The following is a 70,581-nucleotide window of genomic DNA, read 5'->3' on the forward strand; positions in this document are numbered from 1 at the left end:
TAGCTCACTGGGTGTTAAGAGAGAGGTAGCCGGAGGTAGCTTGTGGAGGCCCCTTGATGCTTTATCTTGAAAATGATGGGGAACCAACACTTTTAAGATAGGAAGGGAAGGATTAGATTATATTCAAGGATGTGTACTATGACAGAACATGGAAGAAGGAACTGAGTGGGAGGGATCTTGGAGGCCTACTGGGAGAGTCCTGGAGTCATCCAGGTGAGAGAGACCCAGGGCCTGAGCCACACCACTGCCACACAGCTGAGAAGTAGAGGATCAATGAAGGGCCCATTTCATAGATGGAACGGACCAGATTCTACACTCACATGCCTAGTCAGTCATGGAGGAAGAAAGGGAGAGGGGGTGACTAGCCTCACGTTGCTGGCTTGGGCAGCTAGTAGCTGAAGGTATCTTTTGCAGGAGAGAAGATTGGGCTGGGGAGGTGGGGACAATGAGTTCAGATTTCAAAATGTTAAATTAGAAGCCCCTATGGGACAGCTGATTATGATGTCAATTACTCAGTTGGATAAATGAGACTAAGTTCAGGACAGAATTAGAATCCCGGGGCGCAGAGATTACCTGCTCAAGCGCTGAAGTCAGCCAGACTTGGGTTCAAACCTGATTCTCATGTTCTTGCTCTGAGACTTTGGACAAGTCCCTTACCCTCTCCAAACCTAGTAATCTCACCTGTAAAATGGAGCAAGTAATAGTGAGGATCAACTATTAAAGGAGAGGAGTTTATTCCAGTAACCACTCATTACTGACTTGGTCATTGGCTAGAACTGGAATTGTCCAGGTGACAGACGCCAGGGCCAAGTCGTTGGCCAAGTCATCACATGACATTCAAAGTTCTGGCTGTTTCATTTTTCCCTCCACCTTCTTTGACTCCCTCTCTGCAATCTCGAGTTCTCCAACTCTGATCCTACTAAGAGTGTCTAGAGAGAAGACACGCCCTTCCTCCCCTGCCACTGCCCAACATGGACTTGATGCCAACCATTGACCAGTCACCAGACTCCAGCTTTGAAGCTTCAGCCTACTTTGAATGACATGAACACATAGACCAGCAAGGGCTCAGGGAGCTAGCTCCAGGCACTGGCTGGACTGACAGGTATGGTCATCTACCATCTGGCTGAACTGGGTCTCTGATAAACCCCTTACCTTCTGTGGGCTTCATCTCCCTCTCTGTCGGAAGAGGGCCAGGTTTGGATGACAGAGGCTGACTTGAGTGAACCCTGAAGCTGGGTCCAGGGCTCACATTTCATTCCACCTGCCAACCCAGGTCTAGCCCTCTGGCCCTGGAGGGTGGAGTAAAGGGTCAGGCTAAGAGGTCACCCAGCAGGTCTTTTCTCAGGGTGAACCAGTCTGGTGGAGTGGGAGACATGTCTGGGGGACCTCCAATGTCCTCGCTCCATGCAAATGAATGCAAATGACCAGAGTGCCACCCTGTCTAAAGCAGCGTCTGCAGTGGGAGGGTCTTCTTGGCAGTTCTGAGGGGGAAGGGCTCTGGGGAGGAAAAGGCAGTCTGCAGGGAGGAAGGACCCCCCCATCCCCCATCCCTGGCCAGGACCCCCCCCAGGGTGGGGGGAGGGGCAAGCCGGCCCTACTAATGGGCTCATGATTCATCACTGGGCTCTTGTCTGCGCTAATTGGCTCTGCCGGCTGCCTGATTCATGGCAGGGAGCCGGGCTCTGGGGGACCCCTGTGTCCTTCCCCCGCCTCCCGCCCAGGATGGCTGCGTGAGGCTTTTAGATCCAGGATCTGTTCCAAGGGACCACTGCCCAGCATCCATCACTGCTGACGGTCTGGGGCTCTGAGTTGGGGGTGGGGACCTCAGTACGGAGCTGCTATCTGATGCTTTCCACCCCACCCCTGCCACGGAGGGGCATCCGAGGGCTGTGTGGGCCTTAGGTCTTAGGGAGCACACAGGGAACATCCAGGCAGGTGTAAGAGGTGAGCGGTGGTTTTCTAGAAGAGGAGGAGATAGGATGCAGTTGGAAATGGGAAGAGCATTGGGGGCAGGAGGAAAGGCTTAGGCAAAAATTTGGAAGCCTAAATAAGCTTGGTAGATTTTGAGCCAGAATAAGAAGGCTGGAGTGAGAGGCACTTAGGACATTGTAAGGAAAGGCTAAGGCTAAATGTTATGGGAAACCATGAGAGGGTTTTGAGAAGGAAGTGACGAGATCCGATTTATGTTTTTAAAAGATCTGGCTGGCGAGTGACTCAGAGCAGAGATCCATAACATAGTACTCTGAAGCTTCCTCTTAAGTTGTCCAGAACAAGACAAAAGAGATCTGAGGTTTTGAGAAATGGCTGCGATCTTCTGTAAGTCACCTAACCAGTCTGAACCTCCATATCTCAGGACCTTTAGTAGAAGACAATCACCCCTAGGCATAGACACTCTTGGGGACCTTCCTCTGGCAGGTCTTAGGCCAGGCACCTCAAACCCCTATGAGTCTGTCATTCATTGGAGCCTCCCCTCCTCGGTACAAAGATTGGTATGGATTCCACTCCCTGGACAGGGACACTCCTAGCCCCTTTCTCTAGAGTATCTCACTACATAGAGAGATTTCCAAGCTCTCCAAGGCCCCTGATGTCTGTACCCCACATCTAGGCTGAGGTAGTATATGAGGCCACACTCCCCAGGCTGGGCAGAGGGCAGCTGTCTACCCTGACTGTCAAAAACAGGGCAGGGGCTGGTCAGGGCAGAACTAGGGGCTAGAAGTGGTCTGGCTGGAGCTTCAGAAATACCTCCTGTGGGAATCCATGAATGAACAACTGTCCTGCGGCCTCTGCAGAGGGAGGCCTGGGCTTTCGGCAAGAAACGGATGGAGAATAGTCCACAGCAAGGCACCACCACAGCCTCTCAGCTGCTCATGCCAAGAGCCCAGGCGTCATTTCCCCTCCTGCCTTTGACCCTCAGCCACATCCAGTTGTCAGCAGGGCCTGCTGGCTCTCGTTCTAAACCAAACCCTCATCGGGCTCTTCCGTCTGCCTCCACCGCCGCCAGCGGCTGTCAGCCAGACACTGCAAGAGCTCAGGTCAGGCCTCCCCTCTCGGCCTCCACTCTGGCACCTATAATCCATTCTCCACACTGCAGCTCGATCTTTTAAAAACATAAATTGGATCTCGTCGCTTCCTTCTCAAAACCCTCTCGTGGTTTCCCATAACATTTAGCCTTAGCCTTACCTTACAATGTCCTAAGTGCCACTCACTCTGGCCTTCATACTCTGGCTCAAAATCTACCAAGCTTATTTCCAGTTCGGGGTTTTTACACCAGCTGTTCTTTCTGCCTTTTCTTGGCTTTCAGGTGTCAGCTTCAAGGTCACCTTCTCAGAGAAGCCCTCCTTGATCATGCCATCTGTTGCATCCCCCAGACACTCTCTATCATACCAATCTATTTCATTGTCTTCAAACCCTTAACACCACCTGATAATTTTTTATTTATTTGTTTGGAAATCAGCCCTCCCCCACCGAGTTCTGCCCCCCTGAACCTTCCCTGCACTGGCTGCCGTTTTTCAGGGGTGTCTGGGTCTCTTTCAGAATTGTGAAGGTTGAATGAAGGACTCAAAGGGCAGATCTTGCCACCAGCTTTTCCTAACAGAATATTTTTCTTCTTTTTGAGTGAAATGTTTGTTTTCTCCATGCCCTCCATACCCCACAGTTGGCCAGCTGGCCACACCCACCTTCTCCCTGTGCACCTCATCTCACCCCACTGCCTCCCCCACGCAGGAAACTAGGGCCAGAGCTGTGGTGGTGGGGCGGGGCGGGGGGCGGGGGCACTTACCAGAGGATGCCCCTCTTCCCCGCCCCCACCCTCCGCCCGCTTAAGGTGTCTCCGGCTTTGTAATGGGACAGGTGGACTGTGGGTTTATGAAGCTGGTGGGGAGGGGCATCCCAGCAGTGTCCAGGAGTCTAGCATCCTCCACACCGCCCCCGAGGAAGAGGAGCAAAAGGAGGCTATGTCAGGGGAGAGGAGCTCTCTCCCTCCTGGCGGGCCCTGCGGGGCCACTGCCCACTAGGCCAGGAAGTCCTAACCTAGTAACCATCCACACTGCTGCAATTTGAGCTCTCAAGTGACCTGAATGACCTTAATCCTCCCACAGGATTTATTTTCCTTCCTTCACCCTACTACAGAGGAAACTATGGATCAGGGGTCAGGAGAGAGGAGGCCAAGTTCATGTCCTTGGTGCTTAGAGGCTTAGGGCCAACAGGGAAAGGCTCTGATCTACAATTAGCAGTGGGGCCAGACTGGGGAAACTAATCCCTATTTTCCAGATGGAAAAACTGAGGCCTGGAGAGTTGGTTTCATCTGTCTAAAGCCAGGATACCAGGTTCCTCTTGCTGTTCATTCCTGTCCCTTCCCCCAAGGGACCCTACACAACCTTCATCCTGCCACCCACCAAGAGGATTCCCTGAGCTTTCCGAGCACTCTCTGCTGCTTCTTCTCTTCTCCTTCCACCTTGTAGGAGGGTTAGGCTTTCTGATGGGATATGGTGACCTTTGACCCCGATCGTGGCCACTGCCAGTTCTGTCCAGTGCCTCCACCTGACGGAAGCTGCTTGCCTTCTGTAGCCAACTCAGAGGGCACTTTGTTCCTTTTCTGAGGCTTAGTTTCTCCATTTGCGTATGGAGCCCAAGAGTCCCTTTTAACTCTGCAGCTTTGTGAAGTCCATCTAGCTGGGGAGGCTGGGGCAGGGGGCCAATGCACAGACAAGGGGCTGGGGCGTGCCCACGAAAGGGAGTGGGTGGAGACTGGAGTACCGTTCTCAGAGCTATCGCCTTGGCCTCTCTTCGTCTTCCTCACTGTATTTCTTCGCTGACCCTCTTCTTCCTCAGGCCAAGGCTGCTAACTAGGAGAAAGAGAATTGGGGAGAGGGCAATGGAGGAAAAGAGCAAAAGGAATGGGAGGACACCCAGCCACCTCCCCATCCTGCTCTAGCCGTCAGCCATTGATCATCTCTCCTCCCCCACTGTCAGCTGAGAAAGGAGGTGCAGCCCCATTCTGGGGGGCTACCACTTACTGAGAGACACAGGCGCTTACGGAACTCCAGTCTTTTGGGGGAGGCCCTTTTGAAAGCAGAAGTCCCCCTGGCCGAAGACAGCTCTTCCCCAAAGTCTGTGGCATCAAGACACGAAGACGGATGTTCCAACACTAGGAGAGATTTGGCAGCCACCCCAGTTCCTGGGGGCTCAGAGAGGGTGAGACAGGGGTCTGAGACCACCCTGGGAGTGAGCCACTAAGGCTGTGGGGAGGGGGTGGGATAAGCCCGCTCTTGGGGGCACTGGGGAAGGGGCAAGAACCCAACAGGTTGAATTTCCGAAAAAATGCACCCGGATCAAGCATATTTTCCCAGCCATTCCAAGTGTGGTTTTAAATGGAAAACATAGCCCATGAAGGCAGAAGCGTGTTTAGATGAAGAGAGCCCCTCCCTCCCCCACCCACCTAGAAGCTTTCTTTCTGCTGAGGCAAACATGTGATTATATTTATTTCTCAGGCCTGGGAGGCCTGATTGTCACCCCTCCACTCCCCCTAGCTGGGAGCACGCAGACCTAGGCTTTACCACCAGTGGGTTCTTCTCCAAGGAGCTTGGGGGTCGTGGAAAGTTGATGGGCTCCGAGAGGGGGGAAATCAGGGTTCGAGCCTCTGCTTCGGATGACTAGAGTAACGCCTGCTGAACCTCACTTTCCTCCATCCATGAAATGGAGGTGATCGGAACTTGTGTGGTAGCCAGGCTCCGACGTGGTCCCCATGAACCTCACCTCTTGGTTTTCACGTCTGAGTCTCCTCCCACTTGAACAGAGCCAAGGGGTGTAACCGATAGAATATTGCAGAAACGACACAGTGTGACTTTCAAGGTCAGATCATAAAGACAAATGGCCTCCTCCTTGTTTTCTCCTAGGTCACTTTCTTGGGGGGAAACCAGCTCCCATGTCGTGAGAACACTCAAGCAGCCCTACGGAGAGGCCCATGTGCCGAGGCCTCCAGCCAACAGCAGCATCAGGTGAGTATGTGCCATCCTGAAAGTGGATCCTGCAACTCTTCTGGCTTGGAGCATATCAGCAGAGGCCCTTCTCATCCATCAGCCATGGGTCCCTCTATCCCATTTTCTCTCTTCTCATAGGACATCACATAATAAACACACATGCTACATAGCAGTGACTATGCTAAGCATTAACCAAATTAATTTTCACTTCTCTGAGGTGGGTCAGTGCTAGAAAGCTGTGAAGCTGAGATTTGAACCCAGCTCCTTCTCACACTAACGCTCCATTTAAAACCTATTGTTAACCACTTCCCCGCACTGCCTCCCATGAAAAGTCACCATTGCCCCCTGTGTCTGGGGTCCCTCACGACTGCCTTCAGACTCTTTCTCACAGTCATCCCTGCTCCTACTACTTTGACGCAATTTGATCTAATACCCAGTTCTGGCACCTCCCTCGTGCCAGGTGAGCTCTCTGTCTCTCAAACCCTGCTTTCACCAAGTTTCACACCAGCTTTTCCCTCCTCCATATCCCAACCAAACTCTAGGGCTCCCTCTGCCAGGAAGCCTGCCCGAGCTGCTCCCTCATTCTCCCCTCTGTTTCTCTGTTCCTCTGTCCGAGCTGGGGCCCCAGGGGTATCTATCTATCTGGACATCCCCGTTACATTCATTCTCCCCCAAACACCTCAAGTCTTCGTTAGTGCTGCTTCACTATCTTGAAGGCTCTTCCCTTTTGTCTCTGCCTGTCTGGCTCCTATTCACCCTTCTCAGCCCAGCTCAAATGTCACTACCTCCATGAAGCCCTCCCCTGGCGAAACTACTACCTTCCATCCACTCCACGGGTGCCTTTACTATCCTTGTCACGATGCTTATGTCTGCTTATACATCTACCTCCCCCAGTGGACCATCTCATTCACCTCTTTATATATGCATGTAGCAGGCACTCAATAAATGCACAGTAACTTTGCATTCTCTGCTGTACATTCCAGTCCTACTTAATAGCAGTTTACTGCTTTTTCTTGCATCCACAAATACTTTATCTCCCAAATAAGTCTTCAGGATTCATTCTACCCCCTCCTTAAAAAAAAAAAAAAAAAAAATCTCGATTAATTACCTGCCCTTTGCAAAAAGAACTAAAACGAGGCATGACTGTGGTCTGGCTCTCAGCCTCTCTCCTAGGGCCTGGGACAGACACAAAGGCATGGGGAAGGATGCAGGCGGGTAGGAGGCTCCAGCACCCCACCCCCACCCATGAGGAATTGGCTTTGGCTCCACTGTTATGGGGATGGGGGTGGGGGGTCAGTGTTTGGTTTTCTGGCATTTCATGTATGCCTTGGAAGTTGGCTTGGGCTGTCAGGGGATCTAGGGAGGGGAGCCAGGCTGATGGCAGGGGGGTGTCTCCATGAGTGGTCCCTGCCATCCCATTGGCTTCCTCCCTGCGTTGAGGGCAAGATCAAACATCGGATGCGCCCGGCTGGTGCCTGGGCTAATGGAGCTGGGCAAGCGCCTTCCAGATGTGTGCAGCTGTTTTCTCCCACTCCTCATCCAGAAACCCATGTCAGCTGCTCTGTGGGTCCCAGGTCCCCAGGTCCCAGGTTTGGGGGCTGAGGAGGCCGGCCTCCCCTTCTCGCATCCATGACCACAGTTCTTCACTGATGGAGACTCACCTTCCTTCCGTCTTCTTCTATATAAGGATTCTTTTAATGTACTACCAACTCGGAAGTCCAGCTTGATGTATAGCCTGCATCCTTCCTGCTGTAAGGGACTATCTCCTGGGACTGGAGGAAGGTAGAGGAGGAGAAACTCTCTCAAGCAGAAAGGCAGGAAAGAGAGATGCTTGGGATGATACGACAGGGGGAAATGCGGGGAGTTAATGAAATATGCGAAGCTCAAGTTAATTTGAAAATGGAGTGCTCCACTTCCAGGCACTCAGCCGTCAGAGAGGATATCAGCCTCTTAGCCGCCCAAGTCTCTCTTCCAAAATGCTATAAGCTTCTAATATGGATATAATACAATTGAATTCATTACAAACTTAATTGTTTACAGAAATTTACCCAGCTGCAGACATGGACTGGGAGGAATGACCTAGTGAGAGGATGAGAGTTGGAGAAATAGATGAGGAGAAGGGGAAGGAATGGAGGGCAAAAGAGAGATGGGGAGAAAGGAAGGAGAGAAAAGGGGAAGAGAAGAAAAAGGAGGGCAGAGCGAAGAGAAGGAGGGAGGGAAGGTGTCTGGAGAAGGAGTGAGTCAGTCACATGAGAGAACGGTGTGTGAGGAATGGGTCCATTAGCCCCCTGAAGCGCCGAGGCCTGAGAAGGGGAGACTACGATGACACTTCACAGGTCCAGGTAGTGTCCAGGTGGAACACTATGGGTGGGGCTTGGGGAAGGGCAGAATTTCCAGAGACGCCTGTGGTGCGAATGTGTGGAATGCTTCTGCGGGAAGGCTTGTCAGATTGATCAGAGGGCTGGCTTCTCTGTCAGACCCCTAGCTGGATCTAGAACCCTCCAGGTCCCTCCGCTCTACATCACATTGTCCTTCTCCTTACCTGTCCACTTCGTTACTCCAACACACGTAAACATACAGAGACATATACTCGTTCATTCATTCAATAAACGTGAGCAAGTAGCGGGTGTCAGGCACTGCCCTAGGCACTGGGAAGTCACCAACATGGCACCCATCATCAGAGAGCTCACAATCTAAGAGGCAGAGGCAGTGACGGTTGTAGACATAGTCTACGACAATAGGACAATAGGAGAAACCACAGAGCCTGGTGTGTTGTGGGCAGCTAATGACTATTTGTTGGTGAATAATGTGGACACACTGCTGGGTTGCAGAGTGGAGAAGGGGGCTCACTGTCTGCGGGAGCTGGCCAGGTAGCACAGAGGACAAAGCTTAGGCAACTCTGAGCTCCTCGAAGGCAGGGGCCGTGTCCTACTCATCACTAGACTCCATCACCCAGCTCCTGGCACAGAGCAGGAGCACAGTCAATGTTTGATAAAAAAATGATGCATTCATCAGGAGCATTTCAGTTGTCAGTCCAGAAAGTCATATCAACAGGCTCAAGCAAAAAAGAAAAAAGAAAAAAAAAAAGGAGAGAGAGAGAATTTATAGTTCAACAAAACTGAAATTTCTTGGAGTAGAGTAGGGTCAAGGTCAAGTAAAGCTAGGTTCAAGTGCTAACTGTTGCCACTGAGCACCCCTTGGCTCTGCTTTCTTCTTGTGTTAGCTTTCTTCTCAGTTAGGCTCTCCCCGAGGGATGGTAAGAAGGCTTACAGTATTCTAGCTCAGCAACCCCATTCTCCCTGTAGTCCCAAAGAAAGCCGAGCGCTGACTCTCTTTGGGTGGATTTAGTGATATGCCCATTCTAAACCAATCACTTGGATAGGGATAGTGTATACACCAATTCACCAGGCTTTGGTCACATGACCATTCCTGGAGTGGTCAGAGGGGTGAATGACAGGAGAATGAAAACAAGCTTCTTTCTACAAAAGAGTTGGGAAGAGAAGGTTTCACATAAGCTAAAAAGGGTAAAGTGGTGCTGGGCAACAGATATCCATGACAAATGAATACACGATGACTACATAAATTAATTGGGTCTTGAAGGGTGAATAGGAGTTCACCAGGTAGAGAGAAGAGAGAGGGTCACCTTATATGCATGTGTACAAACAGAGTCTGATTTCACATTCTGTTTTATTTTTGTCGCTGGCTGCCCATCCATGTCTGTTCCCATCTGTGTGTCTGGATCATCCTGGAAGCCCCAGAGGGCAGGGACAATGTCTGCCACACTCCATCTGGGCATGGCCCAGCCCTGCCATTTAGACACTTAATCAAGGCTGTTTGGACCCAGCAGCTACCCTCCCCTGCAAGCAGGGTGCTCTCTTCCGCCTCCAACAGATCTGGGCTAGGCCAGGCCACTGTCCAGTCCTAGAAGAAGGAGTGTGAGCAGTGAGGAGCCAGAGACATGAGAAAGGGATGATGGGGAACCCCCTGCCCACAATCTCTCCTGTTTATCTGGGGATTCCGCACTGCCTTTTAAAAGGCATCAGAAAGTCCTTAAAAAGTCATTTGCGAATTGTAAACATAAGACTCCTACATTAAAGGAGGGTTTTTATAAAGGAAAAAATACATACAATTGCTCCCTTCTGGTCCTTGAGCACATGGTATATTGAATTTAGATAGAGTTGCGATTCGACGTTGTTCTACTTACTGCTCTCCCCATGCTTCCTAATTAGTTTTTAACAGCTACATAAAGTTCATAGAAGGGCATGCCTTCTTTGGCTTCCCTGAATCTCTGTGGGTGGCTGTTTAGGCTGCTGTTGGTTCATCTGCTCCTTCCTTCCTTCATTCTTTTATCCCTGCATTCATTTACCCAGAGGCCTGTACTAGGCAAACGGACACCCAGATAGATAACAGACACAATCACTCGCCTCCTCAAGGGGCTCGGCACTCATATGCAGAGAGAAGGCAATCACCGACCATGCCATAGTGTACTGGTGACAGAAGAGAAGCAGGGTGCCTGAGGTCCACGTGGGTCACCCAGGCTGGAACAAACTGGAGGGCTTCCTAGAAGAGGTGATTCCTGTGCTGGGTTGCGAATGATGATTAGGACGGAGTGAGACAGTTTCAGAGGGGGATGGTGAAGCTGGAGAAATGGGTGGGGCCAAGGAGCATCACTGGCTTCAGGTCTTTTCTTCGGCTGAGTTCTCTCCCCTCCCCTGCTTCCGTGTCTTCTTTTGTTTGCTTGACCGTTTATGTAGCTCATTCATTTCTGCCTGCCTCCCTCGGTGCAGGCACAAGGCTGGCTGCTGTGGAACTTGACAGGGAGCTTCTGTGGGGTCCCAGCGGAGCAGTCAGCAGCCCCGTCTCTCAGACTCTGGGGGTGTATACTGCAAGTACAGGGGAAGAAACAGGAGGAAGGAAAGGGTGAGAGGGGAGTTATTTTTATTTAGGAGGAAGGCAGCATTCTGCCCCTTGAGATCCAGAGTTGGGCTAAGGTTGAGAGTCATGTCGTAGGCTTCTCCGCCATAAAGTTTGGGTGACCTATACCCCTATTGCTGGTCCATTGGAGGAGGGTCCTCCAAGGAGGACTGGGATGAGAAAGGGACCTCAAAAAGCAGAGGAAGGAGAGAAAAGCCACGGGGAAATTACACGTTTCCGAAGCTGCCTGGGCTGCAGTAATGAGAACCAGAGAAGGGGCTAATGGAGATCAGATTGCCTGGGGGCTGGCTCCCAGCAGCCCCTTCCCCAGCCTGCTGAAAAGAGAGGCCCAGAGACAGGATGTAAGTGGGAAAGGGCCACTCTTCCCACCTGGTCCATCCCTTAATCTCAGCTGGAGGAGGAGGACCAGGTGTACTGAAATGGAAGGCAGCCAGAGGCGGTGAGAGAATGAGAGGCCGGCTAGAGTCAGCCCCCTAGGATATGGGTTCCACAGGTGGCCACTCCCCATGCATGGGACCCTCTGCCCACGAAGGACCAGGGTGGCCCATTCAGAGGAAGAAGAGAACCTGGGCTGCCCCCAACTGGGGGAACCCTAGCCTGATGGAAGAGACACAGTTCAGAAAGCCCCCAGCCTGGGCCAGGGCCACAGCCCTGCTCTCGGGGAATGGCTGGTGAAAAGCGTCGCCTTCCTGGGGAAGAACACATGTGTCTACCTGGAGGCACTCACAACAAGGGGTTAGATAAGGAAGATAAAACTAGCACTTCTACTAGGACTAGTACTTCTACTACTAGTACTGTTAGTAATAACAGCCATGTCGAACTGAGCGCTCATTTTGTGCCAGACCCCTAGCTAAGATTTTTTTATGCGCTTAATCTCATTTAATCTTGCCGTCAACCAGGAGTAGAGGGGCTTACCCATGGTGCAGATGGGCAAACCAGAGCTCCGAGGGGCATCACCTTCCCAAGGTCATGGCACTTGAGGGAGCCCACCCAACACTGGTCTCCCAGGCCTCAGCTCCAGCTGGCTCTGTGATCCGGACCCCAAGGGGCCAAGGCCCACTGAGCCAGAGCCATCTCTCTCTCCTCTCTTTCTCCTCTATCGGTCTCTGTGTCTTTCAGTCTCTGCCTTTCTCTCCTTCCTGTCTCTACATCTCTAACTCAGCCTCTTTCTCCTTCTCTCTGTGCCTCTGCTTCTGTCTCTTTTCTTCCTTTCTGTCTCTCCTTCCTCTCTTCAGTCTCCATCCCCTCCTCTGACTCAGTCTCCATCCCCTCCTCCCCGCTCCCCGGCCCACGTCCAGCAGGGCACTTGGTCAAGGAAGACAGTGAGCAGATCCCACGGGAGTCCTGCTTGCTCCTGGCCTGGGTTCCTTTTCCCAAAGGCAGGGAACCAGGAGCCAGGGCCTGCCTGCTGGGGGTTGCTGGGGCACTTAGGTGGGGCACACAGGCCACATGACTTCTCGAAGGATGCCAACAGCTCTGGGAGAGGAGACGCTGGAGGATCTAGACGTGAGGCAGCTGGACACAGACAGGTTGGCCCTGGAGCAGCTCGCTGGGTCTGTGGCAAGGGTCATGGTACAAGGTGGGGTTGCCAAGGCCTTTCCCACCCCTTCTCCTCCCTGTCATTCTCTCCCTTCCTGCCCTTTTCCTTTCTCTTCCGTTCCTCTTTTCTGCCCCCGCCCCCATTTTTATCCTCGCCCCTTCTCTCTTTCTTTCTTCTCTCTCCATCCCTGCTTTTATCTAGGGCTCGCATTTTCTCTCTTTCTCTCTCTCTTCCCTGCTTCCCATCCTCCTCCTCTATCGATCGGTCTCCCCAGCTCGAGCCAACACAGAGGCCTTGGATGGTGCTCACGGTCTTGCTTTAAATTTATTGCCCAGTAAAGGAGGCGGCAGATGGAAGTCTCCACCACCCCACCCCCACCCTCTATGTCTCCTCATTCCAACAAAAGCCAATCGAGACCCGAATGTCTTCCATCAAATGCACCAATATAGGGTTATTTATAGGCTACCTCCTTCCAAGAAAGCTGAATGTTCTCTCTCTCTCTCTCTCTCTCTCTCTCTATCCTCTTTGAGCTTTCCCAGCTCAGGAGTGAGGGGGACTGTCAGATTCGATATTTGAAAAGCCGCACAATGAGAATCCCATCCTTCAGATTCTAGGGTAGGGGGGCATAGAAGTGTCTTGATTGGAAATGAATTAATTAGAAGTGAGGCTCTTCAAGTCTCTGAGTTGGGTTATTTATAGTGTTCGGTTAATTTTGATAATTAACACTGGGGAGGAAAAGCGAGTTCCGGGCAAAGCAGTGCCCGCCAACAGAGACACGCTTCCCGCCCTGTTGGCTACCCCTCCCCATGCTGCTCCATTTGGACTCTGTCAAAATAGGCTACTTACGCCCTGCCTTGGAGCCCCTGGTTTTTCTAAAAGTAGAACGAAGGGAGGAAGGCCGAAGGTCAGGGCTGCTTAGGTGAATAGCTGTTTCAGAGAGGCTTGGGGGGCTCAGGCTGTCAGGATCCAGGTGTCAGGTCTCCCATCCATCTCTCATCAGGTCAGCAGCCCTCTCCTCTCCTGGCTAAATTTCCTTCCTGGAGAAGTAGGTGCCAGTATGCTCGTCTGGGGGGTATTCTGCAGTGTAGCCCACGAACTGGGAGAGTGAGAGAGGCGGCACCCAAGGTCTGGGTATACATGCCCATTCCACCAAGGCAACCAGGGCTGGAGAGGCCGGCGGAGCAGCGTGATGGGAACCAGAGACAGCCGGACTCCTCCAGTCACCGGGTTTGGAAGGAGGGAGGGTGGGTCGGGAACCATTCTTGGAAAAGCAGGAAGTTTTGACTTGGAGCCTGCTGCCTGCCCCTGAGGGCAGGATGGGAATTTCAGCTAGGAAGAGTGATCCATCACCAAGGAAAAGCGGCCTTTGAAGGGCTCCCAACATGCATGGCTAGCTACATGTCAATCCATTCGCTCCCCCATCCCATATGATGTCCCAAACTGATCACTCAGCATTTCCATGCACACCGCTCCCTTCCATGCCTCTGCACCCCCTGTGCTCAGACTGTCCTCTCTTCGGTGAGGCCCAGCGCACATGCGACCGCCCCTGGGAGTCTTGCTGAGATGGTGGTCCCCCCTCTTCCTGCTCTCCTAAAGTTGTTTGGTGGCATTCACGGTGGTGGCAGGAGAGCTGATGGCAAAGATGGGCTGGAAAGACATGGTGGCAGGGTGGACTCTGAAGCATCCCAAATGCCTCACTACAGTGTCTGACCTCTTCCGGAAGCTGATGGGACCAGCTTCCTGGCCTGGGAGCAGGGTAGTGGGTTGGGCTCTGGGCTGCCTCCCAACACCAGGGTGGTTCACCAGGAAGGGATCTCGTTTCTTCCCAGGCTAAAGACCAATTCCCTGCTCCTGAGTGGAGGGCAGGTGGGACCACCCAGCACAGGTACAGGAAGGGGTGGGAGGCCAATCTCTCTGGGCCCAGGTGGCCATTTCTGCAGTCTGCTCTCCCACGTGGGCGCAGAGGTGTTCCAGAACACAGAGAGGAACTTCAACCACAACTGTCCTCTCTGACACTCTGGAGGGAAGCTCTGCTCCAGAGCTTGCCAAGGCCTGGGGCCAGACCGGAAATGGGATGGTGACCAAGGGCCATGGGCTCCTGTTGTTCCTGCAGCCTGTGCCAGCTCCCCCGCCCTTCCCTTCTTCCCTCCTCCCGCTGCGGATGTTCTCAGGTATCTCAACCAAATCCCTTCCCCTGCCACTCCTCCTCTCATGCTCCTGATCCTTGATAGGAGGGGGAGACAGGAGGTAAAGTCTTTTTCTTGCTGGCTTCTCCCTGCTCCCCATCTCCCCATCTTAGTAACAAAATGCATTGTGTCCCCATCGTACCCTTTTCCTATGACCTTCCCACAGCTACCCTGCATGGCTGCCTTCCCAGCCATTTCCCGGCTCTGTGGTCCTTCTGCGGGAAGCGTGCTGAGGCCCCTCGCTGCCCCCACACGAACCCCATGCACCCCATTGTTTGTAGGGGTGCTGAGCCACTCCTGTGTTTGCTTCTAGTTGTTTTGGAAGTTACGCGTCCATTTCTCACTTTCTATCCCGAGTTCTCTGTCAGACCCCAGCCCTTCTTGAGGACAGTGTTCTGTTTCTGTCTGAGACTGAGGACTCCCCAGTAGAGAGGGTCTATGGAAATGGAACTCTTTCTGCTCCCCAGCCCTCTTCCGCCCCAGATCCAGGGTGCAGACCTGCTTGGCCACCCCTCTGCTTGTGTTCTGCCTCTGTCTCCAGTGGCCAGAGGCCTCAGGGCTCCAGCTGCCCTCTGTGGACAGGACCTGTGGGCACATGGCAGCTCCAGGCCAGGCCCCTGACCCCAGGCCGCCGAGGGCCAACCCTCAGACATCTCTGAGTGTTTTGCCCCTACTTTTCAGCCCAGGGGCCTTTGGGGAGCCACTCTTCCATCTCCAGCTTCCTCTGAATAAAGAGCACATTTTTAATTAAAGTGGAAAAAGCTGAAAATCTGTTCGCATTTAATCATCTTGACGACCTTTTTGCTTAAGAGTTTCCATCTGAGGGGGGATTGCGGGGGGTGTGGGGGAAGGCAAAGGCATTTCTCCAGACTGGGCCTGGGTCAGGCAGGAGGAGGGAAAGCCTCTTACAGGGATGAATAATGGAACAGGAGCGGAGGTGGCTGGGGCTCTGAGTGTCGACTCAGCGCTTTCCTCCACCCGCTGGCTCCTCCAGGAAGCGGCCCCGCCCACCTGCACCTGCCTCCTCTCCCTGGGGCACCCTGTGGGCTGGGCAGCGCTGGGGCTGGACAAGAACCTGGCTTCAGACTTCCCAGGAAGCAGGAGCAGGGCCAGTCTGGGAAGGACAGTTTCCCTCACCTCACAGGTGAGAAACAGGCCTGGAGAGGCACAGTGAGTGGTCCCAGATTACACAGGCAATTGGGGCGATGAGCATGTCATGCGCTTCTCCAGGCCTCAGTTTCCCTAACCGATGACCTCTAGGCGATGGCTTTCACTTCTGAAATCTGAGTCCTGGACTAGAGTGTACAACAGGGAACACTCTTGTGCTTCTGCCCCGGTATGAAACACTCTTGTTTGATTGGGGGACCCCTTCGACTAAGAGATTCCCCAAGGCCGTGGCCTGTCTCCCCACTCTTCACCTCCTTGAGAGTGTGAGAGAGGACAGTGACATTGAAGTTCCTTTCCATGTCCCAGGCCAATCTCTGTGCTCCCTTGGGAGAGGAGACTGCAACCTAGAGACCATGTTCCTCTCTTCGGAGTAGGGAGACTTACTTCCGAGGCGAGGATGCTGCCTCCCCGCTTAGACTGGAGACTCCACCCGTGCAGGGCTATCTCTTCTCTCTCCTCAGAGAGGGGCATTCAGTTGGCAAGTAGAGTGGATGTGACCGAGAGAGCGAGTGCAGGAAGAACTGGCCATCCAAGCCTCTGTTTTCAAATGATCAGCCCCAGCTCAGAGTCCCCAGCCCAGCAGACTCAGCCTTGGGATGGGTGGGACTGAGAAAGGATCATTCTCCTCCAGCTCCTCCCCGTTTCTGAGCCCTCTTGGGGGTATTCCCTTGACTGGGAGACTTAACAGACTGTACATCCATGCCCTTTACCCTCCCCTGCTGGAAACCAACCCAGACAATTGCACTTGACCCCACTTCCCAGACAGCCAGAGTGAAGATAAGCTTGGGCCTCAGATGTCTCCTCCCCCAGCAATTCCCGTGGGAATTGTGCTAAGCGGGAGGACTGTCACAGCTCTGGCTCTTATCTGCAGCAGGAAGGCCTGGAGCCTGGGTCTCCAGTGCTGAAATGTCATCTCACCCTCATCCGGTCTCCAGCCTGCAGGCCAAAAGCCACCAGCACCAGCAGCTTCAGATAGAATAAGAGTAATTGACATCTCTCCAGCTCCCTTGACTTGCGAAACACACTCACTCAATACCTCTCTGAATCCTCGAAATAGCTCTGTGAGACTGGCATTTTATGCTCGTTTTATGAAGGAAGACCGAGGCTCAGAGCAGGGGAAAGGACTGGCCCAAAGGCACACAGCGAATAAATGGCAGCCTGGCACCCAGGTCTTCTGATGCCTCATCTTCTTATCTTCCCACCTGCTGACTTCCCACTGCTCCAGACTTGGTGTAGCCCTAGTCAGTTTATCTTTAAAATGTCTTGATTGTCCTTGGATACGGGATAAAAGAGAGAAGGCTGAATCTTTCAGAACTGCAGGGCAGCTCTGCGATCCTGCAGGGTTTGGAGGGATCAAAGTTGAGAGTCAGGAAAAATTTCCTAGAGGAAAGCTAGTTGGGGGAATGTGTGCCACACAGACGAGGGTAGAGGCTGTACCAAAAGGCTTTGAGTCAGCAAGAAAGACGGCGGCCCTGGGTGAGGGAGAGCGCTGAATCTCACTCCTTGGGCTCTTACCACAGTCCTGGGACTCTCTCTCTATTCAAGCGCATGAGTAGAGAGCATTGCCCTCTCTGGGCACCCCTTCTCCAAGATACAAAGTCTGGGGAAATTAAGTCCCTATAGCCTATGTGAACAAATTGATCGGATCCTGCGATCCCTTGACAAGAGGTCTGGGTACAGAATGGGGCACAGGTGGGAGGAAGGGTGGCCTTTGAGGAAGAGAAAAAAATGCAAATGGAAGATGGAAGGTTTTGACCAATTCTGCCGTTACGTCAAAAGAAGAGAGGAGACAACTCTTTTGGGGGCGTCACTCACGGAAGGGCTCAGAGGCGGGAAGGCTGACGACTGTGGGTTAGATAGGCCCCTTGCAGGACAGGGTGGAGGCAAGAAGGGGGCACTGGCCTCAGGCTGGAGCAGACGGTGGGGGAGGGCACCGTGGAACTGGTCCACGTTGATGCTCCAGTTAATCTAACTGGACTCCAAAATTGGCTAATTCCTCCCAACCCTCTCACTACTAAAGTGGCTCCAGAATCAAACCGTGCTGACCCCAAACCAGTCCCCAGGCCCCACCCTGCCCCCTCATTGGTCAAACCCCTCCACCCCTTGCAGCCTAGAACGAGTCAGCTCCAAGGTAATCACTACATCACGCTTCAAAGCCAGCTCCTAATGTGGGGCAGTGGGTCTCACTTACCTTGCCTGGCCGCCTGCCCAGGGCAGATGGGATGCAGCTGGGGGAGGCCAGGCACCTCCTCTTCCCCTCCTCCCCCTCAGAAATTGTTGTCTCCTTGCCCACCTCCCTTCACTCCTTCTCTGTTTGGAAATTGGAACGGGGGTAGGGGAGGTGATTCTTCCAAAGCAGGAAAAGCGAGTGCTCACCAAGAGAGCTTGGAAATCATGCCTTCATTCAAAAGGCAGATATCATCCCCCGGCTAGCCTCTGCCAGTCCCCTCTAGGTCCACAAGCCCGGATTCTGTGACGTGTGACAGGAGGGGCATCTGAATGGTAGCATGAAAAGGCAGTGTGCAGCCCCTCGGACATGCAGGTTCTATCTCTCCAACTCATCGAGGTGAGGCTGGAGGGGCTGGGATGGAGGGGAGGAGTGACCAGGATTGGCTATGAAGGGCCTTGTGCAGTACGGTGACCACTTATGGTACCACCGCTTCCCTCCGGGAGTCCTTGGGCAAGTAGTTTAACAGCCTCAGTCCCTTCATCTGTAAAATGGTGATCCCAGCACCTCCTTAAAGGAAGTGGGGATTAAAAGAGATAATTATGTGGATCTCCAGCCCACAAGACATCTCAACAAATGTGAGTTCTCATTGTTTGTTTTCCCATTTCTACTCGGAAGTGGGTTGGAAATGAAGGCTGGTTCCTCAGGGACTGCTGGGGGCAGGCACAGAGAGCTGTGAGCAATGTTCTTCAGAGGGCCCAAGGTGAGGGGTCCCAATGGAACAGAAAGACAGGGAGTGTGTGTGAGGAGCTAGCCTCCCTGGTGACAGAGGGGTGGGGAGATGGACAAGAGAGGGGCAAACCCATTTCGACTCCTGAAGATGAAGTTTGACTCATCACTCCCACTCCCAGCTTCATGTAGAGAAATGATTTTCTCCACCTTTTCACCTTAGGGCCACTATTAAGTCCAGGAAGCCCTGGCGTGTGTGGTGGGGGATGGTCCTCTATATGTGCAGCTCTGTCATGGGAGATGGTTCTGAGGGACCCCCCCATGAAAACAGCTGACCCCTTGGCACTGCCTGTCTGATCCTACTTGCTGGTCATCTCCTAAGAGCCCTCTCCCATGCTCCAGCCCACAGTAGCAGCTGCGAGTGCTGAGGATTAGGGAAGAGGTGGATGGATCGGGGAGAAATTTTAAAAGGATGCTCGTGTTTGAAGCCAGGAGTCATGACCATTAGGGACTTGGGGTCAGCCAGGCAGTGGCTCCAAAGGGCTTTTGATATGGTTCCAAAGAAAAGGGGCTCCACGTATCCAGCTTGAGTTAGGAGCAGGAATTCCTCCTGCTGTGGTGGTACAGATGAAGGAAGGCGGGGGGGGGGTGGGGGGTGGCCAAAGCTCTGGCAGTTATGGTGACAGTGGGGATGTTGGTGACAATGGTATAGCAGTCATGGTAGCGATGGGAAAGATTATGGGAGTGGGAGTGGTGGCCTGGTAGCCGTGGTGGTTCTGGTAGTGATGACGGTGTCATGGTTTGGTATCGATGGCTGTGATGGTGACAGTGGTGGTGATTGTGGTCACGATGGTAGTCCCAGCAAAGGAACATCCTGATCGCAGCTGTGCTATCTATGGTATGGCCAAGCCAAGGTGTCACATGATAAAATAATCCTTCCCATCAAATACCTAAAGCACTAGAACATCGGCTCCGTGAGGGCAGCTGCTGTTGTTCCCGCTGTATCCCTAGTGCTTAGAACAGTGTATGGCATGTAGTAGGTGCTCAGTAAATCTGTGTTGAATGAGTAAAAGGCGATGGAATCTCTCCTTGTTACCTCATTTGTTCTTCACCCTGCCCATTCAAGAGAGGATCTTTTTTTAATAGATGAGGAAACTGAGGCTGAGAGAGATGACATAACCTGCCTAAGACCACACAGGAGGAAGCCATGCGGGGGTGGGGTAGGCTGGGTAGGCATTTATAGCCACGTCTGCCTGACTCTCAGTTCAGTGCTCTTTCCTCTGCACACTTCGCAGAGCCATTCTCCCAGCCAGCACTCAGCATTACACTGTGGTCCTGTGCGCAGGCTTAATCATAGAAATATTGCTAATAATAGTAACAATCTCTGTTTGTAATTGTTCGAGTAAGGCTTAAATGATCACGACCGTGGAAATTATTAATAAACCAGGCCCAGCCATGGTAGTATGGGTCATATTAAATAGTGTTGAGATGGATAACCTTGGCAATAATTGTAACTGGGATCATAAATTAATAACAGGAGTATTTAAATTAATGCCACACTGTCGATACCCTTGGTAGTAAGCAGCTCGATGCTGTTAGTACTAATGTTGCCCCTTCCTGTCTTCCATGAATTCAGCTGAGAAGAAAAGCAGGGCCATAAAAGCAGCAGGAGGAGGAGGCAGCTAAGAGCTGGTCCCTGTCCAGGAGAAGAGACTCCTCAGAGATTTCTGAAGAGGAGCTAGCTGCCCGGCCTCTAATGCCCAGCCATTGAAGTGGTGGCTCATTCACATTTATGCTCAAGGCTGCGATGATGTCTACTTGTCCTTTCTGGGGCTGTCCCCTGAACTTTGTTAGTTGCACAGAAAGAAATTCGCAGGGCAAAAAAATTTCCCCCATGAATGAATGAATTAGCTTCAGCTGATCTAGAAAATCACCTACCAACTACTAGCATGCGCTCTTCACAAGTGCACTAATCTCTCCTTCCTGTAATGTGGGAGGGTAGTACTATTTTTTTTTTAAAAGTCAAAATTGAGGACCACACATAGCCAAGAGCAAGGTTCTGGGATGGGCTTTGTAGACACGCCCCCACAGCTCCAGGGACTTCATGCCTGGGAACATGGAAAGGGGTGAGCACTGAGGTGAGGCATGGTGGTGCTTCCCACCTAAAGGCTGCTGGTGCCCTCCCTGGGTTGCTGGGCCTATTTTGGACCTGCTAAGTTTTCTGGGGCATGGTGAGTGTGAGATGCCAATGTAGCATACGGATGGGTACATGGATGTAAGTCCATCGAACTATTTTTCCATTTATTACCTTCTACGGACCTTTATAGAACACCTACTGTGTACCAGGCATGCAGGTAAGAAAGCATAGTCCCAGCCTGCAGGGAGCTCACAAGCTAATGGAAACAGTATATTGTCGAGGATACATCTGTGTGTTTGTGTATGAGTGTAAGTGTGTGTATGTTCATGAATGTATGTGTGCACTTGTGCAAGAGACTATACATGTAAGGGCTTGTGTGGAGGTAATTGAACATGTACAAGTGCATGTGTGAATGTGGATGTGTGTTTGAGCGTTAGGACCACATGTATGAAGAGTATGCATGTGTTCTTAAGTGTGCAGGTGAACACGCTTGTGTAGAACCTGCAGGTCTACATGATGATGGTGTGGGCATATGCGATGCTTAAGTACATATATATGCTAGCTTGAGAGTGTGTCTCCCTGTGTTTTGTGTGCATACTTGTGATCCCTTCAAACACATTTTTCGAGAATTTAAGCGATGTCGGGATGGACTCCACCTCGAATGTCCCAGATGCACACAGTCAGTGGTCAAGCCACCTGCTATTCCTCCCTTCCCCTCTCCCTAGGTCTTTGCCCTGGAAAGGGGCAGATGTAGGGGTAGGGTATGGACCAGGAGATGAAGGGCGGGGCAAGCAGTGGTCATTCAAGCTAGTAAAGGCTGGGCAGGGAGCAGGGCACCAGGGAAGAAGCTAAAGCGGGAGGCAGAGGAAGATGATTAAGAGTGAACGCTGCGGGTGGGCTCAGCCAGAGGCGAACCCGCGCCGCCCTGGTCCGGAGCCTACAGCATCCGGGACAGACTAGCCCTAGCGCGGACCAAGCACTGGGTATCCAGGCGAGGTGAGGGAGAGGCACTGAGGGCCTGAGCGCGGAGAAGCGGCAGCGAGGGCGCGCGGGCGCGGCTCCCCGCATGCCCTCCCTTCCCCTCCTCTCCCCTCCCGGAGGCGGCGGGGCGGGCGGGCGCGGTTCCGGGGGTGGGCGGGGAGGAGGCGGGGCCGCTGCACTGGCTTCTTCCAGCCCCTCCCGCCCCCAGCCAGAGGGAGCGGAGCCTAGGCTAGCTCCGGGGGGCGGGCGCTGGAGCGTAGCGCATCCCTGTTTGTCCGCGGAGCGGACTAACTGGAAGCCCGGCGCTGCCGCGGGTGTCGGGCGATGGGGGCAGGTGCCACCGGCTGCGCCATGGACCCGCTGCGCCTGCTGCTGCTGCTGATGCTCCTGGGGGTGAGTGCTAGCCAGAGGGGAGCCAGCTCCTTTAAACGGGACCGGAACCTCAATGGGTCCAGGTCTCGCTGAGGGAAAACAGAACAGAGCATTGGGGTCCCAGATGCTGGGGATGGATGGCGGGAGAGGAGCTCCGATACCAGGATCCATGGAGGGGCGTCTAGGGTTCTCAGGGTGCAGAGGCGATGCTGAGATCCAGGATAGAGATGCGGGCAAGAGGGGCGCACGGATGCGGATACTCGGGTACCGCGCAGGTGTGAGTGGAGGAGCTGGGAGGGGTCTCTGAGGAGAGGGTCCTGGGACTCCCGGATGCCTGGGTTCTTCGGAAGAGGGCGCTTGAATGCCGAGATCTCCAGGCGACTTTCCCCCTGAGCATCTTGATTTCTGAAGGGTGGTGGGACGGAACCTACAGAAAAGGAAGAATAGATGTGAGGGGAGCGCTAGGGCTGGGGTGGGGAACCGAGACGAGAGGATGGAACAATGAGGGAGAGAGGCTGGTGTGACAGAGGGAACCGGGCATCGGACAATGAGGACTGGCCAGACAATGGTGGGGGGGAGGGGCGTGGGAGGGAGAGCGTCGGTCTCTTGAAGACAGAGAAGTGAGTTAGGAAGGACAGAAAAGGAACGACAGCGACGGGGGTAGAGAGATGGAAGTAAAATGAGAAAGGACGGAGGAAGGAGAGCGGACCCGAAGGTGGTCGTGGCTCCGCTGGCCGGCCAAGGGACAGTGAGACGAGAAGAGAACGCAGACGCCGGGACGTTTCCCGCGCCTGTCGCGCGCTTTCGCGCAGTCTCGCCCACTCGGGGAATTGCGGCTGGGGATCCCAGGCTGGGAAGGGAGTGCCCACTTCGCCGGGGCAAACCCGCTTCCCCGGTTCCCCTACGACTGGCGGGCTGTCCCGACACGCTTATTCTCGTGGTGTGAAGCAGCGCAGCGAATCGGAAGGGATGGAACGGGAGTCGTCGGACCAGGTCTGGCCGCCTCCACGTTTCGGGGAGCAGAGCGCCGGGACGCGCCGCCAGGCGGGGAATGTCCTGGCCGCGCGCAGTCCGGGGTCGCTCAGGTGGAGGCGGCCCGCAGGGGGCGCTGCGTTTTGAGAGTTGTGTCCTCTGCGGCTGCGGGCGCCACTGGGGCTGTGCGCCGGACCCCCATTAAGTTAAGCGACCCGAGCGCCGCGCCCGCGGTTCGCTCCGCTCCAGCGGCCAAGCGAGTCGAAATTCCGCCCGCACCCCGCCCAGCTTTCAGATGAAGACGCTGAGCACCGAACGAGACGGAGGCGCTTGGACGCCGCGGATTCTGTCTTGACAAAGGACCGCGAGTCCTCGTAAGCATCTATGTCCACTCGGTAGTTCAGACAAGATACTCAGGACATGTGACCTGGTGTGTAGCCACGAACGGAGTGCCCTGGAAGGTTTGGCAATGGAGGAGGTGTCCTCACTCTCCCTGCCATCTTCATCTCTTATCTGACATCACGCCCCCAGATTCCCGTTTTACAGATAAGGGGACTGAGGCTCTGAGAGTTTAAACAACTTGGCTAAGGTACCACAAGCAAGTTGGCCCCGAGTCCTAGCTAGACTGCTCCTCCCCTGATTCTCAGCTACCGACTCCGTGTACCTCGTAAGGGGGCAGCCTGGCGTCTCAGCTCGGAATAAGAGCAGCATTTCTCGGCGAGGCGGGCTTGACATCATCCCCAGATCCAAGTCGGCTTTGGAATATGGGGGAATAGGTGGACAGAGACCCTCTTCTGAAGCTGGTCCCCTCCCCGAAGCTCAGCCCGGGTTCCCTGGAGCCGTCGGTACCTGTCGCTTCGTCCGGGGATTTGAGAGTGACCGCAGGCACGTCTGCTGACTGACGCAGCGGGTTAGAGATGCTTCTCCGCCGGGGAGGGGTGGGGAGGTGGGACTGAGGCGGTCAGTAGTGAGAATCCCAGAGGAGCTCGGGGGTGGGCTTCGGACTGGGGCTGGAGAGAGTGTTCCCCAGGTGGAGCAGAGAGTAGGAATGAGGGGACCTGGGCGTGGAGGGGCCGGGGAAGGTGGATCCCCCGCAGAATCTGCCGCCTGCAGCCCCTGCGGCTCTCGCGTCCGCCTGGCCGCTGCTCTCTACCGGCTGGCTCTGCGCACCGCGGCGCTCGGAGTTCTTCCTGGGCCGCGGCGAGAGAGAGTGCTGAAACCAGAGCGCGTCCCGGCGGGTCGGCTGGCGGGCCGCACCGGTAATGGAGGCATTTTGTCATTCAGACGTCTGTAACCGGAGCCGCCAGGCTGGCTAATGCGCTTAATAGGGATGCAAGCGAGGGCAGCAAATGGGAGTACGCGAGCGGCGGGGCGGGCGAGGCGGCTCGCAGAGGGAAGGGGTCTCTACCCGGTTGTACCAGCCCGGTCCCATTCATGCGCCTAGATTCTACCCTGGGGGTGCGGGGTGGAGAGGCGGGAATAATAAAATTAATGAGTGCCTACTATGTGCCATGCACTACTCTGGGTAGTTTCTCTCGCGTTATTTAATCCTTATAAGGTCCCGGCAGAGAAAATCTAGTGATTCACATTTTACAGTTAAGGGAACTGAGCCCCCCGCCTCAGGCTTTCAGGCACGGAACCAGGCTCCCCTAGTTAGTAAGCGGTGGCGCCCTTGGAACGCAGGCTGCTCGGCTTGGAACTTATTATTGCATCCGTATGCCGGCCAGCCCTCCACCCCCTTCTAAATCAAGGAGGGACATGTGGCTCTGAGCCACCACTAGCTCTAGATTTTGACCCATGTCCTATGCCTTTGTCACCACAAATTTGGAACTGAGCCCCTACCCCCCACTCGGAGTCCTTACACCCCCTCTCAAAGTCTTCATGCAACATCATCTTCAGTAATTAGTTCTTGTCTCCTACCCCAAACTCAACCTCTATCTAAAGGGGTGGAGGGAATGTACCAGTACTTCCCCTGGGTTGTCATCGACCTCAAAAGGCCCTCCACATATTGAAAACTCTTCAACCTCATAGTAGTCGCCAATAGCTCCATTCACCTAAGGAACCCTTTGCTGAAGCTGTCGTGCATGGTTAGGATTCATCATAATGAAGCATTCATATAGTTTCAAATACTCAACTATCATGGCGTATTTTCTATTTTGTCCAATTTAAAAAAATTAAAATTCTTAAGTCAATTCGCTTAAGGGTACTTCCACCTTAGTTTCTTGAAAGCTTTGAAATGGCAAAAATAAAGATTGCAAACATTCTCAAAACTGGGATGAAATCATTCTATCAAACTGGAAATAAATAAGTGTAATGAATGTAAATTTCAGGCAAACGCATCTATTATTTAGTAAATTGATCATTTTGGAGCAATTAGCCTGGATCCTGGTCATCACTCCTGACTTCCCAAGATTGCCCTGGCTTAAACCAATAGAGGGTGTGCCAGTGGTCATGCATTAGGCCACTTAGAACTCTGTGGGCCTCAGTTTCCCCAGCAGTCAGAGGGGGGATAAAGGCAGTCCCTCAAGTCTTTCCCCCTCAGCATCGTGGCTTCTGGAGTAGCTCTTTGGGATGACATTTCCTCTCCCTCATGGGACTGCGATGCCCCGCAGAGATCAGGGACCATGTCTCATTGGAAACTCTTATTTCAATGCTTAGTAAATAGTTGTTATGTTAACTTTAGGGAGAGCAATTACCCATCCTCCTTTGGTCCCCATGCCCTCCTCAGACTACCTGGTGGCTAGATCTCTTAGAGGGTTTCCTCTTTTTAGGGATGGCTAAACTCCTCCTTCCCACTACCTCCCACCCAGGCTCAGGAGTTCACTCTCCCTAAGAGAAAATACTTCTTTGATACCTAACATTTATTTAACTCCTACTCTACACCAGACAGATTTGCATAAATTATTTTATTTAATTTTCATGGCAATCCTGAGCAGTAGATACTACCAACCCAATGTTTTAGGGAGGAAACCCGAGGCTCAGAGAGATTGAGAATTTACCCAAAATAACATACTATTAAGAAGCACATCTGTGATGTTTTGAAATAGGAAACATAAAGCAAGCAAAGGAAACACATGGTCACTAATTATGTGGCCTCGACTCCAAACCCAAGACTTGGGAAAAGAGAGAGGACCATGGGCTGCAGCAGGGAGATCAGACTTCAAAGAAGAAGGGTTCGAGCAAGCGCGGCTGCCACTCGACTACCATAGACAGACATCTTCAGCTATCTGAGCCCAGGTCGCTACTGACCTCAACTAACACAGCCAAAAGCCATAAAGGAAGCAAGAAAGACCTTGGAAAAGGGAAAAGAGGGCTCCCAGTATCTTATTTAATGCTTGCAGTAACCCTATGAGGCAGGTACAGTCATGATGACCTAATAATGAAGACACTGAGGCAGAGGGAAATTCAAAACTCAAATTTTGAAATTCAAAATTCAAAGCCCAGAATAATCGTTGGTATAAATATTGAGTCCCTGAGTCATGTGGAAACCATGAAGATCTATTCCAGAATCAGAAAAAGGTGCAGCCACCATAGCTGAAATGAAAAGTATTAGGTGATTAGAGCTGCAAATCCTTGACTTTCGGGGAACTCAGATATCCAGAAGTCTTTCCCCCAGAGTTCTAGTTAATTGAAGTCATATTGTCTTTTCATGTTCTTAAATTCCATAAATACATATGTTGGGTACCTACTATGTGCCAAGCTCAGGAGCAACCACAGTTACCCACTCAGGGACCTGACAGCCAAGTGGGAGACTCTGTAAGGTGTCAGACAGACAAGAATCCATTGTGTAACAGGGCACCTCCGCTTAGTCTGGGAGGGGTCTGGGACACAGGCCCACTTCCTTGAGGAAGCGATATTTAAGCAGAGCCCTAAAGGATGAAAAAAAAAAATCTGAACAGACCCTTCTGGAATCTTGCTCGCCTCCTGGGGGTAAGCCTGTATCTGGGACTCCCCCCGCCCCACCCGCTGCCCCAAGACTTCTGGTTTGCAGATGTTCCTAGCACTGTGTTCCTGCCACCTGGGAGGAGATGGTGGCAACACCCAAGGTCCCTCTCCTATGCTGCTTGCCCCCTCTCTGCCGGTCTCTTGAAGACCATTGGCCGCCTCCTAGACTGATGCAATCTGTCCATCCTCCTGCCTCCACCTAACCCTGATGAGATTTCAGGATATTTTAAACAACTGGAGGGAAGGGAGTATTCTTAGCTATGATCTGGTCAATGCAGAAGCAGAGGAATATCCAAAATGACCATTAAAACTTCCCTCTGCTCCCACGACCTGAGAGCCCATACTTCCTCTCGGCATCAAATGGGAGCTGCATGATCTGGGGCCAGGGAAACAGGATTGGGAGTTTTATTAGACATGAAGTTTGTTTTTTTTTTTAAGGAGCAGAAATATAAAGCAAGCTGCCAGCAGCCCCTCCCTCTAGGGAATCTGGTGCTAAATCGTTCCATCCATGAGCAAAGATGCCTCGGCGGCAGGAATTTGACTCCCCTTTCCCCTGGTTCCAGCGCAGTTCCCACTGGCTGCATGGGGGCTGGGAGAGGGGAGGGCTGGGGACTGGAAATCAAACCCTAGTGCAGCAGGGCTGCTGGGTAGTGAGAACAGCCACTTTCTCATCATTGATAACAGGCGACCCTTTCTCGCATCTTGTCTCCAGACTCTTGCCAATTGGCTTGTCATTGCTGTGGCCCTGAGCTGTGGCCATCTCTATCTGTGCAGAGAGATGGAGACTCAGAGAAGGGGAACAGGGCAGGTCAGCTCCCAGTGCACAGTCAGGATTTGAACCCAAGATCCCACCCCTCTGTTTTCTGCTCAGACACCTCCGTTTGATATTTAATATGTGGAATGGTAGAATTAAGAACCTGGAGTAGGACCCTGCTAGCCTTTGTTAGAAAAAGGCTCCCCTCCAGGTAGATGTCACCCGGCAGGTGTGAGGCTTAGCAAGTGGCATTTGGGCTAGATTTCGGATTCTAGTTGCTCCCTTGGCAGGCAGCCCTGTGTGAGCCGCAACCTGTCCAACCATTCGTGACTTCCCTGCCCAAAGGGCCTCTGCTGGGCCTCAGGTGGTGCATCCTCGAGATTCTAGGAGTTGCTGTAACCCCAAAATGAACTTCGCAGAGGGTAAACATGGCAGGCTCTGACCTCACACCCCCACAGCCTGCAGGGGTGACTGTCCCCCACTGCCTTTCTTCCTGTTAGCTTTGATGTGCCTAATGCCTCTCTGGTGAGCTCATCTGGGTCCAGGTGGTTCCAATAGAAGGCTTTAGGAGAGGATGCTTGATAGCTCAGAAGACACCCTCCTCCCTTCTCTTGCCGGTCTGACCTTCTGATCCCCCCACAGGTGTCCCTCGGAGGTGCCAAAGAGGCATGCCTCACAGGCCTGTACACCGACAGTGGGGAGTGCTGCAAAGCTTGCAACTTGGGTGAGGGTGTGGCCCAGCCTTGCGGAGCCAACCAGACTGTGTGTGAGCCCTGCCTGGACAGTGAGTATAGGGTGGCAGGAGGGGGCAGGGGAGAGGAATGACAGGGAGGAGTCGGGGGCAGGGCTGGGGCTGGGGAGGAGCATGCCCAGGAGAGGCCTTACAAGTATTCTCTGCATCCTGGCAGGGTCTCCTGCCCACCACTGTATGGGCACCAGAGTAGGTAGGAGGGTACCAAAAGCAGGATAGAAGGCAGAGAAGAGAAGCTGAATGGATGAGGGAGGTATGCAGAGAGAGGAGGGGAACCTGATGGGGGATACCCAGGGGGAGCCCCTTCCCACCCCCATCCCCCAGCAGAGAGGCCTGGTAGAAGAGCATGGCCAGGTGGAAAGAGTAGCTGATGCTAAGACCAGCTAAAAATATCATCTGCACTGCAAAATCAATGGCTGCCACTTACCCTGTGTGTTTGGGGGAAGGGGTGGAGGATCAAATCCTGGCTGCCCTGGAGACTGACCTTGGGGGATCCTGCGAGGGCGTGGCTACCCTTCCCCCAAAGCCAACTGTTCTCCAGCTCTGAGCAAGGAAGCTGGCCTTTCTCAAGGCAGCAGGGATGGGGGTTGGAGCACTCTAAGGATGTCCTTACCTTGGGGTGATTTCAAGTGGAGGAGGGGAGAGGGGAGCTCTGGTCATGACTACCGGAGATTTCCTTGGGGAGGGGAGAGAATCCAGTCTTCCAGGGCTGCTAGATGAAGGAGGAAGCAGGATGGTGGGTCTGGGGTCTGAATTCTGTGCACTTTGAGTCAGGAGTCTCAGCTCTGCTGGATGCCGCCAGCCTCAGTTGCTGCCCTCAAGCCATGGGCTCAGTACCCTTTTCCTGACTTTGTCCAGAAATCTTTCCTCGCTGCCAACAGTCAGATCCTGCCTTCTACCTGTCACTTAATGCTCATCTGAAGGCGCTGTGGGAACCATACTCAGATTATTCTATAGTCACACTGGGAACAAGGGTATAGGAACTGGGAATTCTGAACCCCGCTGCCAGCCCAGTCTTACCTCTGGATGCCTCCCTACCACCACCATCAGCACAACGGGCACCTATTTATCAACCAGGCAACTCCGACTCCTTGGTGTCCCCAAATATGCCATTTACCTATCTCTGTGCTTGTGGATTCTGTAACTCCATCCCCCAGCAGAGGGATGCCCAGGACTGCATGGGGCAGACTGGGCATCCTATAATGAAATGCCCTTGCCTTCTGGCCACCTGCCCTGGCCCTGGCCTAATAGGGTTTCCATCCCAGGGAAGGATTGGCCAACCATTGGCTACCTTGGAACCTCCCAAGTTTGCCTCTCTCATTTCCTAGACTCCAGTCCAGGGCCTCTCCTCCTTGGATCCTAAGTCTCCCAGGATGGGACTCCACTCACCTTCTGTCAAAGCAAGGGGTGGCGTAGAGGACCTGGGAGATGGAGGTTCTGGCATCTCTGGGAGGGGGAGGAAAGGCAAGCTCAGAGGGGCTGGCAGGAGTCCTCCCTCCCGTTTCCTCCATTTGCTCCCCCTTCTTTTCCCTCCTCCCCGCTCCCCACCAGCTGTGTTAACAGGCCGCCTTTACAGGCAGCCTTTACAAGCCCACTTTATGGGAGGGAGACCCCAGCGGACTTTCCCTCTGTCCTCAAAACGTTTCCACAAGGAAGACCATTAAGCTCCCGCCTTCATTCTCTGCCAAAAAAGTCTACATTTCCCCCACCCCCTAAAACCCTCGCCCAGAAGTTTTCTGCTAATTTTTTGCATTTTCCCATGGGCAGGGCCCTCCCTTCTCCTCCTATGTGACTAGAACCACCCCCCGCTACATGCCAACAAGATAAGAGCCTCCTGTTTGTGTAACTGGACATCCTGCCTTGGCTGGTCATGTTCGGAAGTCCTTTCTGCTGTCTGACGAGATCCCAGCTACCGGAGTTCACCATACTTATCATTGCCCACCCCATGGGCCAGGCCTTGGTAGGATCCCCGCTGTTTGTCAGGTGCCCTACAGTGAAATTTCATTTATTCCTCACCACAACCCTGTGAGCAGAGATGTTATTCCCTGTTTTACAGAAAAAAGAAAAAAACTCAGAGAGGTTAAGCAAAACACCCAGAGTCACACAGCTAATAAGTGATGGAAGCAGTTTTAAATCAAGATCTGCCTAATCCCTAAGAAGAATAACACAGGGGGCCCTCTGCCAGAATTGACTGTGTCTTCTCTTCTCCCTTTCAGTTCTGTCTGGATTTTTCTTTGCTTATCCATCCCCACCCCCCACGATAATGACCTTGTGCTCTATTTCGTTTCTTGGTGCCTATCGAGAAGGTTGAAATCGGACCCCTTCGATGGGACCCTAGTTTCTCTACTTCTGCTTCCACATTCTGAGCAATCTCTCGTTCCCCCATTCTCGGGTCACTAAAACCATGCTCTTTCTGCTTTTGGAACAAGGAAAGATACATCCTCTTGGGATTCAGACTGGCTCAAGTTCTCTGCCCTGGGCTGGAAGGGGTGAAGATCTGCTCTGTGCCTCTCCCCTCTCCGTACAAGAAGGAGAGGACCCTGGCACCTCTGGTGTCCCTCCCCTTATTCTGGAGCTCACATCTATTCATTAAGAGCATGAGTCAAGAGTAAGCTTGGAAGTCTCCTCTTCATGCCATTTGAAAGGGCAGAGGACGATATATGCAAGTCTTTCTTGCTTTCTAGCTTCAATCTCTCCTGCTGTACCTGAACTTGCTTGCCAGGAGTCTCATCCCACCCTCAAGAGCCAAGCCCTTCGGCAGCACACAGGAGTGCCATGGGTGGGAACTTCTACTGTCTAACTGGAGTCACTCCCATTCAGACCACACCTGAGCCCCGACCTGTGCGCAGAGGCACGGAAGGGCAGCTGAGGCAGGAGGCTCTCTGGTGAAGGCCCCGGGCCTGGGCCGGGTTCACAACCCTGCTCTGGCCCACAGGGAGGGCTGGGTGAGAACCACGCTCAGATTATTCTTTAATCTTGCTGAGAACAAGGGCACAGGGCTGGGAACTCTAAGAAAATATGCCAGTAAATTTACCTGCACCATCTGGGTTACCCTGCAAAGCCTCAGGACCAGCATGGCTGGGGGCCTGGAGCATGGAGCTGCTGGTCCCCTTCCTTCTTCCTACTGGGCTGCCAGTTTTCACAGGCCTGGGATCAGGGACCCAAGGGGAGAGGGTGGGTGTCAATGAAGGAGCCAGGCTACATGAGGGGGGCAGCCCCCTGCGTGGGGGAACGGAGGGATGGAGGGCCTGCAGCACCCTCATGCCAAGTGTCCAAAGGGTAGATGACTAAATTCTGGGCCCACAGCTCCCCCGCCCGTTCATCTGCCCTCAGGTGTGACGTTCTCCGATGTTGTGAGCGCCACCGAACCATGTAAGCCGTGCACGGAATGCGTGGGCCTGCAGAGCATGTCGGCACCGTGTGTGGAGGCCGACGACGCCGTGTGCCGCTGCGCCTACGGCTACTACCAGAACGAGACGACCGGCAGCTGCGAGGCGTGCCGCGTGTGCGAGCCGGGCTCGGGCCTCATGCTGTCCTGCCAGGACAAGCAGAACACCGTGTGCGAGGAGTGTCCCGACGGCACGTACTCCGACGAGGCCAACCACGTGGACCCGTGCCTGCCCTGCACCGTGTGCGAGGACACGGAGCGCCAGCTGCGCGAGTGCACGCGCTGGGCCGATGCCGAGTGCGAGGGTGAGCGAGGGGCCAACCGGCTGCAGGCGGGGGAGGGCGCCCCCTAAGGGTCGGGCAGAGCCAAGCTCGGCCTTTAGCCAGAGGACACTCTCCTTGAAATCGGACAGAGGAGATGGCCCTCCATCCTTCTCATCAAAGGCCCTCTTTCACTCTTTCCTCGTTCGGACTAAGTGTTTGGAAAGCTATGGTTGTCCCCCCAGGCTGCAGCTACTACATTCTAATTCATTTTCCAGGGCTTTATTAATCATGTGACTACCAGCTGGGGATTGGATAGGTCGCTGATAAGCAGCTAGAAAGTGGCCACTGTGTCCAGAGCACAGAGCAGGCCGTGTTTGATCCTTGAGGCGGGCTTTCTGAACTGGAAAGGGTGCTTGAGAACCCTCAGGAGTGGCTTTGAGGCCTGGCCTAGGTCCATGGTGGTTTATGGCTCTGGCACCTGGGATGAGATCTGCCTTGTCACCTGCTATCTGAATGATGTTAGTTAGGAAGGTCGCTCCTGTCTTGGATCCCAGTTTCCTCACGGGTCACACGGTTAACAGTGTCCTTGTGGGTTAGAGGTGGCTGGCCCATTTCAACTCGTCCCGTCTGGAGGAGGCATCAACAGTCATTGTTACAGTGTAGTCAAGGATAAAGTGGGACCCAGGCAACACTGAGGAGGGGCTTTGAGGGGAGAAAGAAGGAGAGCGGCCTGGGGCCTGGGAGCCTGAGGATGAGAGGCAGGGCGCACATGGAGGGCTCAGCTCCCTGAGGTGGGTGGGAGCTGGGTGCTTAGCCAGGCAGGGCCCCAAGGAGATGGGGTAGGACAGTTTTGGTCTCTGGTTGGTGATGTCTGTCTTGGGGAGATAGGTGGGCTTTTCCTTGCAGGGAGAGGCTGCCAATGCCTTTACTTTATCTCCATCACCCTGTGGCTGGACACCCATTTGGCTATGTCCCTAACCCTCAGGGTGCCCTTACTCCAAACAGGCAACACAGCAGCTCCTTTAAGGAGCCCCAGGTTTGGTGGGAGAGAAACAGGCTTCACCCCTGTCTGACGAGAGAGACAAGGTCCTAGCACTTAGTTCCTAGGAGAGCCTCCATTCTAATGGAGGCATCACAGCCTTCAGTCAGCCCCACCCCTCAGATGAGAGAGGTAGGTACCCTCCATGGGGGGCCTCCAGCGTGACACTGGCTTCCACACACCCATGCCTTCCTTCCACTTCCTGTGATCTCTGGCTCAGGGAGCTCAGGGTGGAGAGGGCTATTAAGCTGGGCTGAGGCCAGGTGTGTGTGTGAAGCTTCCTGCATTGAGGGGGGCGCTGGGAGGAGGATTGGGGTACAGAACATGGTGGTTCTAGTGGTGATTGCCCTGGGCCAGGAGACAGGCAAGTGGCGTCAGGCACAGGGCACAGCAGGGAGGGAGTTTCAGCAGCTGGCAGCTGGCAGGCAGTCCGCACAGTCCGTGGGCAAGTCCAGACCAGCAGTGGGGGGATTTAGTCGGGGCGAGGTTCGCGCAAAGAAAGGTAGCGGCTGGGGTGGGGTGGGCTCTGCCTTTGGGGCATTCATCCCAGATGCCACCCCACTTTCCCAGCCACCCTGACGGAGGGTGCCCCTGAGGGCTGTGTTTATCCCTGTCCCTCTCGCCTTCTCCACTCTAGCCTCTGAAGGGTTAAATGTCAACTCTGGGGCAGAGGGAACATTCCAGGAAATGGAATTTGATTCACGGTTTGGTTGCCCCCTCCACTGCAGTGCACAGTACTTTCTTGCATACATACATTTCAGGTGTCAACATGGTGACTCACCACCCTCAGGGCAGAAGCCCCTCCCCACCCCATTCTCCCAGTGAAATTTGGGTTTGGGAGGAGGAACCTGGTCCCTCTTTCCACCCGCAAGTCTGGCAGCTCCCAATCCGGAAATGGCTGTCAGGACCTGCCAAGGGCTTAGCGGGTTGGAATGCGAGTGGACATGGCCACATCTGGATCTCATCCCCACCACCCTCCACCTCCACCTCCACCCCACCCCACCCCCCCTATTTAAGGGGATTGGAGAGATGTGGGGAAAGTGCCCTGGACAGTGCTGTCTTCAGCCTGGTCTGTCCCTTACTGTCCTCTCCCAGTCTTTCCCCACTACCCTCAAATCTCTATGATGGCCTGATTCACCAACACCCTCCACTTTTAGCCTATGGGTTGGGGTCAGCCTCAAGGCTCAGGCTGCCCTTCCAGCTGGCCCAGTCTCCCAGCAGGGCAAGAGAAGACCCTCCTCACTTTAATGCCTTATCTTGGGCTGCCAAAAGACAAGGCTAGGTCTCCTCCACTTCATGCCCTACACCTTCCATCCCCTCTCAGGACTGCAGGGTGGGGGGAGGGCAGGATGGGGCAGCAGATGGTAGCCCCCTCTCTCATACCGGCCAAATGGATTCCAGATTCGCATCTGAGAGACTTACCCCTCCAAAGATGCTGAAAATGGGGGTCTTTGTAGCATCTTTGTCTTGAGCCAAGGAGGCCCAGGAGGCCAGTGGGCAGCTTTGACTTCAACTTGGGTGGGCAAGCTGGGGAGCAAAATGCCTTTCCCATCACCCCATAGGCATGTCCTGTCTGCTTTGCTTTCCCTCCCTGCCCCAGGCGTGGGAAGTGAGGAGAGATAGGGTAGGCAACTTTGCCCAGACAGGTACCCCCCAGGCCATCCGGAGTCTACAACCTTGGGTACTGCCCCCAGCTGGGTGACAGAATGGAAAATCCAACCCACTGGTGCCAGGAGGAGCTGGGTCCCCTGCTAAGGAAGCTAGCTGTGTCCAGCTGGCATGAGAGGGCCTAAGTGGGTGGCAAGGCACAGTCTCCTTCCCCCTGAGGTGCTGAGCAGTACCCGCTTTGTAGGTCTTCTTTCTACCAGCAGCCTGCTTCCTTCCCAGGGAGAGTTTGGGCTACCTGACACTGTCTTCTCTGGGTGGCAAGATCAGATGGTGTGAGGGCCATGCAGGGCAAGAAATAGGCTAGCCATAGTCCAAGGACTGGCTGGAGGGAAGCAAAGCACCCTGCCCAAGCCTAGAGTTGGGACATCAGAGACCGGAAAAGAGGCTGAGCGCCAGCTCCGGGGAGGTGGGGTGGAACAAGGTACCTCTCTGCATGGATCCGAATACCCTCATCCTTCCTTAAGACAGGGGTGACTGGGGCCACTGGGGCAACTTAAGGCCAGAGAGGTTTTAACATTTCCCAGAGTAATTCTAGCTGGAGGCTTCCTGGGGCCCTCTCTCTCTTCTTTGTGTTTTTACCTCCATGCCAGGCTTCTTGGCCCCCAGGGGAGGCAGAATAGATTTCTAGGACCACAGGTACCCCTGAGATGTGAGGGAGCTTATTGACCATCTCTCTTAACATCCCTAGTCTATGGACAGGGAAATGGAGGCCCTGAGAGTTGAAGGGACTGATCCAGAGTCACACAGAAATACAGCCAAAAGGGACCTAGGTCTGATTCCTAGGCTCTTGCTCTTCTCCACCATGATTACATATACACAATCTTAGCCCTCACCCCTTTGCTTAACAGCTGGGCACATGAGCACCTGGAGCGGGCTGGGGAAGAAGCACTGGGCGAGTCAGAACATAAGGGGAAGGGCTGAGGGGAATGGGCACTCACTCCAGTCACCCTTTCTCCCAGAGATCCCTGGCCGCTGGATTACACGGTCTACACCCCCAGAGGGCTCGGACAGCACCGCCCCCAGCACCCAGGAGCCTGAGGTACCTCCAGAGCAAGACCTTGTGGCCAGTACAGTGGCAGATGTGGTGACCACAGTGATGGGCAGCTCCCAGCCCGTGGTGACTCGAGGCACCACTGACAACCTCATCCCTGTCTACTGCTCCATCCTGGCCGCTGTGGTTGTGGGCCTTGTGGCCTATATAGCCTTTAAGAGGTGAGAAGGGGGGGTGAGGAACAGGGAGCCACACCTCTGCCCTCAAGGCAGGTTTCACAGTGACCCTGACCTGAAAATGCATGCATTCTTAACTCAAGCCCAACCAAGCTCATCCTCACTCACCATCGGCTACACTACTCCAGAGAATGGCAGGTCAGCAAGAGGTAGGGAGGGGGATTGTCCCTGTCTTGTCATGGTACCAGCACTGCCCTACTCCCATGCTGCTCCCCTCCCTGACTTCCTGGCCCCCCGACCGTACACAGAAAGCTTGCAACCAGCTGCCTGTGTCCTCATTTCCTGAACCCCATTTACCCACACAGTTACCTGTGCATGCATGTCTCTTCCTTCCCACACTTGAGATGCTATGGCACCCACATCCAGAATTCCAGGGTATGCAAGAACTCCTGGAAAACATTTAAGTGCATTTTTTTCTTCTGGAAAAAAAAAAATCATTAAAGTAATACATGCTTGTTTGGGAAAACGCAAACAAGAGTAATGTCTTGTAAAGAAAAAAGCAAAAGTTCCCTTTTACCTCCCCAGATCCTACCCCTCTCCTCATTGGAATCTGCTTGAATCCTTTCCAGCCATTTTCTGTGCATTTATAAACACATATACATAAAATTTTTTAAATTTTACATAAACACACAGGTTCTTTTAAAAGCATCAATGGGATATAGTATACATATTCTACAACTTATTTTTTTTACTTCATCTCCCTCTGGAGGGCTTTCCTCTGGACATATAGATTAACTGATCATTTGTAACCACTCATTCAATAATATGAATGGATCATAATTTATTGAACCAATCTCCTGTTGATGGACATTTGGTTTGTTTTCAGTTTTTTCTTATTCTGTATAATAGCAGAGGAAGTCCTTGTATATCCTGCACACATGTGCGAGTATTTTACAAGCGTAGATTGGGAAAAGTGGAATTCCCGGGAAGTTATTTATTTATGCACCATTCCATGAACGTTATCAAACACTAGCAGTGTGCACCAAGCCCTGAGTGCCCCTCCGCCCTCACGGTGCTTTCAGTGTAGACCGGGGCAGCTATATAGAGAAAGAAGAACCTTAGGTTCTGTGGCTGGGGTTAGAGTTGGGCACCTACCATCCCCCTGACTCCCACACACCAGAGCAAAGATACTTAACTACATAGCCAGTGCGGTCCCTCACCCACTGAGGCTGGGCCTGTCCTCTGGCTCCAGGTGGAACAGCTGCAAGCAGAACAAACAAGGAGCCAACAGCCGGCCCGTGAACCAGACGCCACCACCTGAGGGAGAAAAACTCCACAGCGACAGCGGCATCTCTGTGGACAGCCAGAGCCTGCATGACCAGCAGCCCCACACGCAGACAGCTGCAGGCCAGGGTGAGCTGGGAGGCTGGGCAGGGGGCTGAGGCAAGGCCAGAGGAGTGATTAAGGTTAGACTGTAGGAAGGACTGCCAGAGGGGCTAGCTCACAGTGCCTCCGGGTGGAAGGAGGGGAGAGTTGGTGAGGGAAGGTAGGGGTTCTTTCCAGTGGACTGACTTGGGAAATGGAGGCCTTGACAAATTGGAGCATCCAGACTCATCAAGCTAATTGTCCCCCCTGGGGCTTATTACTCCCCCAAGTGGCTGCAATTAGCCTCCTGCCCTGGACTTCTGGGGAACAAGTAGTTAATTATGTCCCCTAATTAGTGACCCATATAGCTCAGCTCCAGGACACTGGCTGGTTGAGCCCAGGACTGAGAAGTCTTGTCTCCTTCTCTGCCTTGATTGATTGCTGTGGGGCAGGGAGAGGGGTTAGGTGGCGGGGTAATGCTGGAGCGATGGGTGGGGAGGGAGTGTGAGTCAGCATTCCCCAGCCCCTCCGCAGCCCAGCCCCCCATTCAGCACCTCATCTTGGCCATCCCTCTGCCTCTAGGCCCTCGACCCTTCCCTAGATTGGGAAGAGAAATGCCTTGGTCCTTCTCTGGTCTTACCCTAGGCCCCCAGGCCCCCTGTGGAGGAAAGGGGACCCTGCGGGTAGTGTCTGACTTTCCCTGTGTTCTTGGCAGCCCTCAAGGGGGACGGAGGCCTCTACAGCAGCCTGCCACCAGCCAAGCAGGAGGAGGTGGAAAAACTGCTCAATGGCTCTGCGGGGGACACCTGGCGGCACCTGGCAGGCGAGCTGGGCTACCAGCCTGAGCACATAGACTCCTTCACCCACGAGGCCTGCCCAGTCCGTGCCCTGCTCACCAGCTGGGCTGCCCAGGACAGCGCAACACTCGATGCCCTCCTGGCTGCCCTGCGCCGCATCCAGCGAGCCGACATCGTCGAAAGCCTGTGCAGCGAGTCCACTGCCACGTCCCCTGTGTGAGCCAGACCTGGGAACCCCTGCCCTGCCCCGACATTCCAACGACTGATGCTCCAGCCATCCCTTATGGGCCAGCGTCAGAGCTGAGCTCCTCTGGGCAGGGCGTTGGAGCCCAGGCCCCTAAACCACAGCCCTGTCACTGTTCCCATGTGGCCCCACTGCTGATCACACTCCCTCTCCAGCACCAGAAGTGCCCCTGCTGCCTCTCTCACCCTGTCCCTCCCCTTCATCATCTCAGGCCTTCTGCTCCCTTCTCCCCATACTTTTAGGTGGGCCAGGACCTCCCACCTTAATGGATGTCATACCTGGGGGGCTGACACCAGGAATGGTATTGGAGTTGATGACAAGGCCCCAGACGCTCAGAGGGAGAGGCTGAGGAACCAGAGCCATGGACTCTACACTGTGAACTTGGAGAATAAGGGAGCATCTTCGCTGCCTAAACCCTCCCTCAGCCCCCCTCATGCCTCCCCTCTGGCCTAAGATGAAGATCGGAGGTTTGTCAGAGCTGTGAGGGGTTTTGAAATTTAGTCCACCCCTCTCGTTTTACATATGGGACTGTGAGGCCCAGAAAGAGACAGTGGGGCAGCCAAATGTGGGCCGGCCCCCTCCCCTCTGAATGAGGGGCGCAGGCCTCAGGTTTGCTTGAGGGCTAGGAGAGGGGGGCCAAGCAATCCTCTAGGATGTGTCTTGCAGCCACATCCTGTCTGCCTTCTACCATCTCCAGGCCCGTCCCCCTCAGACATGTCGGTGTAGCATTCGTGGTGTGGCCCAGGCTGGAGATGCCCTCCATCCCAGCACAGACCCATCCCAACACAGGCAGAATCTTCTCATAGAGTCAGCCCTGGGGGTCAGGGACTTAGGACCCCCCCCCACCACATACACACACACACATACACCTGCAACTAAGACACACACACACGATGAGAACTCTTTTCTCCACGCGTTCTTTCTTTTGGGCTGGGACCGGATTCTGCCTGGAGCAGCTGCCAGAGAAGCATCACAGGGAATTGAACTCTGCTCGCTGTCTTCCCTCGCCCCCGGGTTTGGCGGGCCAAGGACGGCTGAGGCTTGAGCTGGCGCCTGTGTTCCAAGGGCCTGCACTTGGAGGAATGCTCTCCCCATCCTCCCCTCCCCTGCAGGCATGGGTTTGGCTGGGCCCTGAATGTTGCCATGAAGAAAAAAAGTGGGCCAGTGTGGAATGCAACAAGAATGAACTGAGTCAGACTGTAGCCCCTAGAGGGTCTCTCCCAAGTTCAGGGGACCCTACAAAGGACTGTTTTTCCCCTAGCTTGGTGCCAGGAAGGGGTCTGGAGGTCCCTTCTGGCCTGTTCTGTTTTGCTTGATGTTGGAATGAGTGTGGCTCCCCATCTATTTAGCATGAACGAGCCCTGAGCAAGGTGTGCACTGACAGCCACCCCCTCCCCTGCCCAGGTTCTCCCAACCTTGCATAAGGTACTGGGAACATTGTATGTAGATGGCATTGCTTTGACCTCGATCTGTGATGGGAGGAGGAAACTCACCTGTTGGATCCTCACCTGTGCACTTGATAGTGGACAGAGTCTGAGTGTATTTATTTCCCTCCTCAGCAGTTGGGGAGGGGGTTGAGGGGTGGCAAGTATGTTTTAGCATGTGTTTGGTTCTGGGGCCCCTCCTTCCTCCCTTTGGGCTGAGATAGCACCCTTTTGGTCCCCTAGCCGGGAGCTGTAAGCTCCAGATTCCCTGACACCTTCCCCTTGCATCCTGTGTAATCATTTCTTGGGCCCTCCTGAAACTTACACATAAAACATAAGTGATGAACATTAAATAGCAAAGAAAGAAAATTAGTGCAAAGAGATTTTCTGGAAAAACACGTGGTTTGAGTCAGCAGGGACTGTATGTGTGGCAGGGACCCAGGTATAATTTCCAACTCAGTTCCTGTCCTGTTACCCTCCCCTCCCCCCTACACACACCAAATGGGTAAGTTTTAACAGAAATCCATCCAATTCACACATGTAGCCATGGAGTTAATTTAAGTGGAGCAGGGAAGGAGTGGAGGCCCTTTGCCCCCAGATCTTGGAGAGGGAAAGTGAAAATATCCATGCAGGAAGCTAGCCAGCTGTGAACTTGACCAGATGTCAGAAGTAAAACTGACCACAGGGGAGCCGGAGACTTCCTAGGAGGGCCAGGTCACAACCCCACAGCTCCCAGCCACCCACATGGCCTGGGAGACACTCCCCCCCACCCCCATGCACACACACACATGCACATGCACAGGATCTGGCGCCAGATGGCCTGGCAGGAGCCTGGCTGGCCCAGCCTGGAGTTAGGCAGGCCCCTCTCCGTCGCTCTCCCAGACAGGTCCTAACCCTGGCTCCTGCCAGCCTGGGCTTGAGCCCTGCCTGGCTCATGCCAGGGAGCTCCCAGGGCTGCATGGTTCCTGGTCCTAGGCCTGTTCTCTCCAAGGCTGGCCAGGCAACTGGTCAGAGCTGCTCAGACCCTCCTGGTTCCTTGGCTAGGTCCTCTGGTTCCTTGGCCAGGGGCTGGCTTGTGGTTGTTGAGGAAGGCAGAGGAAGCTTGTTCTTCCCGGAAAAACAAAAAAACAAAAAAACAAAAAAAACCCCAGCAAACAAGCCTTCCTCATATCAGGATCCTGGGAGGGGCCGGCAAGAGCGAGGCATGAGGTGGAGGGATGGCCGTCTTCTATCTCCCACTCCCAGGCTGTGAGAGTTTGAGGATGGTGGCGGGGGCTGGGGTTTGGATAGTAGGAGAAATGATCCAGTGTGATGGGGGGACACAATCCCAGACTTGAGGATACCTCTAATCTGATGAGGAAAGCACAATTGCTGTCCTAAGGGAACCCCCATTCTGGTGGAGGAAACAGCTCTGATTTGGTGGAGGAGAGCCAGCTGCTGTCTGTGGGAATAAGGGAGACAGAAATCCCTGCCTTTGGCGATCTTACATTCTTGAGGGGGAGACAGCAGGCAGGCCCCCGTATAGTGTGCAGTGCCATGCTAGGGGTGATTGGGGGGTCGCGGCCCACACCCAGCTCTGCCAGGAGTTAGGGAAGGTTTGTTAGAAAAGACATTGAAGCTGAGCCTTTAGGGATGAGTGGGATCAACAAACCACAAGAGGAGAATGTTCCTGGCAGAGGAACCAGCTCAGCACAGGCCCTGAAGAGGGAACAGAGCATATAGGGCCTGGGGAGGCTCCTGTGCCTGGAGCCCAGAGAGTGAGCAGGAGGTCACTGAGGCCGAATGGAGGAGGGCTTGTGAAGAGACATGCTAAGGCATCTGTACTACATTTTTGGAACACTGCGGAGCCACTGAGGGGTTTTAAGCAGGGGGAGGGATGCCGTAGAGAGATTTGCAGTTTAGACGGCACTAGCTCTGGCTGCAGTGTGCAGGGTGAAGGTGTGCCAGGATAGGCTGGGAGGTGGTCAGTGGTGGTCTGAAGTAAAGAAGGGGCCACAAGGATGGTGAGAAGCGGGCATTCTAAAAAGCTCCTCAGAGCATGCAGGATTGGGTAGCGGGGTACAGAGGTGACTGACGCTGGCCTAGAGCTTATGGGAGTAGGGGGCAGAGAGGCTTAAAGACATTGTACTAGGGATTCGCACCCCTCTAACACCAAATTGTGGAGCGACCCTCTTCTCCCTCCTTCAGCCTAACCTCCACCCCTCCTGCTCACTTCCCCCACGAGGGATAATGAAAACGCTTCATGGGCTTCTCATCTTTCATGTGGCCTCAGGGGGCTCCATGAAAACCCTGCCAGCTCCTCTAGACTCATGGCCTTGCCCCAGCCATCCTCTTCCTCACTCTCTGTGCTCCTCCAAACCAGCCATCTTACAATTCTTCAAGCTCCGATGTTCCCTCTGGCCACAAGTCTTTGGCACACGCTGTCCCTTCTGTCTGGAACACTCTTTCCCTTTCTTTCCTAAGTTACCTTCAAGTTCAGTGCTCCCTTGGGGAAGCCCTCAGTGCACTCCGGATCCAAATCAGGTTTCTCGACTCCAAATTCAGAGAACATCATGTTCCACTCCTTCACTTTAGACCACTTATCTCTCTTTGCAATTAGGCACCCGTCTGAGTGATTATTTGATTACTGTTAACTCCAGGAAACCAGAGACAGGGTCTGGTTTTGCTCACTTTCTAATCCTCAGCACCTTGCCTGGCATATAACTAGCACCAAATAAAACTTTGTTGATTAAATGAAGTGCTCTAGAGCAGCACCGTCCAATAGAAATAGAATGCGAGTGATATACGTGGTTTTCAATGTTTTACTAGCCACACTGCGAAAGCAAAAAGGACTAGATGAGATGAACTTAGTAATATATTTCATTTAGCCCAATATGTCCAAAGCATTATTTCAACATGTAATCAATATTTTAAAATTATTAATGAACTGTTTTATTTTCTTTCCTACTAAGTTTTCAAAATTCAGGGTGTATTTTATTCTTATAGCACATGTCAGCTTGGACCAGCCCCATTTCAAGTGTTCAGTAGCCACATGTGGCTATGGCTATCACATCAGACAGCTCCAAAGATTCATACCTCCGTCAAGGGGACCCATTCTGAGCTAACACTGGGCTCAGAGGACAAACAGATGCTCCCTTGCTTCTTCCTGTGTCATTAGTCCCCTTGGCCCTGAGGCCTGTAGTTCTCCCTTCTCCCCTCATCTCTACTCCCAAGGCCTCTCTCCTCTTCGCTCAGGCCAGGGAACCTCTGTCCCTTATATTCTCTAGGCTAGAGGGTGAGACCTTTTATCTTCGCTGGCCCATCAGAGCCCCTTCTCTTTCCCTAGTACCTCTCTCCCTCTTTCATCCAGTGTGATGAAGCTGAGATGAGACTTGGAACAATGAGAAAGTCCTCTTCATTTAGTGGAGAGGGAAGTGGCGGGAGCCACTGAGCCTGTAGCCCAGTGCTCCAGGGGAATAAGAAGCTGGGCCAGAGGTGGGGTCAGGTGAAAACATTTCCTGTGATGCTCTGGGCTGGGGGTGGTTCTGCTGACCATATGCCTGGGAGAGGCAGCTCCTTTGATAATGCATAGCAGATTCCTCCCCAGCTTTGTGGCAGCTGGTGGGCAGAAGGCCAGGGGACAAGACTGAGCCCCCAGGCATCTGGGTATAGAAGAGCTGAGGCAAGGAAGGTTCCCTCAGCCTCCTGCCCCCTCTCCTCTGACTCTCACAATATCTTTGCCCTTATACTGACACCTCCTAGCTACACCAGGCTCCTCTTCAGTAATCTGCCTGCCCTGGGCCTGCTCCAAACTGCAGATCATTCTCCAGCTCCAGCAAAGACCCTCCCCCCGTTCTCAGCACACATCCTTGGGAGTCTCTGATGCAACACCCTCATACAGATGGGAACTCAGTATTCTTCCCAAGGCAGATTCTGAGAGACCCTTTCATCTTCACACACAGGGTGATTCCTTCAGGCTCAATTAAAAGTTAGGGCTTTCCCCATTTCCGCACCTCGATTCTATGTATTCTAGTCCGTTAGTCATGTCAGAGGAGAGGCCAGGAACATTTCCCTAAGGCTCCATCATGGAAGAACATTCGGGAACATTCCAAGTCTCACCTCCCCATCCTTCCCAGGGCGCTCAGTCCTGCCCTCTTCCCACAGCATCCGGGCACTTCCCAATCCCTGTACTCCTGTCCAGGCAATCCTTGCTCCAGCTGTGTCCAGCTACATTCCTAAAGGGCTCCTGGGAAAGGTGGGATTGGGTCTCCTCCCTGCATTGACTACTCCCTTTGGAAAAGCCTGGGAGTGCTCCCATCCCTTTTCCATATTCTAGTGACTCACATAATCTGGGGGTCCTTCTGCATCATCCAGTGGCAGCCTGAAGGCCCCTGAGGAGCTGTCAACACTCTCTGGTCTGGGCCTAGGGCTCAGCATCCACATTGCAAGGGCCCAGTGCATCCCAAGGCCTAAGGCTTCAATCAGCAATCCAGATGGTTCTCATCTACTCTACAGACCTTGAGATGCCAGCAGGCCACACCACGGAGCCAAGGGAGGTCACACCATGACCTTTTGGAAGATGCCGAGATCCAGAAATCAGCCACCTGGGAGCTCCCCTCTTCTCACCCTGTGTACCAGTTTGGATTCTTTGTAATGCAAGGGGGAGAAAACCCAACCCAGGGTGGTTTAAAGGAATTTACTGTTGGTCAGAAGTGAAAGGCCCGAGGAGTAGGGCTGGCTCTAGGCTCTGCCTGATTCAGAGGCTCAGGCAGCATCCTTGGACCCAGTTTCTCCCTCTCCATCTCTTGCCTCCGTTTCCTCTCAGAGACAATTCAATTCCCTTGTGGTGGAAAGACAACTGCACAGCTTCGGGTTCAAGTTCGTGGGAAAGTGGACACCTCAGTCCTAAAATCCAAGAGAAAGTCTTCAGGCGTCCTTGGTTCTGATTGGCCCATCTCTGGGGATGGCGATCACTGATTGGCTAAGGTGGAGGTCCTTTTCCGGGGCTCCATTTCTGGGGCAGGGATATGCCCTGCCTGAAGCATGGGGACTGAGAATGGGGTAAATCGAGATATAGTCTTGAAAAGGGACCCCCTCCCAAAACAACGATGTAGCCTTATCCTAGATCAACATGGGCTCTTGCCTCTTCACCAGGCAATCCCAGCGAGCCTCCAACCCCAGACCCAGGTGTGTCTTTCTAGGAAGAATCGTCATGAAACAATCAGGAAGTAAGGAAGGAGGGACTGAGGATCCGAGGAGGGAGGAATTCCTCTAACTGCAGCCACTCAGGGAGCAGGACGGGGAGGGTCCCGGAGCGGGAGGCCTTGATCTGAACTTTGAAGGTTGGACAGAATTTGGATTAAAGGAGATGGAAAACTGGCGAAGATGATAATTCCAGCAGAGGAAACAGTTGGAGCAAAGGCATAAGAATGGAGAGTGGGGAACAGTTCACTTTGACCAGCATAAATAATAATAGGAACAAGGTGAAAATTGGGCCTGGTCTAGCAGGGACCGGAACGCCAGGCTGAGGAATTTGGACTGAACCGGGAGCTTCTGAGGTTGTCTGAGTGGCAGAGGGTTCTGAAAGGAGGAAGAAACTAGAGGCAGGAAGACCAGCTGGGAGGCTGGGGCTTTAGGCACAAGAACTAGCAGTGAGGAGGAAGAGAGAAGCAATTCAGGAAATACTAAGAAGGGGTAATGAACTTGCCTTGGCACCAGATCAGATGGAGAACAGCAAGGCAGAGAGGGGTCTACACGACGCCTGGTCTCCAGCTTGGACGGGTGAAGGAGGACAGCCCTGGAGGAGGAGCAGGCTTTCGTGGAGGATCGAGAAGAGTTTCAGAAGTCTGTGAGACAGTCAGGGAGAAAGGCAGGAGGCATGGATATACAAGTCAGGAGCTCAGGGAAATTCCAGGAACATTTAAAAATCATCTGTCAGTCCCTGGGGGAGGTCTCCATGAGACAGAGGGGGAGAGAGCCCTTAGGCTAAGCCTGCTTAGGTGACCAAGAATGAGGAGACAGAGATGATCGAGAAGGGCCAGTCAGTGAGTTGGGAGGCCTGGCTCTTACAGTATCAAGGAAGCCTAAGAAAGGAGCAAGTTTCCAGGAGGAGACAGCAGGTGACCCCCAATGCAGGTGCCGCATGGAGGCCTTGGAGAGAGAAGGCCAGGACTGGACCATGGGAGATGCCAGAGACAGATGGCAGTGGTTGGAGGTGAGGGTGGCAGGTGAGACAGTGGAGATGCTCCTCTATAGAAAAAGCTTCTCCTAGAAGCTTTGCTGAGAGGGGAAGGAGATAGGGCCTTGCCTGGGATGAGAAGGGACTTTGTCGGGGGGAAGAGGAGGGAACACATGATTTCCATGGTGGGGGAGCTTTACCATTTCAAGCTGGGCTACCTTGAGCCATCCCTTGGACTCCACAGCCGAGTTTAACCCAGCCCTCTGGGTGAAATTCCATAGCCTCGAGGGTCCAAGCCAGCTGAAAGGGATTCAGCTTTGATCCTCAGGGTCCTACCCTCTTATTGCCCAAACTTCTTGCCCTCCACCCATTCTTCAGTTCCCCTCACACCCATCTCACTGCCACTGGTGTAGGATTAATTAGCAAGTACTAGTGCCTTGTTCTCAAGGAGCTCAAAGTCCAGTTAAAATGAAGAGGGAAATTGTCTAAAAATCTAAATGGGATTGGATTCTCCCAGGAGAACCACAACCTAGATACCCTGTCAAAATGCCACCTCTTTGAGACTTTAATAAGCATTCATTATGCTCTGCAAGTGAGATCAATCCCTTCCAGAAGAATGGCTGAAGGCCAGGGCAGGACTGAAGAAGCTGCTAGAATCACAATAGGTTTATGCAGAAGCCACCTTGGCAGCTCTGGGCACCAAGCCCCACCTCTTCCTGGGGTAACACATGGGCTGGGCACATGCCCAGAGAATGCCACATGCCTGTCAGGCTGGAGCCTGCCTCATGCCTCTCCAGGGAGGCTGCCAGAAGCCCCAGAGCAGGGCAAACCCAGAACAATGACTCAAGTGAGGGGGTAGGGGCTAGGGCAGGAAGGCTACAGTCCAGGCCAGATTGTGGCACTGCCCCGCCCCCCACACACCAGGTGCCTGGCTAGTCAAGGGACAGGAGAGGGAGCATGGGTGCAGGGACAGGGGCTTGGCACTGCCATCTGTGAGCATGGCAATGCCTCTCTTGGCAAAAAGGAAGTCCCCTTGGCAGACCGGCATAGAGGCTGTCTCAGGCTGACCTAAAAACAGATTTGATGCCCAGTACCAGGCAGCCCTCCATCAAGGAAGAGCCTCCATTGAGAATAATGGGGCAGCCACAGTCCAGGCCTTGGGGGACGTGCCCTTAAGTCCTGCAGCAAGGATGGGGGTAGGCATAGGGGTTGTCAGTGGGAGCCATAGCCTGATCCCTGATCTCTAGGCACTGAGTCTGGCCTCAAGGTTAGGGAGACCACAGGGGATCCTACAGGCTCTGGGGCTAACCAGAACCACTGAAGTGAGTGAGCCAAGCAACACAGTGCCTGTTAATTGGGGCCTCTGAAAATACTGCTTAATGATAACAGACGATATTTTAAACTTTACAAAGCATTTCACAGCTGTAATTTCATGTGATTGTCTCATTAGTCCTGCCAGAGAGGTATCATTGGACCCACTTTATAGATGAGACAACTAATGCCCAAAGATTTGTCCAAAGCCACCTGACAGTAAGTGGCAGATCCAATCTGGGAGCATATCTGCCCACCTAGCACCCTCATCTCCTATTCTTCTCCCATGTCAGGCTAAGTCTGCTACCAATGGACTGAGGGTGGAGGTAGTTGTGCTGAAGGTGGGGTGGGGATGAAGGGTGAGGGGCAAGGGGCTGGTCTGGGGAGCAAGGAACCTGGGGCGGGCAGTGGAATTCAGATAGGGGGATGGAGGTTGACCCCGTTTGGGTATTTCCAAAGGCATTCCCCTTCCAGAATCCCCTGCCCACTTCTGCGAAGAGTGGCAGGGACAGGTGGAACCCACAAGGGGAAGAAGAAAGGGGATCCCAATTTAGAGCCTGGTGTTTTAACCTTGGTGCCGCCACCAGCACTCCCTCCCTCTGCTCCCAGCCCCCCACCCAGGCTGCAGGAGGCTGGCGCCACTGAGAGCCTGGCACAGAGCCACATAGGACAGGCCTAGTGGAGGGGGCAGAAGACCAGCATGGCCACGCCGCAGTTCTGAGTCCCATCCTGGGGTACCCTGGCCTGGACTTCTCTGCCCATCCCCAACTTCCCACTGCTCTGCCTGTCCATGGAGACTCCTCAGGGCCTGAGACCTCAGTCTGGGATTCAGACAAGTGTATGCTCTTTCAAGACACCCTCCCTACCCTGGGCTCTGCTGGATCCTCCCCAAGGTCCCTGAAGTGAAGGCTCCAAGGCCCACCTGCCAGAACACTCTTCCCACTTTTGCTGCTGGGGCACAGGTAGAAAGATCGTGAGCTTAAGAGTCACACAGTCCTGGGTTCAAACCCTGGCCTTGCCACTTCCTAGCTCTGGGATCTTGGCAAGGTAGTCACATACCATCATTGAGCCTTTGTTTCTCAGCTGTTAAATGGGAAGAAATAGTGGCTTCCTTGAAAATTTGCTGTAAAACTTAAAGCTAATATATGTGAGGCTAGATCTAGCACAACCCTGGGTCACAATAGATATCTGAGTCATCATCATCCCCACCCTGACATTACAGTCCCCCATAAGAAGCCTATCCTGCCCTTCCAGCCCATTTCCCACTCTGCTGCCAGAATGGGTAACTTTTGTTCCCTGGGCACAGTCCACATTTCCCATTGGGGCCTTTACTGCTGCACCTGCTGCCTGTGGGGCCCTTCCCCAGCCTTACCTGTAGCTGCATACTTTTCTCAGTTCCTCCTGGAAGCCCTCCAGGGTCTCCTTAGCACTTTGTATAGAAAGGACCTCATTCCATTCCATTCTAGGTCCTTGCTTTATATCTTTTATTAAATTATAAGCTGATTCACCTCCGCAACAGTCTCCATCTCCACTGTGCCCACATCTCCCAGCGCCTTGTGCACAGTAGGTGCTCAAAAGCCCATGGAATGCGGACCTCATTCCTCTCTCATGGATAAATCAAGTCTGTCTCCCTGCAACCTGCTTGGACCCACTTGCACCTGGAGTCCTTACACCATCCACTGAGGAGAGAGCATGGAAATCAAGGAGAACCTGGAACCCAACTGAACTCAGATGGAAAGATAAAGACTGGGAGAGCGAAGAGAGAAGCACATTAATGGAGGCCAGCCCTGTGACTTAATCCAGCTTGACACGTTTTGGCAAAGCCATTCACATTTTCTCTCTGACACCAGCCAGGCCAGCAGCTCTCGCCTCACCCCATTCTTGGCTGACAATGTAGAGAAGGAAAAGCCACCCACAGACACCACTTGTGAGACAGACATAGCCTGGGCCTCTAGGCAGGAGCTGGGGGAAGGCTGTGGGGTGGGGGAAGTAAAGACAGGGAACAATAGCTGAGCTTGGCTGCAGCTAACACCAGCCGGAAGACTAATATATCAGACACCTGTCCACTTTCTGGGCTAGTTCTCCCCATACACACTACCCCAGCTCCATCCCCCTTTTAAATTTTTAGTAGAGGCCCTTCTTCGTTTCACCTGAACTGTAAGCTCCTTGAGAACAAAGGACTGGCTTTTACTAATTAATCCCCACACTCTGCCTGATGAATAACTATTTGTACAATCACCCTGTTGTAGCGATGAGGAAACTGAGGCTCAGAGAGGTATATGACTCTCTCAGGGTCACACCATGGATGCACAGCCGATGGAGGAACCCATTTGAGAAAATGGGCCTCCAAATACCCTGGATGGTTCTCACAATACCCTAGGGATAAGGGATCTCAAAGGTAAGATACTCTCTGCAAACAAATTCTCAAAGCTCAGCAAATTCTGGAGGATTCAGGAGCAAAAAGCAGGCTCCCTGCTTCCAAACACTCACACTCCCGGGTCTTCCAAAGTGACCTTCCCGCTTAGAAGGCCCCGAACTTTCTGACCGGAGAAACGCCTCTCCCAGTTTTGCAATAAACTCCTACCTCTCCACCTTCCTTTGCTGCCCAGGTTCCACCAGGGAGGACCCCAGGCCCCGGGGTACAGTGAGGCAGCCATTGATGCACGTGGACAGCAACTCAGGGGTCTGGCTCCCAGGTTTCAGTCTTTCTCCAACTCTGAGCCAATCCTGTGTAATTAGCCAGACTCTGTACTCTCCCTTCTGTCTGCCTTAGGTCTATCCTCAGTGTCTTCTGCTATTTAGAGCAGATAAAATTGCTAGGAGCAACTGTTAAGAAACTCCCAGACTGATGGGAAAAGCCTGACTCTTGTCTCTGGTCATCTCCCAATCTGATGGTGGAAACAGGTCACACTTGGAGAACAGCAGAGAGACAAAGAGCAGTGCACATCGGTTCAGGCGACTGGAGGGCGGCAAAGACAGAGGGAAGGTGACATGCCTGGGCAGGGCAGGCAGGGAAGAAGAGTTGTGATGGGGGAGAGCTTTTGGCTGGAGGAAAGGCCTGGGGGAGAAGGGGAGGCTTGCGTGGGTGGAGGGTGGAGGCTGCCTGCCAGGATTTGCAGAGGGAGCCGAGGTGGCTGAACTGGCGGGATGGGGGAGCAGGACCCCTGGAGGCCCCAGATCCTGGACTGGTCTTCAGCAGAGAAACCTAAGCCTATGCACCCCCCACCCAATCCTCGGATGCTAAAAAGCCCAGGACATTTACGACTTTAAGAGGGTAGAGAGCCTGAGAAACAATCGCAGACCATATGGATTTGTTTCCTGGGTTTTTGAAAAAATCCCTCTAATTAGGCCGGGAAAAGCCATTGGCCTCTGTTTCTCAAGGCCCCTGGATTCAATTACCGCCCGCACCCACCACCTCCCAGACTAGCGACTGGCGCTGGGGCCCTTCGCACCTCCTCCACGCAGGGCTCAGGGTGGTGCCCTGGGAAGGGATGGCCCAGGGTAGAGAGCAGGAGGGGCGTGACGCGGGCCAGGAGCCAGTGAGGAGGTGGGGTGGGGGGCGCACAATGTTTTTACTCATGTCTGACTGATTTGATAGTAAATCTCTTCCGGGTTGTGGTGAGTCCTCAGAGCCCAGCGGCCTTGTCTCCTCAGCCCTGGGAAGACTGAGGTCTTGGGACAGGACTTCCTTAGATCCCCTTCCTCTCTGCCAGGAAAAACCTGACATCAGAGGAAAACGGAATCGTTGAGCAAGGTGCGAGGTGGAATTATGCGTGTTTCCCCCACCAAAAATATTTTATTGGTGTGATACTTTTTCTACAATAAATCAAAACAACGCATGAAAAAGTCCCCACTCCTCCACCTGTGCTCTGGATCCTCTCCGCGGACCGTGTCTCCTCAGTCCATAAACACTCTCCACTTCCCTTGTCCCATAAACACCTTCTCTGAGCCCCGCCACCCTTTCAAACCTCTGTCCTCTCACCTTCCTTGCCAAACTCCAGATTTTGGGAAAAAGAGGTTCACCTCTCCTCCCTCCCGCCCTCAACCAACAGCACTCTGCTCTCCTGCAACCCCCCACCCCTGTCTTGCCCAAGCTGGCCTTCCTCCTGATGGGATGCAACGCTGCACTCACAGGTTTCACCCACCCAGCCTCCCTGCGCCTGCGCTCGGTAGGACGCATCTTCCCGGAAGCGGAAACGCTGTCCTCCCAGAGCTGTCAGAACGCTGAATGACCTCTCCACCTCAGCCCGCTGCCCCAAGTGCAGAGCTTCTGGGTCCTCTCCGGGCCCTTTATTCTCTCTAGGTGGCGCTATCTTCCTGGGTCACATGACCCACTGCCACAGTGGCCCCCGTCCTCACTCTAAATGGCTCCCAAGTCTGTTACTTCCGCACCACCGGGCTCCTAGACCCAACTTTCTGGTTGCCGGTTAGATCCTGCCTTTTGCATATGCTACCAACATCTCAAACTCAACGTGTTCGAAATGCAACGAGAAGTCATTCCTTATCTTTACCACTCCTCCAAAAACAAAACAACAATAACAAAAGTTCCTCCCTTAGTGCTGTTTTTTTTTTTTAAATTAGTAAACTTGATTTCATAGAGCAGTTTTAGATTCCCAGCAAAATTGAGTGGAAAATACCCAGAGTTCCCATAGATGCTCTGTCTCTGTTACCCCATCACACATCCTGCCCCACTATCTACATCCCGCACCCCAATGGTACATGAACTTACACTGATGAACTTACATTGACACATCATTATCACCTAAAGTCCATGTTTACATTAGAGTTCACTTTTAGTGTTGTACAGTCTAGGGTTTGGACAAATGTATGACAACATGTATCTACCGTTATAGTATCATACAGAATAGTTTCACTGCCCTAAAAATCCTCTGTGCTTATCCTATTTACCCCTCCTGCTCCTCACCCTCTGGCAATCACTGATCCTTTTACTGTCTCCATAATTTTGCCTTTTCCAGGATCTCATATAGTTGAAATCATAACAGCATGTTATTATATAATAGTCTTTTCACATTGGCTTCTTTCACCTAGTAGTATGTATTTAAGATTCCTCCATGTCTTTCCATGGCTTGATAGCACATTTCTTTTTAGTGCTGAATAATATTCCATTGTCTGGATGTACTATGGTTTATTTATCTATTCACCTACTGAAGGACATTATGGTTGCTTCCAAGTTTTTGGCAATTATAACTAAAGCTTCTATAAATATCCATGTACAGGTTTTTGTGTAGATGTAAGTTTTCGATTCAATGGGTCACAACTGCTAAGTCATATGTTAAGAGCATGTTTAGTTTAGTAAGAAACTGCCAAACTGTCTTCCAGAGTGGCTGTACCATTTTGCATTCCCACCAGCAATAAATGAAAGTTCCTTTTGCTCCACAGTCTCTCCAACATTTGGTGTATCGGTGTTTTAGATCTTGGCCATTCTAATAGTACACTGCCATCTCATTGTTATTTTAACTTGTAATTCCCTAAGGACATATAATGTTGAACATTTTTTTCATGAGCTCACTTGCCATATGTATATCTGCTTTGATGAGGTGTCCATTAAGGACTTTTGCCCATTTCTTAATTGAGTTGTTCCTTTTCTTATTGTTGAGTTTTAAGAGGTTTTTGTGTATTTTGAATAACAGTCTTTTATCAGATATGTCTTTTGCAAGTATTTTCTCCCAGTAAGCGGCTTGCCTTTTCATTCTCTTGATGCTATCTTTCACAGAGCATAAGTTTTAAATTTTAATGACGTCCAGTTTATCAATGATTTTTTTCTCTGATTGTGCCTTTGGTATTATATCTAAAAAGTCATCGCCATATCCAAGGTCAATTGGATTTTCTCCTATGTTATCTTCTAGGAGTTTTATAGTTTTGCTTTTCACATTTAAGTCTATGATCCAATTTGAATTAATTTTTGTGAAGGATGTAAAGTCTGTCTGGATTCACTTTTTTGTTTTTTTTTTTTCATGGATATCCAGTTGTTCCAGCACCATTTATTGAAAAGACTATATTTTTTCCATTGTATTGTCAAAGATCAGTTGCTTGTATTTACATGGCTCAATTTCTGAGCTCTCTATTCTTTTCCTTGGTCTGTATGACTTTTTTTTACTCATATCACACTGTTTTGATTACTGCAGTTTTATAGTAAGTCTTAAAGAATAGTGTCAGTGTTCCGACTTTGTTTTTCTCCTTCAATATTGAGTTGGTTATACTGTTATTTTTTTTTCACTTCTTCACATAAATTTTACAATCAGTTTTTTGGTGTCTATAAAATAACTTGTTGGCATTTTGATTGAGATCGCATTGAATCTATAGATCAAATTGGGAAGAATTGAGATCTTAATGAAATTCAGCCTTCCTATCCATGAACATAAAATACTTCTCCATTTTAGTTCTTTTTGATATCTTTTATGAGCGTTTTATGGTTTTCCTCATATAGATCTTGTACATATTTTGTTGGATTTATATCTAAGTATTTCATCTGAGGGGATGCTATGTAAGTGGTAAAGTGTTTTTCATTTGAAATTATATTTCTTCGTTGATATATAGGAAAGTGACTGCCTTTTGTATATTAACTGGAATCTTGCAACCTTACTACAATCACTTATTAGTTCCAGGAGGTTTTTTGTTGATTCTTTCACATTTTCTATTTAGACGACCATGTAATATGTGAAGAAAGGCAGTTTGATTTCTTCCTTCTCGATACCTTTTATTTTCTTCTCTTGTCTTACTGCATTAGCTAGGACTTCCAGTACAATGTTGAAAAGCAAAGGTGTCCTTACCTGTTTCTGATCTTAGTGGAACAGCTTTGAGTATCTGAATTTTAACTATGATGTTAGCTATAGGTTTTATCAAGTTATAGGTTTTTTATCAAGTTGAGGAAGTTCCCTCCTATTCCTAATTTACTGATAGTTTTTTAAAATCATAAACGGGTGTTGAATTTTCTCAGATGCTTTTTCTGAACCTACTGATGTAATCATGTGATTTTTCTTCTTTAGCCTGTTGATGTGTAGATGACATTAACTGAGTTTCAAATATTGAACCAGCTCTGCATACTGGGATAAATCCCTCTTGGTGGCAGTGCATAATTCTTTTTACACATTGTTGGATTCAATTTGCTAATATTTTGTTGAGAATTTTTATGCTCATGAGAGATATTGGTCTGTGGTTTTCTTTTCTTGCAATGTCTTTGTCTGGTTTTGGTATTAGGGTAATGCTGGTCTCATAAAATGATTTAGGAAGTATTCCTTCAGCCTCTATCTTCTGGAAGCGATTATAGAGAATTGGTATAATTTTGTCTTTAAATATTTGGTAAAATTCCCCAGTGACCCATCTGGGCCTGATACTTTCTGTTTTGAAAAGTAATTGATTATTAATTGAATTTCTTTAATAACTATAGGCCTTTTCAGATTGTCTATTAGTGCTCTGTTCTTAATTGATGACACTTTTGCCTCCATTTCACCTCAATTTCTAACTGTAAATCACATGGCAACTACCTTGGTTCAGGACTCCCTCCGTCCAGAGTAATTGAGGGTTTGGAAGCTGGGTTCTTGGAGACTAAAAAGATCTTTTCAATATTACCACTCACTAGCTGTGTGACTTTCGACAAGACACTGAATCTCTCTGACTTCAATTTCCCCATCCATAAAATGATGCGGGTTGGTTGCCAGTCACATTGTATCACAGCACACCACTGGGCTCTGCAGTGAACAACATCTACATGGCCAAATGCTGTTTGTTGGTTGTTGTTGTTTTGACAAGGATCAACTTTTAGGAAAATCACAGAAGACTTGTCTATGGTCATAGCCTAGAAGGTAAATGTTAATGACTTGATGTCAAAAGTATAGTTCATAGTAGCTGAAGAGTGGAAGGAAGAGAAGAGAAGTAGGGACTAATGTCCTCATCTCCAAAGCAGAGAATAAAGAGATACCATCTACAGTGGGCTAAACAAGCAATAGACATAATCCCGATGTGGGATGTTTGATGTTGCAGGGATGAGGAGTGGAGTGTCTGAGAACATCTGGGAGGAGGAGAATAACTGGGAGCCTGAAAACCAAATCTTTGTCGATCCTAAAAGGTAATCCATTGATGATTTCGGAAGTTGACAGGTCAAGGAAGAGAAGTAAATAAAACATTTTAAAATGACAGTATAAAAATTAGAGATAAGAAGGCAATCACTAGAATATCTAAAAATAAAAATGATTAAAAGATTTTTCTGGGGAGCAGGACCCCAGATGGAACAAGGAGAAGTCGTTTTACACTTTAATCCCTTCTGTGCTATTTAATTTTTTAACCATATGTGTGTAGTTAAAATAAAAATATTTCAATAAGTTGTTTTAATTAGGAATTTCAACAGAGGATTTTTTGAGTTTTAAAGTTTTTAAACATTTTTTTTAAGTATAATTTACATATAATAAACTGCACATATTTAAAGTGTACGATCTGATCATTTTGACTTGTGAAACACTCACATCCACCTCTCTGGGAGCCCCAGGCTCTGCCTCAGTCTCCTCGTGGCACAACCTGAAAACCCTTACCAGATAGAAAGAAGGGGCAGAAGGGAGGCAGAACTGGGTTGTCCTGGGCCCAGAAGGGCTGCTTCCCTCCAGGAGGGTACATGAAGCCCCTGTATCATGTGAGAGGCTCTGGAGATCTCACAGGAATCCAGAGCTCCCACCAGCGCCCCTTGTGGTGCTGAGGGCTGGCGAGCAGGAGGCGGCTCGTGGTAGATACATTATTGTGCCCTCGAAGATTCTGGAGTGGGGAATGGTGTGGCCCTGTATTGTCATCCTGGCACTTTGCTGAATGTGCAGATGTCCAGCCCCATCTTGAGATTCAGATTCAGTGGGGCTGGGCTGGCGCTAGGCCTCTGAGCCCCAGGTGATTCTGTTTTGGCAGGTGGTCTGGGATTCCATTCTGAGAGATGCTGCTCTATGTGATGGGCGTCTTTCCCCCAAATTGTTGCTGGGAGGGTGGAGAACTGGATAATCTCGGTGCTCCAAAAATCTCCCAGGCAAGTCCCGAAGGGGAGCCGAGGACTGAAGAGAGCACTGGCGGGATGTGCAGCGAAGGAGCCCAGGTAAGCAGGCAGAGGTGAGCTGGAGCGGGGGACTGTTGGGGACTGTCGGCATCCCTTTAAAGTCCCTTGTGCCCTGGGCTCCCTCCCATCCCAGATCTTATCTTTGCATGCTGTCCCTGGATGGTGCTGTCCCTGGAGCACTCCAGGACCCGCAGGCAGGAGGAGGGGACAGATCAAAGGGCAGGGCAGGCGCCCTGACAAGGGAATCTGAGATGCCTTCTTTGTCTGCATCCTGGGGAGACACAGCCCGAGACAGGATGGATGGGTGCCCTGGGCCAGCGGCTGGGCAGGGGGTGGGAGTGTCAGTGGAGAAACCAAATCCTGGTGTATTCACTGTGGACAAAAGGAAAGGCTTGGAGAGGGGATCTGGCTCCTCTCACCAGCTGCTCTGGCTGGAGACTTCCGGCAAGGTCTTGGGACATCTGGGTCAGGTTCTTTTCAGGGACAGGAAAGACCCAAAGTGGGTGGCAGTTTGTACCCCTACTGATTGGGGACCCAGGTCCACTCACTAAACCCTACTTTTAGCTGATTCCAAGTTACCCACAACCAGGAGGGGGGCCTAGGAGCAGAGCTGGGTGGGGGAGTGTGGAATAGGAAGTAGCCCCCACTCCACACACCAGATTCTCCAAACCCAGACACCCTCCCGACATCCCTGTTCCTCCTGAGAAAGCAGACTGGCCACTTGGGTGTAACACTATCCCCAGGCTCTGAGCTCCCCCACATCTGGAGCCCCAGCTGCCAGCCCGCCATGGAGGCTGTGAACTCTTCCCCTGCAGCCTGCGTGGTCCCAACAATAGGAGAAGAGCCTAGGGGAGCGGCAGCTGTCTGTTTGGGGCTGTCTGGGCCACAGGCGGGCGCCTGGGCTCTGTAGAAGGGTGGTGAGGGGGGAGGATCCGTGTTTCACCTGCCTCTATGGTAATTTGGGTCCTTACAGTTGCTGTTAGAATTGGGGGCATTGTTTGGGATACAGTTAGCCTTATCCTAACTTTGGTCTGAATTCTAGGACACCCAGAGACTAGGATCCCCAAACCGTGTTCCCCTTCAATTCACCCACTGTGACCAGTTGGATTCCACATAGGTTCACAGGCCAAGCCCGCCCCCCTCCCCCACCCCCCCCATGTAGCCAGGCCAGGTCTGGAGGTGGAGACACATGGGGGCCAGGTGGTGGCCATGTGAAGGTCTGAATTCAGCTCCCTATTCTCCTGGGTTCTCTCACAGCCCATGCCCCTCCCCCAGCATTGCTCTCCAAGCTGGTTGTTCTCAAGCCCACCCAGATTAGCTGCCCAGTAACAAATGACCACACATTTAGCAGTTTAAAACAACACAATTTTTTTTTATCTCACAGTTTCCATAGGTTAGAGTCTGGGTCCAGCTTAATTGGACCTGCTGCTCAGGGCGTCGCAAGGCTGCAGTCACCGTGTCAGCCTAGCTACACTCCTTCCTTCCTTCCTCTTCCAAGCTCACATAGTAGTTAGCAGTATTCGATTCCTGCAGCTATGGGACTGAGGTTCTGGTTTTCTTGCTAGCTGCCAGCCAGGGGCTGCTCTCAGCTCCTAGAGGCCGCCCACAGTCTCTTGCCACGTGGCCCTCTCTCAGGCCCTCTCACTATAGGGCAGGTTACTTCTCAAGCCCAGCAAGAGGATCTTGTGACCTCAGGAAGGACCTTGATCCCCCTTTCAAGAGATTTCACCTCATTAAGCCAGGCCCAACAGAATTACTTCCTTTAAGATAACTCAAAATCGACCGATTTGGAACTTAATTACATCTGCAAAACCTCTTCATCTCTGATAGATTCTGTGAGCTAGAAGCAAGTCACTGGTTTTGCCCACGTTCAAGGGGAGGGGATTATATGAGGGTGTGACTCACTAAGGGGGTCACCTTAGTGGGCCTCTGCCACACCAGCTACCGAGGGTCTTTGCAATGTCACAATGCCTCCTCCCACAGACTTCTGCCATCTCTGGGCTGTGAGATAGAGAGCTTGCCAATAGCCTGGAGAGGAGCCAGGTGTGAGCCCTTTCTTGGACTTCCACTCTACATAGGGCTCTTGAAAGTGCACAAGGCATGCTGGGAATATACAAGTTGGTGAGGCCATGACTTTGACCACTGGGACCCCCATCTTCAAGAGGGAGGCCAACCCCACATAAAGAAACCACTTCAGACCTTTAGGGGAGTCCAGGAAAACTTGTCAGGGGAAGGATACCCTGAGGTGGCTCTGCTGGGATTTTTTTTGCAGACAACCCAAGTGGGGGATGGGCAGGGCTATTCCAGCAAAAGGGCAGCTTAAAGGAATTGAATTTGGAAAACAATGTGGCTGTTGACTAGAAAACAGACGAGGGAGGGCTGAGGGAGCCCGAAATGTGAACTTCTGTGAGCAGGGGAAGGACATGATGATATCTTGTCACAGACACCTCCTGAGAGCCCTGTCTGCGTCTGTATTGAGCTCCCACCACGAGCCAGACACCGCGTTTGGTACCGGGAACACAACATTGAATCAGCAGAGAGGGAACCTCAGGGATCTTAGAGATGAGTCAGGGACACAGATATTAATCAAATCATCAATTACATCTGGAATATGAGCTAGAATTTGGAAAACAATATTATGGGGTCCTGGTCTAGTCTGGTGAGTTCACAGAAGCACGGGGTGGGATGGGGGCAGGCCTGGTGGTGGCCAGTATGTCACAGCTGGGCAGTGAAAATAGAACAGGTGAGCGCCTCGCCTGCTCTCACACACGCAGTCTGAGAGCAGCCTCCTTGTGCCCAATTCTCATCGTCTCTCAGAGCCAGGGCCACAAACGCAGACTCCTGTGTGCCCGGCTCCGAGATGGCACACTCCCTCTGCTTTCACACACTGTGGAGGAAAAGCACCTGATCACTGACCTTCCTGCAGAGGCACAGAGACCTTCAGCCAGCCAGAGAGGCACAGCCCCTTGTCCCCAAGTCACGAGAGCTCCCTCGGACCTTCACTCCTCTGCACACCCAGCCCCAGATGTTCTCACGCCCCATTGCTCCAGACACGGCCTCAGACAGCTGCACAGCTGGTCGTCCAGCTTGTGGGATAGTGGGCCTGCCAATAGCCCTGGGAAGGAGGGCAAAGAGGGGACACCTCAGACAAACAGCGAACTCCCTGAGCCAAAACATACACTGGTCAGAGGCCTGAGCAGGCGGGCTGGCCAGGGGGTGGGCTTAACCCCTTCTCTCCCAGCACAGCTCCAAGGAGTACAACATGTACTCATCGGTGCCATTTCCTTGCCTTCCGGCCAGATATCCCTGCCCTTCAACCATCCCAGCAGACTCCCCTGGCTAGGCAAGAGGAGTCTTTTCTCGGTCCTGGGGTGATGGATTTATTCATTCGTTATTACAGAAACAGGACACAGGTCTGGAAGTTCTTTCTGTTGTCTGACCTGCTCCCACCCTCTGACTTGGTCACTGCTGTACGTCTGCTATGGCAGCTGCTGACTGCCGCCCTCTGATCTCCTTTCCCCCCTCAGCTTTCAAGCAGAGAATTAGGAAATGGATCTAGGAGTAGCGGGAGCAGCAGAAATGGTGATGGCGGTGGGGGGGAGTCTGGAGGAGCGGACACAGCCTTCGTGTCTCAAGGGTGTTGCTTTGCTCTGGAGGCAGCACAGCGCAGCAGGTAAGCCCTGGGCTCCAGTCTCAGCCTGATCCCCACTAACCTCTCATCCCTGGACAGTTTCCTGAGGTCTCTGCGAACCTGTTCCTAAGATGTCAGTGAGTGTGGGAGCTGCCTCACGCAGGCTCAGAGGGAGAAGGGAGGTAATACGAGCAAAGGCCCTGGACCAGCACTGGCACGCTGTAACTGCTCAGCCACCGCCACCAACCGCTGTTCTGACAGTTTAAGTGCTGAGCAGCTCCAGGTAGAGACGATGTCTGAACCATCTTGAACTCACACTCTAGTGGCCCAGGCAGACACTGAACACGGGAAGCAATCAGCCAGCGAGTTCACCCCAGTCTGTGACAGGTGACAGGAAGGAACTCAGAGGAGGTGAGCAGGAATCTGGATGGATGGGTAGAATGCAACGTGGGAAGGTCTGGGCTCTTTAGAGAGTGGCTGTTTGCCTGTCTGTCCACTCTGTGTCCTGGTGTGCAGATGGAGAGTTAAAGGTGAGCCCACACCAGGCCCTCACCCGAGACCTCAAAATCTGACAAATGCTCAGAGAGACACAGAATTACAGGAGCAGGCGTCCTTCATTCCCCGGCAGGCAGAGGGAGAAGAGGGTCTTGGGGCTGCTGGGGAGAACGTTTAAGGCTGAGGTAGGGAAGCCCTGTGAGACCACATGTGAAAGGAATTGGGATATGGAGTCGGGACGTTCTTCATGGGCACTGGGGAGCCATGGAAGTTTGAGGTCCAGAAGTGACTGTTCAGATGTGGGTTTCGGAAGGACCACTTTGGCTGCTGTGAGGAAAAGAGATTAGAAGGGCTGGCCTGGGGTGGGGATTGGGGTGTAGGCAGGGAGCCCAGGCAGGAGCCAAGTCTGCGTTTGGGCAGAAAATCAGCAGCTGCAGGTGACTGACTGGACCTGCAGAGGGTAGAACTGGGTTCTCCCGAGGAGCCAGACTATTATTCTCCCTGCATCATGCAATTCAACAAATCTGCGAGGAGCCAGGCGTTGTGCCAGGAGCAAGAGACAGCCACGAGCCAGCCAGAGGAGGGGTCTCACGGAGATGCCAGCGGTGGGGAAAATAGACGTTAAACACACCTCACTGGGAGGGATGGCTCATGAATTATGAAAAGGAAGTGGGGCGAGCGCTCTGCTTTAGCCCTGAGCCCCCTGAGGGCAGAGGCCATGTCTCTCTTTCACGCTGGAGTTGCCTGAGGTCAGGGCAATGTTTTCTCCATGAGGCTGGAGGCTCCCTAAGAGAGAGTCTGTTTCCTGTCCGGCCAGCAGGCGCCTGCCTGCTCCCACATCTCCTGAAGGGCCAGGAACAGAGGGGAGCTGCTGGTGTCACCCTAAAACACCCACTAGCCATCTGCTACTTCCTGAACTGAGCCCACTGCTCCTGGGAGGCTGGGTCACCCGCTCTTTCTCAGAAGCACCTCTCAGGGGTGAGGCTGGGCCAGGGGAGGATCGATTCCAACAGAAGGTGTCCACTGGGCCTCAGCCTCTGCTCCCACTGTCCTCCCCCCGGCTCCAGCCTCAATGGCCTGCTCTTCCCCAGCTGCGAGCTCGTTCAGCTGCTGAGGTCAGGGGTGACGGCTGCATGGAGCTAGATGGCCACTGCGCAGGGTTCCAAGGTCCACATTCACCTTAAGGAGGGGCCTGAGGACAAGACTAGGGTCGGAAGAAGACCCAGGAGAGATTGCCAGAACAAAGAGGGTCTAGGAAAAAGAGCTGGGAGACAAGACCCCTAGACTCTAACCTCAGTTCCTAAGGGCCTTGGGCAAGCCCCTTTCATTCCATTAACCCGTTTTCCCATAAGGTGATGAACCTGGGATGGTCATTGCAGTCCCTTCTGGCCCTCGCTTTTTTAAAATTCCAACAAGGACAATAAAACTGAACGGTCGGGAGTTACCTCATATGAGAGTCCCTTGAAGCCAAATGAGAGGAAATGCCACAGCACGAGAAAGTCGAGGCCGATATTAAGAAGGACTTCCTAGAAGGAGGAGGGACGAGCCCTTGGACAGGCTTTGTGTCACTGTTTTCCAGGGCTCCATCTGACTAACCAGCAGGAGGGACCTGTGGCCAAGGCAGCAGCGGGGGATACCTCCTACCCTTATAGCCGGGATGGGGACTTTGTCCTGAGCAGGCTGCATTTCCCTTTCTGGCACTCATGAGACTTGACCTTTAACATTTGGCTTAGTCCTGAGGCAAGGCTGTTTGTTCGCTCACCCCACACCACTGGGATTGTGCAGTGCTGGCTTGGAGGGGGGTGGCAGTCTGTCTGATGGGGCAGATACAACCCTGTGTTCAGGAAGCTCCTGACCATGGAACAGGCACTGAATCCAGGGAGCGCTAATCTGATAGGGGACACACAGCTCCTGTCTTTAGGGGCCCTAATAGAACGGAGGAGTCACAGGGAAAAAACCTGTCACATGGAGAAATGACCCAAGAGTCAGGCAAACCCCAGACCCCGCACTCTGGAGGCAGCTGGACCCCCAACTGCATGTGAATCTGAAACTGGATCAGGGGAGCAGAGACAGCAGAGTTCCGGCAGTATGTTGGGGAGCTTGTGGAGAAGAGGACACTGTGCACCCCCTGCCCCCAGCTTGTTATAGACAGGAGCATGGGTGTAAGGAAGGGAGTTGGTGAGTCCAGGCCCTGCTGGAGGCTATGTGCACATCTGTGGGCAGATGCCCTGGTACCTGTACTCAGGCCTGGGAGACGGGTGTGCCCAGGTGCGTTCTCTTTGGTGCTGGTGAGCACGCTCCACACAGAGGCTATGCAGAGTCTGCAAGAGTGTGAGGTGCAGGAGTGTGCGCTGTGTGTGCAGCACATGTGCATGAGTTAGGATGCAGACCCCTGGTGGAGTGAGGCCCCTGGGTCTGGTCTCAGCCCTGTGAAGTCATACTGGGTTATGTGCAAGCCTTGCCTGGGCTTTGGGTCCCCTGCTCACCAGGAAGGGGTGGGATGGCTGTGTGAGGCTTTCCTAGCTCCATCTCATTGATCTGTGCTCTGAGCGCCAGAGGAAGCCCCAGGGGCCTTGCAGGCCTACCTCCAGGCCTCCTGTCTGCCCTTGATCCCTTGCCTTGGCGCCCAAACAACTGTGCCTGACCAACGAATGCCGGCCAGGCCAGCTGTCACTGTGACATCCATTCTCCGCGGTGGGTCTGGAAGCTCCCACCCAACTCCTCCAGCTCCCACAGCTGGGAATTACTCCAGGTGGCACATGGAAGCCTCTGAGGCCGTGGGGTCCCTCATGGGGTTTGGAGCCTTAATTCCACAAGCTGGGAAGGACCAAGGCATCAAGAAACTCTGCTCCCAGTACCCCTAGAGCCCCACTTTCCACTGCCCCTGCCCCCAGGGCTCCAGGAGGACTCCTGGGGCCCCAGCCCAAGCCAGGAAAGAGAAGCCTGCTCATTTGCTTACAACTTACATCTGATTTGCATGTGCCTCCTGGCTATTTTTAAGCAACCCTGGAATTCTGATCTCAGGATGCTAAACCTTTTCCTAGGGTCTTGCTTCTTTCCAACCCACCTTGACCCAGGTTCCTCCTAAGAGACAGTCACTCACACATACACACTCATACCCACAGAGTCCCGCCCCTACAAACACCTGCACTTACACACATGTGCAAGAGTATACAGGCCTCCAGCCATGTGTAAAAATTTAAATACTTGTCCTACCCCTGTGCACTTCCTCCCATGCTCCGCGGGACATGCACTGAGCATAGACTCACACATGCAACCACAGATGTCCATGGTCTGTCTTCACACACACTCAAAATTCACACACATTGGTCTATACTTGTATACACACGTGCCCCCACAGCCTCAGTAAATACGTTCTGCACACATGGATAACTGCACAAGCATATACAACTCAGCTTCACCGAGGGGCCCAGGGCCCGCACACGGTCTGTGTGCCAGAGCTGGCTGTCAGTGAAGTGCTCTAAGCAGCAGACCCAGACCCTGAAATGGGCAGGAGTGGTAGGGGTCTTCCTGAATGACTCTCTCAGGGGAGGCAGTGCTGATCAAGTGGCTCTTTTTAGTGTCTTTACCACCAGTGGGTCCCTGGGATACCACAGTCAGAGCAGCAGTCCTTGAGACAGAGCTTTGTCTCCACCCTGCGTTTTCTCTTATCTCAGATGCCTCCCCGCCCCCGCCAAGCCTCCTACTCTTATTCATCCCCAAACGCAGCTTCCTTGGGTGGTCCTGACTTTATTCACCCGGCTCCCCACTAAGAACACCTCCCTGCCTTCCTCCATCATAAACACTCACACCTCTTTGCCTCTGTATGCTCTTCCTTCTTCCTGGTTGGGCTTCCTGGGCTTTCCCCTCTGTCCACCCAGCATGCTCCTATACGACCCTTCAAGTCCCATCTCAAATGAGTGAATCCTTGTCTAGCCTTACCAGGCAGAGGTAATCGCTCCTCACTCTGAACATTCGGAGGCAGAGCAGTGGGGCGGAAAGACAGAGTTGGTCCTGAATATCTGTATAGGGGATGCATAGGGGAGTTTGGGGCTGTAATCTTCCACTTGTAAGGAGAGGCCAAGGGACTTTTCCAAAAACTGTAATTACATGGCAAGCACTTTGGCTTAAATAATATTGTGTTTATTTGCGGGGGGAAGGCACCAGAATCAGACAATGCTGCTTCCACCCTTTCAGTTGCATGCTTTTGAGTGAGTATTGCTGCCTCTCAGGGCCCCAGTCTCCTAGTCTGTAACATGGGCTCGCCATGGGAGATTCGGACGCATTTAGAGCTTGAACATTTACGGTCTGAATTCTCATTTCACTGAACAGGACAGACCAATTTGGCTCAAAGGGTTTTTGCTCACTTCTCTGTCTCCCCAGTGGACTAGAAATTCCTCGAGAGCAATGTCTCTCTCTACAAAATGGGGATAATGGGAAGGACTTCATATGCTTATAGGGAGGATTAAATAAATTAATTCATGTAATGTGCTTAGAAGAGCCCCTGGCTATTATATTGTTTGCTATCATCGTTATTATCACATATTCCATCACTTCATTCTTACATCAACCTTGTGTTGTTGGAGATATTGTTATCCAGCTTTACAGGTGGGGAAAATGAGGCTCAGAACATTTAGGAGTTTCTTTGCCAAGGTCACACACACACTGAGCCAGTATCAGAACCCAGATCTGAACCTGGATTTAGCAGACTGTTATCCATGGGTGAGGACGTGGCAGTTCTAGTCACACTGATCAGATGTCCAGCCCAGGAATTCCTGATACAGTTGACTTGAACATGGCCGCACCCCTCACTGTGTTTCTATAGCACATAGGCCTGTGCTCTATCTGGACTCAGCAACTGATGATGATGTGGGATGCCCTGAAAAGGAGCTGCCCATTGGCTCAATCCCAACAGCTGACTGAGTTCATCAGTACCACTCCGAGAACAGGATTCCACATGGAGAGAAAGAGGCAGAATGAAAGCCTGGGCTATGTGGTCTTTGTCCACACAGGCCCAGGATGATAGTCATTCGGCCCCTCCTCACGTGTCCATCTAGCCGCCCAGCCCTGAGCGCTTGGCTGAGACACTCTCCACTCCACACTCAGACAGTGAGTGCTGGGACACCCCTCCTGGGAAGCTTGTCTTGGGATGTGTTTCCCTGCAGCCCACTGGCCAGGCCTCATTCAGACCACCTGCCCATACATATCCTGGGACAACAGCCTAATGGGGGCCCTCTATCTTACTGGGGAGAGCCTCAGGGACAGCTGAGGGTCGGGAAGGCAGGAACACATGGGCTTCCTCGTGGCAGCTGGGCAACATCTAGCCAGGACAGAGAGTGATCCCTCTGCATCACAGAGCACGTCTGGGCCTTTCCAGCTCCCAGAATCAGTGGGAGCCCCCTTTCCCTGGCCCTGCTGTGGGCTTGGCCAACAGGCAGCCAGAGTCCTCAGTGTTCCCCTAGGGGCCTGGTCCCATCTGTGTACCCAGTCAGCTCCAGGGAGCGTGGCCTGGAAGGCCAGAATCTCAAGAGAGACAAACTAGGCAGCTGAGAAGCTGTGGAGCTTCTTCTGATCTTGGGACAAGACACACCCAAGCGCCTGCCAGGCCTGGGATGGCAGAATCAATAAGCCATGAAATAGGGAAGGAGGAAATTTCTTGAGATGAGATGAAGTGCGACAGGAGAGTGAGAAGCTTGCAGCTCAGGGCTGATCCTGCCCACAGATGTCCAGGGCTGGCTCAGCCTTGGGGAGAGCTGCTGGGAGGGAGCAAGGAGGCAGAGATTAGAGGCAGGGGAGGAATGACTTCTTGAGCTCCTTCAGGCTCTAGATTCAGCCTGCCCTCTTCATCCCAGACGCAGAGAAGCAGATATTCGAGTCCTGTGGACACTCTGGAGTGATCTGGGTAACAAGAAAGACCCAGTGGACACGGAAGCAAGCTGTGGACGCCCCGGCACACCCAGGACCGCAGCGGCAGCGAACCGCTCGGGAGCGCGCTGAGCAGGGCCAGGTGTGCGGTGCCGCAGCGCCCTCTGTTGGCTAGAGGTGGAGTTCTCTCGTTCAGTTCTCCGTGATGGGTGGAGAGATGAGGCTGCCCAACTGGCCCAACGCAAGGTCCCAGGAGTCAGCGCCCATTGAGACGGCCATCGAAACTGGGAGAACCTTGGAAACCCCTGCGTGAATCCTCATTTTATGACAGAGGCCAAGAGGCCCGGAACGGCAGGTGCCAGGGAGTGGACTAGGTGGCTAAGTCCCAGCCGTGGTGCTGGGGGATGGCCTGAGATTCCCGAGTCACCCCATCAGCCACGCTCCCCAGCAACCACCCCAAGGAAACCCACATTCAGCTGGCTCCAGACAAGTCTCCCAGCCCCAGCTCTGCCTCGCACCCCTTCTAACCAGACCTCTCCTATAACCTCCCTGTCTCCCCAACAACCTCCTTTGCCACCATGCCCCCAGTCTCTTCAGCCCATCCCAACCCCCAGCCTCAGGAGACCACCTGTGCTCCCCAACACAAAAACAATTTCCTGCATGAAGCCTTCTGCTTTTTTCTTATTTCTCCCCGCTCCCTCCCCTCCCCCCGCGGAAATGAACACGTCAACTTCTTTCTTTTCTTTTTTAAATTAATTTTATTGGATTTTATTTTTAATTACAAACCATAGTACTGCATGTTCTTTGTAATAGCTTAAACAAACTAGAGGTATCTAAAGAAAAAGTAGATCATCTCTAGCCCCACAGCCCTGAGGTCACTAATGTGGCTGAAGGAATATTGTCTTTCCCTATATTTCTCTAAGGCAGTTCACTCGACCAGTAAGTTTTGAGACCTACCACGTGTCATCCCTGTGCTAAAGCTGGGCTGCCTTTTATATAAAAATGGGCTCAGACAACACACGTGGCTCTACCCTTGCTCTTTTTCCCTCAGTGCTTCTAAGTCAGAATATGCAGCTCCAACTCGAGGGGCAGAAGTTCACATTCTGAGCGGCCAGCACACAACAGCCGCAGCCCTGGTTGTTCATCTTTTCATTTTTCCAATCTGATGAGTGAAAAATATATCACAACAATTCGAGGAACAAAATAAATGAATGTGTTCATTTATTTGGCTTATAACCCCAAGTATAAAATAAATATCCATGTGCCCATACTGATCTAAATGTGTAAATGATTGATTAAATTAATAAATGGGGGGAGAAGGGACCGTCTCTCCCACAGAAGAGTTCCAAAGAAATTATATAGACACTTCGTTATAAAAGAGGGGGCACATAACTCCCACTCCTTAACTGTGGGCTTAACTAAAGAGTACAGTATGGAAAGAGGCCGCCTGGGAGGGTGTGTGGGGGGGTAATTTTACAGTAAAGAAACCTGACAAACACTACCGCAGCCGGGTGATCAAGGTCAACGTCAACATTATAAGTCATATGATAATACATACCCTTGATATGATGTGGTAAAGGTGGAATTTAACCTTTGTGGTCATCTTCTGCAAAACTCATAGCTCCTGTTTATGAGAAAAACATCAGACAAATGCAAGTAGAGGGGTATTCTGCAAAACACCTGAGCAGTACTCCTCAAACTGTCAAGGTCATCAAAAACAAGACAGGTCTGAGAAAAGGTCTGAGAAAAGCCAAGAGGATTCTAAAGAGACTAAATGTAATGAAGTATCCTGGGTGGAATCCTGGACTAGGAAAAGGACATGAGGTAAAAACTAAGAACCTCTGAATCAACTGTGGACTTTAGTTAATAATAAAATGTCAGTATTCGTTAATAATAAAGTCATACTTCACTTAATAATAAAATGTCTCTAATTGTAACAAAAGTATCATACTAATGTAAGTTGTTAGTAGTTGGGGAAACTGTATGGGGAAGCAGTCTGTGGGAATTCTCTGTACTATGTGTTCAATTTTTTCTGTAAGTTGAAAACTGTTCTAAATAATAAAGTCTATTGATTAAAAAAATACACATCTCATTGTTCTTTTAATTTGTATTTCTCTGACTCCTACTGAGGCTGAGTCTCTTTTCATTTATATGTTCTGTCAACTGCTTTATATACTTCTGCACATTCTTTATTTTTGTCTTATTCTTATTGGTTTATAAATTTTTTTATTGATAGTAAACCTTAGTTTTTCATGTTTATTTTGTTTATGGAAACTTATGTCAGTCAAAAGTACTTTTTTCCTATAACCAGATCTTTCTTTTCTATGGCTTCTGGGTTTCCTGTCCCCTCTAGGATAAAGAATTATTCTTCTAAATTTTCTTCTAATATTTTTAGTTTTTATTTAGCACCTTAAATCTTTAATCTGCCTGGGATATGTTTTGTAGGTGGTGTCAGGTAGAAGGGGAGGATTTGGCTTTATTTTCATCCTAATGGATCACCAAGATGGCAGCATTATTTATTAAATAAATCAACCTTTCCCCTAAATTGACATTTCCCCTTGATAAGTAATACATTCCCTGTTGATCCTTGGATCTGCTTCCAGGAGACCATCTCCCCCAGTTCTCCACGCTGTCACTAACATCCAGTTCAAAAGTCCACACCCACCTTCTCCTTGAAGGCTATAACCACCCACCCCATTCCTTCCAACGGGACTCAGCCCTTTCCCCATCTGCCCCACCCATGGAATTCATTCATTGCACACATATTTATGTAGCTCCTCCTGGGTGTCAGGCCCTGGACCAGAGAAGGGGATCTCTGTCTTCTGGGGAAGAAAGGGAGGGAAACGAAGCGCAATTATGTTGTGAGGCCGGGTGATTCTGGGGGTACAACAGCGGGAGAGGTCCATTTCAGAAAAGCGTTAAGAAGTACTTGAGCTGGATGAAGTCACCAGTGGTGAGCACGTGTTTGCCAGACAGCGGAGAAGGAAGGGGAGGTCAGGTGGAGGGTACAGCATGTACAAAGGCACAGAGGCACGGCAAAGCCTGGTGTGTTTGGGGAGCTGCAAATGTTTCAGCAGCCACAGCAAGGGGGTGAAGGTAGAGAAGGGAAAGTGAGAGACAGACTGGTGAGGTAAGCCGGGCCAGAGCGTTTGTAAGCATGCTAAAGACTTTGAGCTTTCTCCTGAGAAGGAGCATGTTGCTACGAGTATACCATTTTTCCATACCCACATTCTACCTGTGCTGTCGTATACTTATGTCTTTTCTTTCAATTAGCTAATTTTTTTCTAAAATAAATTCAACTTAAAGGGACATGGATCACTTCCATAAATGGGGAACCAGAAGCTCTTTGCTATAAATAAAATAGAGAAGCCTTAAAAGAAACATATTTCTACGAAAATTAAAATCGTTCATCTGTAATATTTTAGAAAAGGACTCTCCCAGCCAACACAACAAATACCTCAGTTCCGGACACCGTGGTGCAGTGGATAAAACCATGGGCTCTGAAAGCTGGGCCTCCTGGGTTTGTATCTCAGCTCTGAAGAGTATTGGCTGTGGATCCTTGCGGAAGTCACCTTCTCTCTTGCAGTCTTGGTAAAATGCAGCAGTAATAGAAACTATCTCCTTGGGTCGTGCGGCTAAATGAGAGAATGAATTTGGGTAACATTTATCGAGTTATGCCTTGTGTTTACAATGTTGTATTGCAGAGTCCGTGAAATCCCGTGTCGGGAGATGGCTAACTTCAGGCCTGGAGTTCAGGAATGAGTAGGTTATGCCCTTGGGCTGAGGTCAGGCCTTCACCAGCCTGCAAGGTCTTGCAGCAGGTGTGTGCTGAGTTTGCACGGAGTGGGTGTGGGCAGGCACACTTCCATGCTGGTCCAGGCAGAACAGGGGTTAAAAAAGCATTTCCAGGTGGCGCCCTTCCTGCTGCTTCTCCAAGCCTTCTGCTGGGCGCTAGGCCTCCATAGCTGCAGCTGGCTCGATCCTTTCAGGCTATGACCATTCCCAGGCTCATTTCTCCCCACATTTTGCCCTCTATTGCCCCATTGAAATCTTCGGGGGGCTGGAACACCAAAGTGGAAGAACGATGACCCCAAATGGGGGTAC

General features: G+C 52.1%; 1 protein-coding gene across 1 annotated transcript; it reads left to right on the forward strand.

Moving 5' to 3' along the window:
- Window positions 1-21,906: 21,906 nt before the first annotated feature.
- On the forward strand, window positions 21,907-40,338 carry NGFR (nerve growth factor receptor). Its single transcript, XM_039846269.1, has 6 exons — window positions 21,907-22,213; window positions 28,506-28,647; window positions 31,948-32,307; window positions 35,932-36,184; window positions 37,392-37,552; window positions 38,220-40,338. Exons 1-6 carry the CDS (start codon window positions 22,145-22,147, stop codon window positions 38,519-38,521), a joined length of 1,287 nt encoding a protein of 428 aa, XP_039702203.1. The 5' UTR covers window positions 21,907-22,144; the 3' UTR covers window positions 38,522-40,338.
- The last annotated feature ends 30,243 nt before the right edge of the window (window positions 40,339-70,581 follow it).

This window comes from Pteropus medius, unplaced genomic scaffold (assembly GCF_902729225.1).
Source record: "Pteropus medius unplaced genomic scaffold, Ma_sr-lr_union100, whole genome shotgun sequence".
Lineage (NCBI taxonomy): Eukaryota > Metazoa > Chordata > Mammalia > Chiroptera > Pteropodidae > Pteropus > Pteropus medius.

Coding starts and splice junctions, on each gene's coding strand:
- NGFR (XM_039846269.1), top strand. CDS start 22,145: ATGGGGGCAGGTGCCACCGGCTGCGCCATGGACCCGCTGCGCCTGCTG. Junction 32,308..35,931: donor GGCCGATGCCGAGTGCGAGG/GTGAGCGAGGGG, acceptor CCTTTCTCCCAG/AGATCCCTGGCCGCTGGATT. Junction 36,185..37,391: donor GCCTATATAGCCTTTAAGAG/GTGAGAAGGGGG, acceptor CTCTGGCTCCAG/GTGGAACAGCTGCAAGCAGA.